The sequence below is a fragment of the Mesoplodon densirostris genome, chromosome 1 (assembly GCF_025265405.1).
Source record: "Mesoplodon densirostris isolate mMesDen1 chromosome 1, mMesDen1 primary haplotype, whole genome shotgun sequence".
NCBI lineage: Eukaryota > Metazoa > Chordata > Mammalia > Artiodactyla > Ziphiidae > Mesoplodon > Mesoplodon densirostris.
The window spans coordinates 188,663,219-188,735,307 of record NC_082661.1 but is presented as its reverse complement, the minus strand read 5'-3'; positions in this window follow the sequence as shown (position 1 = coordinate 188,735,307).

The following is a 72,089-nucleotide window of genomic DNA, read 5'->3' as shown; positions in this document are numbered from 1 at the left end:
GACTCTCAACCACTGTACCACCAGGGAAGCCCACCTACATCATTTTGTTGTTGTCCTCCTTAAGACCCATTCTAATCCTCGTATCAGGAAGGTGGGTGAGTAGGCACAGTAAGTAGAGGGATATTCCTAGCAGCTAGTCTCACACCAGGATGGCTAGTAAAAACAGAACCATTCATAACATGACTGTGACGCAGTAAAATATATATCATTAAATCTACATTTAAACATCTTCAACTCAACTTCTCCTCAGCCGGATCTTAAAAGCACAGCTAGATCGACATCATCCAGTATAAGCAGAAGTGTAAGGAAGGAAAGTGAGAGTGAGAAAAATAAGCAGTCATAACAAATTTGGTTAAAATATGTGACTTCAGCAAATTTCATAAAAATATATGACTCTTGTTAGTAAACTAGTGAGGGTCCTGGAGCTTAAACTAGTTAGCTTCGTGATACATCCACCTATGGCTGTGATAAAGTTCTCATCTATCTGAGTGGCATCATTGCTTAAAACATGTAAAAATGTTCATCCTTATGTTTAGGTTAGTAAATATGACCCTAGTAACTGGTAACAGTGACAAATATAAGAGGATTCTGTTGTATGGTCAAAACAGTGAATCAGATCTAGGTCACTGAAATATTTTTATGAAAAACTTACATTAGGGTACGTTCAAAGAGATTTTTCTTTCCTTGGTTTAGTATTTTGAACTAGCCACAAAGATTTCTTTCTGCCTTTCTGATGTCCACCCAAACCACTCTCACATCTGCTATATTAAAATTTGCATGTTAAATTTTAATTCATCAAATTTATAAACTAACTCTCGCATGGTTTCCTCTTTTGTAACTCCTAAAAGCAAAGTTAATGTGGGAGATTTTTTCAGTGGTTGATTTATCCTCGGGGTAACAATGCCTTGTTACTCTTTTTCTCTGGAGGCACTTATGATAGAAATGTTGGGGGAAAGGGACTTTAGAGGGAGATTCTGAAATCGTTGGGAAATTCCACAACTGTTCTTCATAGCCATATCAACAAATGACCTCGTCCAGGATCCATGATTCATGCGTCAGGCATGCCGATGATGGAATAGAGTCAACAGAAGGAAGCTGACCTCAGACACAGGGACTCACAGCTGCTGAGCCAGAATAACTTTGAAAGATGTCTTCTTTTTAGCAGATTTTTCTTGAATGTTCGCTCTGTGTGATGTGCTAGGGAAAAGAAATTCAACTCCTGCTGTTAAGGGAAAAGAAACCAAGAAGTCACTTAGGAAAGGGTACAGTGGGCTATAGGAAGGCTCACAGACAGGAGAGGGCAAACCTTGAGATCCTCACTGGTATGGTGAGGTGGAGGCTGAAAGAATGAACTTTCAGGAAGTGCCCACACCGTGTTGCGACCTGGGTTGAATTTTAAAAGTTGCATTGGTTTTGTCATGTAAAAAAGGGGAAAGATACTCCAGACAGAGAAAATAGTAATGAGCAAAAATTCAGAGGCGCAAGAATGTAAAAGACTAAAACTGAGGGTGGGAGGAGAGAGACATCTAGAGAGGAGGTTAGAGAGAACAGAAGGGGCCAAGCAGAGAAAAACTTTTATCAGGGCAAGAATGTAAACTATCCTGAAGACCATGGCAAGGGGGTAGACACTGATGATTAAGCCTGGGAAAAGACATGGCCAGATTCCTATTTTAGATAGCTCACTTGGCAGAAGTGAGTGAACGGTGGAGGGCGAAAGCTTGGGGTTAGACTATTTAGGAGATATTCTGTGGTGGTCTGGGGGAGAGAAAAGGGGGCTCAGTCCAGTGTAGTGGAGCTAGGAAGGGAGAAGAAATTCACTAAGAAATTATTTAAAAATTTTAAAAGACTAAGTAGTGTTACATGTTGGAATACTTCACAGATGCAAGTAGAAGTAGAAATACTGGCCAGACAATTGTGAAATAGAAGTACTGATTGATATTAAGAAATGCTAACAACAAAATAGCAGGTGAAATAACCAAGACCTAAAGTTGTGGCATACACACAACACACAAGATTGAAATGAAATATATCAAAACCTTAATAGCCATAATCTCTGGATAGTGAGATGACAGATAACTTTTATTTTCTTTATTATATTTTTATATACTCAGAATGAATCATATTTGTAATGCAGAACTGTGACAAAAGTTAAGGAGAAAAGAAGGATGAAAGGAAGTGAAAAAAAGGAGGAAGGCTGAAAGGAGACATTTCAGAGATGTTAAGGAGATACACTCAGTGGTGTATGGGAAGTGGAAATGGTTTCATAAAGAGAGAGAGACTTATGATTCCTACAGAGGCCTCTTTAACTTAACCTATTCTAGAAGTTTCTACAAAACAAGTGTTATAGGCTATAGAACCCAGGTTGGATATATAGTAGGTTGGGGAGTAAACATGAGATTGGAGCCAGAGTGCGAAAGTACTTAATTTGTGTTCTTCTGACTGTCCATTAGTTTAGCTATGGCTGCTGAGGTACCTGGAGGGGAATGTATAATGCGTTTTGTAGGAAAGCAGCAGACTTTGATTCTGGTTTCTTGGATAGAGGCTGCCCTGCTGAAGTCGGATCCCTGACTGGCTACGCAACTCTGCCCCGTCCCTGTCCAGCCCTAGGCTCTACTTTCCTGACTCAGAGCATTTGATGCCTTGGTTGTTTGTATATATTGAGAATTTGAATGTGTTGGAGCAGAATATTGTGGTAAATACCCAGTCGTTATTTACCCTGGCAGCTGATTTTTCTTTTCTGAGCCCTTGGAAAATGAACCATAATATTCATAACTATATTAATAACAATAGTCACAATGATGACTAAAAAATAGGGACAATACAATATATTTGCCAAAAGACTTAGGAATAATATCAGCAGCTTCACTGAGTGTTCAAAGGTTCAAATTTGGGGGGGTCATTTTTTTCCAAGAAGAGTCATCAAGTGGCCTGAAACTCTGTGCAATATCTTCCCTTATTAGAGCTGTCTCTATGAGCAAGCTCAGTGTCTCTGAAGGAGAGACCATGTGGATGTAGGTGCTCCTTTCTTCCTAGGAGTGCCACTTCTCTCTCTGCATACCACCTTGGCCTTAAGAACTCTATGCTCAAATGCACAGTTCAGTTCATAAATACATTCCACCAACATGACTGAAAGGTCCTATCCATGTACTCCCGTGGCTTCTGCACTTATCTATATTATGACACTCCACCCATTGCATTTTACTTGCCTGTCTGTACTCTCACTAGATTTTAACATCTATAAAGAAATTATATCTTATTCACTGTTGTATTCACAGCACCCACCACAAAGCCTGGCACATAACATGCTGAAGAGGTTTTGCTAAATAATTAATAACACAGATTTTGTTAAGTGACATTGTTAAATTAATAAACAAAGGATTAAGTTCAGAAAAAAAATACAAAAGTTAAAAACGAGAAGACCCAAATACTTCTAACATTTGCTCCCCTTCACTAGTGAGCACTTTAATGTAGATTTCACCCCTCCCTCCCCCAAGACACACACATAGGCCTTACTGTTGCTTTAAGCTCTTGAAAAGAGGAAAGGTGCTAGATCAAAATATTTACTAATTGTAACTACTGCAAGACTCTTGGACAGTGCTCATTATAGCCAGAACCTGAAGCTATTCTTACAAAACAAGAGGAAGAACAGTGGGAACAGAGCAAAGGAGTTTCACTAATCAAGTCTTTTTTCTAGGGCACAAACTGATACTTTAATGTCTATTTTGAGGGGGTGCAAAATTATTTTAATTATTATTTGTGCATATGGAAATAGGGATATATATTCTTATATGAGGCAGCAAGAAGTACAAAACATCACCTTGGATATTGCTGCCCCAAATGAATCTAATCATGAAGAAATATAAGCCAAATCTAAGTTGAGGAAATTTTGTTTCAGAATAAAGAAAACTAAAGACATATGACAACTAAATGCAATATGTAATCCTAGATTTGGATCCTAGAATAGTTGTATCTTTCTCTGTCTCTGTCCACCAATCCATTCGTCATTCATCTATCTATACATCCATGTATCCGTCTATCTATCCAACTATTCATCTATGTAAAGAATATCATTGGGACAATTGTCATAAAATGGATAAAGTTTGCAGATTAAATAATAGTATTGTATCATCTTAATTTCCTAGTTTTGATCATTGTAACGGGTTAGAGGAGAATTTTCTTGTTCTTAGGAAATAGAATTCTTTATACTCTTCTTACAACTTTTCTGTAAGTTTAAAGTTATTTCATATATAAAATAGATAACCAACAAGGACCTACTGTGTAGCACAGGGAACTATATTCAGTATTTTGTAATAACCTATATGGGAAAAGAATCTGAAAAAGAATACACACACACACACACACACACACACACACTCATATATATATGTAAAACCGAATCACTTTGCTGTACACCTGAAACTAACACAACATTGTAAATCAACTATACTTCAATTAAAATATAAATGAATTAATTTTTTAAAAAATCCTGCATGGGTTCCACGAGCTGCAGCATTTGATTAATGTGTGAACATATTTCTAAAAAGAAACTTGAATGAAAATTTCAAGACTGTGAAAAGTTTTCAAGAATGGAAAAAGAAATTTAAAAAAACAACAAAACAAGTGGTAGTTTCTTAAAATTTGTGCCTAAATAAACCATATAAGTAAATTTTTCATACTCTGTTCCATTAAAAAAGTTATTTCAAAATAAAAATATTATAAAAATTAGGGTTATAAATACAAATAATCAGATTGAGAGATACGTACTGTGATGGACTGAATGCTTGTGTTCTGCCCCCAAAATTCATATGCTGAAACCTAATCCCCAATGTAATGGTATTTGGAGCTGGGACCTTTGAGAGGTGATTAGGTCATGAGGGTGGAGCCTTCATGAATGGGATTACAGGCATACCTTGGAGATATGTGAGTTCTGTTCTAGAAACCCCCAATAAAGTGAATATCTCAACAAAGCAAGTACACACTATTTTTGGATTCCTAGTGCATATAAAAAGTATGTTCACACTGTACTGTAGTCTATTAAGTGTTCAACAGCATTATGTCTAAAAAAACAATGTAAATACCTTATATTAAAAACACTTTATTGCTAAAAATGCTAATCTGAGCCTTCAGTGAGTCCTGATCTTTTTGCTGGTGGAGGGTCTTGCCTTGATGCTGACGGCTGCTCACTGATGAGGGTGGTGGTTGCTGAAGGTTGGGGTAGCCATGACAGCTTCATAAAATAACAATGAAGTCTGCATCATGAATTGACTCTTCCTTTAACAGTTTCTCTGTAGCATACAATGCCAGTTGACAGCATTTTACCCACAGTAGAACTTCTTTTCAAAATAGAAGTCGGTCTTTTCAAACCCTGCCGCTGCTTTATCAGCTGAGTTTACATAAAATTCTAAATCCTTAGTTGTCATTTCAACAATTTTCAGTGCATCTTCAGCAGGAGTAGATTCCATCTCAAGAAGCCATTTTCTTTGTTCATTCATGAGAAGCAACTCCTCATTCATCAAAATTTTATCATGTAATTGCAGCGATTTAGTCACGTCTTCAGGCTTTGCTTCTTATTCTAGTTCTCTTGCTATTTCCATCACATCTCCACTGAAATCTTGAGCTCCATGAAGTCATCCATGAGGGCTAGAATCAACTTCTTCTAAACTCCTATTATTGTTGAGAGTTTGATCTCTTCCCATGAATCGTGAAAATTCTTAATGGCATCTGGAATGGTGAATTTTTTCCAGAAGGTTTTCAATTGACTTTGCCCAAATCCACCAGAGGAATCACCGTCTATGACAGCTATAGCCTTATGAAATATATTTCTTATAGAATAAGACTTGAAAGTTGAAATAACTCCTTGATCCTTGGGCTGCAGAATGTATATTGTGTTAGCAGGCATGAAAAACAACATTAATCATAATCATACATGTCCATCAGAGCTCTCAGGTGACTGGGTGCATTGTCAATGAGCATTAATATTTTGAAAAGAATCTTTTTTTCCTGAGCAGTGGGTCTCAACAGTGGGCTTAAAATATTCAGTAAACCATGTTGGTAAATGTATGTATTGTCATCCAGGCTTTCTTGTTCCATTTATAGAGCATAGGCAGAGTAGATTTAGCATAATTCTTAAGGGCTCTAGGATTTTCAGAATGGTACATGAGCCTTTGCTTCAACTTAGTCACCAGCCCTGAGAGTCAAAAGAGTCAGCCTGTCCTTTGAAACTTTAAAGCCAGGCATTGACTTCTCTCTAACTCTAAAGGTCTTAGATGGCATCTTCTTCCAATAGAAGGCTGTCTCATCTACTTTTAAAAATCTGTTGTTTAGTGTAACCACCTTCATTAATTATCTTAGATGGATCTTCTGGATAAGTTGCTGCAGCTTCTACATCAGCACCTGTTGCTTTACTTTGCAATTTTATCCTATGGAGACGGCTTCTTTTGTTAAACTTCATGAACAAGCCTCTGCTAGCTTCAGACCTTTCCTCTGCAGCTTCTTCACCTCTCTCAGCTTTCACAGAAGTGAGGACAGTTAGAGCCTTGCTCTGGATAGGCTTTGGCTTAAGGGAATGTTGTAGCTGGTTTGATCATCTACCCAGACCACTAAAACTTTCTCCATATCAGCAATAAAGCTGTTTTGCTTTCTTGTCATTTGTGTGTTCACTGGAGGAGCACTTTTAATTTCCTTCAAGAACTTTTTCTTTACATTCACAACTGGGCTAAGTGTTTGGCACAAGAGGCCCAGCTTTCAAGCTACCTTGGCTTTCAACATGCCTTCTTCACTAAGCTTAATCATGCCTAGTTTATGATTTAAAGTAAGAGATGTGAGACTCTTCACTTGAAGGCTTAGAGGTCATTGCAGGATTATTAATTGACCTAATTTCAAAGTTGTTGTGTCTCAGGGAAAAGGGAGGCCCAGGAGAGGGAGAGAGATGGGGGAATAGCTGGTCGGTGGAGCAGTCAGAACACACACATTTATTGATTGAGCTCACCATTTTATATGTACATGGTTTGTGGTGCCCCAAAACAACTACAATAATTACATCAAAGATCACTGATCACAGATCACCATAACAAATCGAATAATAATGAAAAAGTTGGAAATATTACCAGAATTACCAAAATATGGTACAGAGACACAAAGTGAGCAATTGCTTTTGGAAAAATGGCGTCAGAAGACTTGCTTGATACAGGGTTGCCCCGGACCTTTGATTTGTAAAAAAAGTAATGTCTGCAAAACACAATAAGGCAAAACACAATAAAATGAGGTATGCCTGTAGAGCCCTTATAAAAAAGACCCTAGAGACCTCTCTCACCCGTTCTGCCATATGAGGACACAGTGAGAAGAAGGCTGCCTATAACCTGGAAGTGGGTTCTCACCAGACACCCTATCTGCTGGCACCTTTGTCTCGGACTTCCCAGCCTCCAGAACTCTGAGAAATAAATGTTTCTTGTTTAACCCACTTAGCCTATGGTATTTTTGTTACAGCAGCCCTAATAGGTTAAGACATGTACATTAAACAAAATGGTTTTATACCAAATCAGTTAAACTTTAAGCATGCTGAAAATTTTTTGAGACCTAAGAGTGTTTGTTTGGGTTAGTTTCAAAGTGCAGGGGGACATACTGGATTTTGTGTAATTTCCAGTGACATAGTGCAAAGATGAGGTCCCACACACCTTTAGTGTTGCAACAATATAAAAAGCCTCAGGAGCACTCCAGCCAACACAATTCCTCAGAGACAGCCAAGCACACCAGTGTCTGGGGCTGCAAGACACTGGAAAGAAAGGATCCAGTGTAAACATGACTTCCAAGCTGACCATAGCTCTGTTTCTTTCTTGGCAGTTCCATGCTTTCTGTAGCACCGTGTGAAGGTAGGCAGATCCTTCTGATCACTAGAGCTTTCTTTTGTATAACTATGATCCTCAGAAAGCAAGGGGCTTTAAATCTGATCAAAATTGCTTTAAGTACAAACATTTATTTTTATTCAAACAAACAAAAAAAATTCATTTAACATTGACAGGGCTGCAAAATGACTTCCATGGACCCTAGACAATTTTACCTTTGTGGGGTTCTCCCATCATAATAATATCAATATTAAAAATTGTTTTTGATATAACTTTAAATACTTCACCTTTTTTTCTGCTTCAGGGAAAATTTAATAGATTTTTGTGGGTCCAAAAAATTTCACCTTTTTCTGCTGTGAGAAAAAAATAACACTTTTTTTGACTCTAAATCTTTGTTTCTTTTTTAATTTTAAAAGAAATCAAAATATTTTCAAAGGTCCCTAAAATTATTGTGGGCCCTAGGCACTGTGTCTACTATGCTTAATGTACAAGTCAGCTCTGATTGAATTAGATTTTGAAATATTTAGGCTGTATCTCTATTCTTCTAAGGAAGGTATAATATTTGAATTGATATAAACATTTCGTTGCTAAAAATATATGTCTGAATATTAGTTGAATTTTATAGACCTATGTATCACTATATATACCTAAATCCATTTATAATTTATATTATATTCCACTGGGAGCCACAGTTGATAAATATTGTCCATTAACATCAAACCAGGTAACCCATATATTTTTACTTAGCAATCTGTTAACAAAGGTTCAGACAACTATCATTTCCTATCTGTTTTGAAGACCCTATGATGGATCCTAGACCCTTCTGAGATCCTGTTCTATAACAAATAATATCTTGTTTTTAACATGTGGTTTCTGCACTTGAATTTTTTCTTTTATTAGCATTAAAGAATTTTTCTTAAACATAACACATCTCTGTGAAATAGTATATGTTTCTATTAATTCTTTCTAAAGGTGACTTCTTTGTTGATGAGATCATAGCTGATCTGTAAATACCATTATGGTGTCACAGAGGATTCTGCAAAATCAAGTAGAAGAAAAATTGTCATACGGAGGTTCAACATTAATTTTGAAAACTACAAATATTAATCTTCATACAGAAAATTATTCAAAGTAGTCAGTGAAAATCATTTTTTAAAAAAGGAAATGGATGTCAAGGCCTGGCCAAAAAGTAATCTTTTATTTGTAGCAATCTGTTTCTTAAAATTAAGACTTTTTTTGTGGACCTCGAAATCATCATATTAGAGTTTAAAGAGTATGTAGCAGAGTTATGACTTTTAATGAAACTGGTACCTGTTCCCTTATTGTTTTCACTGCTTCCATTGTGTCAAGTATGAGTGCAGTGTTTCAATGCCAGTGGGTGCTGACACATTCCCCTCCTTTCTATCCAAAATGTATCAAAGAATGAAGAAAGATTCAGAATAGATCACACTATAAAAGTTGAGAAATCATGTATTTTAAAGTGCTGAGTTATTTTCTTCTGCAAATGTAGAATATCTAGGTGCTGGGTGTTCAGTGGTAAACAAAAACGAGAAATATCTCTGTCTTGATGAAACTTAATGTGGTACTGATGTCTGTTTAGTTTTGGCTCCAGTGTTGCCTTATTTCTGAATCCTAGAAGAGTAGTTTCATTTATTTAATATAAGCAGATTCCAAAACACAGCCCGGGGAGTGGGTTAACCTCCATCCTGTAGAGTTAACATAATTGGAGAAGCAGGACAAAATTTCTGAAATAATTATTGTTTGAATTGGGAATTAGTGTGATCAAAGCAACTTTAGGTGCATGCTGACTAACCCTAGCAATCTGACTCCAGGTAATCTGGGAATTCCTTTCCCTGTGACTGCTGGGTCCAGTGGCCTTTGGCAATATAAGTGAAGTGCTGCCGTGGCTTCCAGAAAATTGTGAAGAAATCCTGTTGGCACCATTTCAGTTCACCGTTGAACTCAAAGGACCAAGATTCCAATAACAAAGGAATATCTAAAACAGGTAAATAATTCATCCTCCAAATCTTTTTTTTAAGCTCATTCACAAAGACCTGTATCTCTGCCTAGACCTTCAGCAAAAGTGGGTGCAGACAGTTATACAGATAGTTTTGAGGAGGTGAGCTGATTTTTCTCAGTTAAAATTCTTTATCATACAACTAATAAGGAAAATTCAGAAAACTCAGCTCCTCAGTTACCTGATGGAATCTTACTAACTCCACCCCTCCTTTTTTTGCTGCTGCTTAAAAGTTTTCTTTCATGTATTTGCCTCTTCAATAACAGAAAAAAAATAGCAGCAATAGTAATTTTGCTTTTTTAATAACTGAAAATGTAGAGCAAATCAGTAAACCTAAAACTATTAATTTCTCAAAATAAAGAGAAAAGCACAACAAAAAATTCCTTTACCCTTTTTTAAAATTAATTAATTAATTTATATATTTTTGGCTGTGTTGGGTCTTCATTGCTGCGCGTGGACTTTCTCTAGTTACAGGGAGCAGGGGCTACTCTTCGTTGCGGTGCGTGGGCTTCTCCTTGCGGCGGCTTCTCTGTTGCAGAGCACAGGCTCTAGGCTTCAGTAGTTGTGGCGCACAGGCTTAGTTGCCCTGAGGCATGTGGGATCTTCCCAGACCAGGGCTCGAACTCGTGTCCCCTCCATTGGCAGGAGGATTCTTAACCACTGCCCCACCAGGCAAGTCTAAGTTCCTTTACTCTTAATTCATTGTTTTCTATTGATAGCTTTGAGGAATGAGAAAAAAATGAAAGAAAAATTAAAGGATAATTCTTCCATGGTTTCCAAAAATTTCTCAGTGAATATGCTCATGAAATTCAAGTAAATAAAATCAGAGCTCTAGCCAATTCTGTTCGATCCCCACCCATATCACCCTATCCTCACTACTTCAGTACTCACTGTATTTAGTCTTTCAGGGCTTTCTCTGGCCACTGGAGTCCACTATAACAGCAGAACCAAAGGCTGGAAATACTGGGAAATTAATGCCCCTGGAAGCAGCCTTTAACTAATGACTCACTAGAGTAGTGTGTAGATAGCCCAACTCCCTCACCCCTCAGGTGGGATAACTCTGAAACATGCTATATGTGGTTTCCAGTGAAGTTCCAATTAACCCATAGCAGTAACTGACACTTTATTGGTTGCCTTCTCTTTCCTTTGCTATTATCCCCGTCACCAACTGCTCTTGTTTACTGGGATCACTTCCAAAATAAACTACTGACACTTGAATCCATACGTGAGTGACAGCTTTTAGGGATAACTAGACGGAGACAGTAGCTTTGAATGCTCTGCAGGGCTGGAAACCAACCACTGTGTTTAGTTTCTCCTGAATTTCTAAAGTGGGATAAAAATATGCCACTTTGGGCTTCTCTGGTGGCGCAGTGGTTGAGAGTCCGCCTGCCGATGCAGGGGACACGGGTTCATGCCCTGGTCTGGGAAGATCCCACATGCCGCAGAACAGCTGGGCCCGTGAACCATGGCCACTGAGCCTGTGCTCCGCAACGGGAGAGGCCACAACAGTGAGAGGCCCACCTACCTAAAAAAAAAAAAAAAAAAAAGAAATGCCACTTTGTATCACACAAGAGAATTGTGAGGACATGTAAATATTCTTTAAGTTTTTAAATAGTCATATAAAATATTATTTTCAAATGTAACTTAGCTCAAATATAATATAACATATGTACTTAGATTGTAGGGTTTACTAAAGGTAATATAGACAATTATAAAGAAAAAATATTAATAGGATAATATAATGGCCCAGCAGAACATTTATATTTCTTTTAGATTCTTAATGATGTTCCATTAGAGAGCTTTTGATGCTGCTGCTCTCATCTTTTCTCTGCTGGTACCCTGCTTATCCTGGTTTCATTTTTACTCAGTTATAGCTTGAACCATGAGACTCTTGTTTTAGAGCAATACCCCTATAATAGTTTCATTATATTGAAACACAAAATAGCAAGGATTCACTTGACATTGTGTTCAGTGTCATTGTTTATTGGTCAAAATTATTTATTCTCTACCATAGGTTGTCATTATTTTATTCAGATAAATGTCATTTGTCAACATCGTTTTATTTTTTTAATTTTATTTATTTATTTTTTTTGTGGTACGCGGGCCTCTCACCGCTGTGGCCTCTCCCGTTGCAGAGCACAGGCTTCGGACGCGCAGGCTCAGAGACCATGGTTCACGGGCCCAGCCGCTCCACAGCATGTGGGATCTTCCCAGACCGGGGCACGAATCCATGTCCCCTGCATCGGCAGGCATACTCTCAACCACTGCGCCACCAGGGAAGCCCTAAGTATTCTTACATATGTACAGACATACAGATATATAGAACTACATGTATATCAAGGCAGATTAGAGTTGATGGGAGTAGTTTGGTGCAATAGTTAGGGGAAAGACTAGAAACTGTGAATAAAGGTAAAGCAGATTGAAGAGTATTCCTGTTAAGACTTAGTACAGTCAGAGATACTTTGGGTACATCTGAAATGTCTCCAACAGGTTAATTTAAAACACGATGAAAATTTCATTTTTCCACAATGAGTTTTCAGCTTATTCAGTTAATTAATGATAACAAAGCAAGAAGAAAGACAATCTACTACAAAATGTGGGAGAACAAATATTGACAATTCACAGGGAAGTAAAACTTAATGTAAGCCAATATGCATGTGAGAAGATGTTAATGCTCATTGCCCATCAGGGAAATGCAAATTAAACCACAATGAAGTACTAAAAAATCATATATATCGAATAACTCTGAGCATTAGTATATGGAGAAATGGGAGCTCATACAGTGCCCAAAGGGGAATGTAAATTTATATATCCACTTTGGAGATGATGAAGTAGCTTTCTAAATTACTTTCTATCTGCAACAGAGCATCTGGATATATAGACAGGGTATAGCTGATGGAGAGTGAGGTGTACTGGGTTTCAGGGGAACTGTCCAAGGCAGTAAGAAGGGGGATCATCAGAACTTATCTGTAAGTAAGTGCCTATGAATACCTACTTTCAAAGCACTTTTTAAAAGATTGTAGAAGCTAGAAGTTGCAATTGGGAGTGTGATAATGTCCCTGGTAGAAGTTTTGAGGTCTCCAAAACAAGGTATACTTTGGAGAAGATAAAATTCCTTGAATAAATTGTAGGATTAAAGAAAGAGATAGACGTGGTTACTCTGGTCATATAGATCTAAAATTTATAGTAGGAAGAAGGGGCACTGACTATTTTTATTCTCTTTAAAGTCCAGGTATATTAGTGCCACAACATGCCAATGAAAATTAATTACCTCATAGAATATAGAGATGGGGAAAAAAATAAAGCATGCTCCTTTTCTCTCCTGGGCATCATTATAGAAAACCCCATGAGTTGGATCTAAATAGATTTTATTTAAGAGAAGCTCAAGTATTTGGGAAAGAGAAGGGTAAACTAGAGGGGAAGATTTATGCTAGGGTTGAGGTATATTCTCTAGATGGAAAGAATACTGGATATATATATATATAAGGGAAGCAAGAAATGGTAACATTGAGTAACTGAAGGCTATTAAACAATCTTGGAGAATTATTTTTGGTAAAGACCAAGGGTCTAAGAACATCTATTAATGAACAGTTGACCAGTATAATTATTATGGTATCTCATCATGAGAATACGTTTCAAGTTGTCATAGTGCAAAAGAATCCTGGGAAAAATGTGGCTGACTGTGGGTTTCCATACTTCTATTGGTCAACTAAGGCTGGCTGACAAGTACTTAGTTTCCATACCCTGTTAGGAACAGTTCAGCTTGTTGTGAAGCCAGGGTTTCATAGTTAGATTGTGAGATGATAATACCAGGTACCAAAAGCTGTTAAAAATAAGAAAGAAACCCCACTTTTTCCCTTTCAAAAACATTTTTATGAGTTTTAATAGATGCTTCTGGGCTTATCTGAGAAGTCCCAGTAGGATTCAGTACCTAAAGAGAAGATGGTCTGTGTTGAAACTCACTTGGAAGAGCTATCTTAACTCTGGCATTGGGTGGTAGCAGAGGCAGCTGATGCCTTCCTTTTCAGATGCAGCACCAGAAACAAACACTTTCATGAAAGCAATCACTTTTTAGGAGTCCAGGGGTCAATGGTGCAATCTGTGGTGTCCCTGTCCAATAAGGAAGAGTTGTATCTGTCAGCCTCATTCTGTTGTGAAATTCAGGTGAGTTTTTTTTCCAGCTATGGGTCCTCTGGGCCAGACTTTCTGGCACCTGAGGAAATTCTCTGAGCTAATCAATCTCTCTCTCTCACTTTCTCCAGCTTTAATGAGGCATACTTTTCCTACAAAAACTGCACATATTTAAAATGTATAATTTAATGATCTTTGATATACATGTATGTCTATGAAACCATCACCAGATTGTTGCATTACCAGAAACTATTCATCTTGGTAATAAATATATCCATTATCCTCAAAAGTTTCATCACCCTCCTGCCACTTGTAATCTCTCCTTCCAACCCTACCTCTCAAGTCCCCGGGAAAACACTGGTCTGCTCAGAGACTCCCAGGAAGAGTGGTCCTAGGGATTAAGGTGAAGCTGCAAGCCTTTATCTGTTCTAGCTCAAAAGTCATGTCATATCACTTGTACCACATCCTATTTGTTAAGCAAGTCGCTAACATCAACTCAGTTTCAGAGGGTAATTAGATTCTACCTTTCAATGGAAGGAGTAACAGAAAATTCTCAGCCATCTTTAAATTATCACAATAGGACTGAAAACCACTGTGAATAGCCTAGCCTTCTCATTTTATAGATAGAGATACCAAAGCATGGAGTTTTGATGTGACATCAATTTTGAGTAAACACAATTAACTCTAAAACTCTAATTTTGAGTGAACACAATAAACTCTAAAACTCCAAATGTGATTCTCAGGACTGAAAACTTTATGTAAAAACTTTGTTAGATACCTGCCACATTGCTTTTGGCCTCTCAATAAAAAATACCTTTAGCTGTCTGCTTACAACTTCTCAGGAGAAAGCTTTCCAATTCCTATCTACTTCTCATGTGGGCTAGAAAAAAGAAAAACCTAAATCTTCAAGGTGCATGAAAAACATTCACAGACCCCATTTTTAAAAAAAGAGGGTGTGATCATTGCAAATACTCTGCATTATGTGGTTTCTGCCATCTTTCAATCTCACAATTTCATATTGCAAAACTGTTCAGGGTATTACCAAGAAAGAAGAGCTGCACTTCAAAACATCCGAAAAAGATTTAGATCATTAGAGAAAGTATGATCACAGACTGACTTTTCAGGAAGCAGATTCTGATGAAAAAGTTTTGGAGATCCATTGAACAGCAACGTGCATACACTTAACACTACTGTAAGGTACACTTAAACATGGTTAGGTAGTAAATTTGATATCATGTGCTTTTTATCACAATAAAAAAAACCAGGAGGCAAATTCTGAGATGATTTTGGAGTTCAAGACATTTATTAAGGATCAAAACCTAAGAAAAGAAGTGTGAGGAAGCGGAATTAGGCAGAGGAGAATAGTCGAATTGCTTTGCAAACCTTACATAGACGTAGACAACCCAGCAGGGCAAGCCCCAGAGCAAGTATTGTCATCCCACCTAGAACTGAAATGACCTACTTTTGCACTCTCACTGAGCTACTGGATGCAGGCAGCTCCAGGAAGGCCACGACCTTGGTCAAAGCAGCTCCCTGCAGCAGAAACAGCAAGTTCTTTTATAAAGGGGCATCTGGGCAGTGGAACTCCATGTCTACTGCCATCACTGGAGATAGGAAATTCAGACAACATAGGGGGAAATTAATAATTCTACTTTTGAAGATGTTGTCTGCAATTCCTGAGAAAAAATATAGGACACATGATTCAATGACAATTCCAGTACACTGAAAATAGAAATCAAGAGTATTTAGTACTAATTTTAACTAGAAAATATGTGCTCCTTTGTTTCACACACACACACACACACACACACACACACACACACACAGATCATCTTTTAGCATGACAGGAAGGGCAAAAATAGGATCTTAGGTGTATAAGTATAGGGCATGTAATTATTTATGCTTTTTAATTTCTATTCTGTTGAGTTTATTCATAATATTATCAGTTCATTGGTTTTCTTCCAGGATTTTTGCATTTTTCTGTTATTTTGTGCATTTATAAATACAGAGCCTGTAATCCAAACTATGCTAATTAAATGCAATTTGAAGCTTTAAAATGTTACTAAAGGGTAATATGTTGATTTACTACTTAATACTTTTATGTCATTTTTGCACTTTCATATAGAGCAACTTTTTTCCCACATCTTCAGCCAGAGTATTTTGAGGCTTCCTAAGATCTCTCTTGCTCTCTGCAAGAACTTACACAAATTATTTATTCTCTCTAAACCTCAGTTGCATCAACTGTAAGATGGAGATATGATGGCACTTACTTCATAGGATTGTTGTGAGCATAAAATGATATAATATATGTAGATGGCTTATGGCAGTGGCTGGCACATAGAAATAAGTCAATATGTATAACTGACTATAGCATAACACTGGTAATCATTCTTTCATTAGTAAAAACCAACCATTACCATATGAAACCCTTTTGCAAAATATATTTGTTGAAAGGTAACAATTTAGTAATTGAAACCAAAATTCCGATCCCAGGGTTCAGTCTCCAGGACTTTTCTAAATCTGTCACAAGGTGGCCCCAAATCCATATCCTTCATGGCTCTGCATTCATGGAAAATGAATCAAACAACAGGAAGATATTGCAGCAAAAATCCATGGTAATAATAATCCAAAGTGTAGGTGGTCCACCTAATAATCAATTGTCCATTGTCTGGAAGAAGATAGAAAAGCAAGCCTTATATGTTTGAAATGAGCAAGGAGGTTGTTAAATGATTTTTTTCAAGGTTAGTCTCAACAAAAGTGGTTAATATATCATCCTTGACATCAAACACTTCAAGTAGTATATGGCCTAGTATGCTTTGTTGAGAAAAATCTCTGATCTTTACCTTCTTCCTCTTTTATAAATTGGTTAGTTAGCAATTATTTATTTTTTGGTTTTTATCTGAACACTTGTAAAGCAGTTTCAGAACCATTTCCTCTTTATTTTCTTCTACCTGAAACAGAGAGAAAAACTATAAATTATAAATCCTATAAGATCCTGTCAGGAAAGCCTCAGATTAAACATTTTATAAGATCATGACTAATTCATTACTTCTTCCTCTTATTTCCGAATCCTTGAAGTCTCAAAACCTTCCTTCCAGACAGTGAAAAATGCTTTCCAGGCTAGGTAATGTAATTCTAGAAGAAATGCTTGGCAATTGATTGCAACTGGTAGGTAATACTTGAATAAATGGTAAAAGAATTAATACTGTGGGACTGAGCATTTAAGAGCTACCATATTGTAGTATACTGGTTGTGAGTCTTAGCATAAGAGTCAGAAGTTTGGTATTCCAGTTTAACCCAATATTGGAGTAGCTTGGATAAGTCACTTCAAGATTATCAAACTTTCTTCATGGAGGTTTTTGTGAGAATTGAATGTGTGTGTAAATTGCTGAATATTCTGCTTGGAACACAGTAAGGACATAATAGTACCTTTTATTACCATCACTGCTTTCACTCATGATACCATGGGATAAAGGAAAGTATTAACTGAATCTTCAATGGAAAGATCCAAACACATCCCTGCTGACATTTTCCAACTGATTCTGAATTGAGCTTCAAAACCCAGCTCTAACTGACACACCATCTTCCATGTTGGTTGGTTTGTTTTTGCAGATCAAGAGGGGGTCAGCAGTATGGGCAGCCCAGCACTGCTTGGAAGAGGGCAGCCTGGAATTTAGTAAGGTGGTCTGAGTATACACTTTAGCCAAAAATACAGAAAATTATATTTTTTGAGTGAGCTCGTAGACTTTTCAAAGTAACTGAGAGAGACCTGACTTGATGTGCACACTCTACTACATATTTGATTTTTATCTCAGGAAAAGAAGCAGAAATAAGATAAAATAGTTGAACTTAGTAATCTACAGACATCTTTCCTGCATCTATCTTTGTAAGTAAGAAGGTAATTTAGACAGTCTAATTGTAGTGTAGATAAATTACAATTCATAATCAAATGTGACTCACTGTATGCCCAGGATTTCCAACTAAATGTTTTATGTGAATTGTTAAAATTCTATTTTTGCTTGCCTTATGGCAAGGGCTTGCAGGTAGCCATCAATACCAAGACCTTAGACAGCATTTGTAACACTAGATGGAGGACACGCGTTTGATATTCTCCCTACACTTTCGAGAAGGCTATTCAGCGCTTGTTTCCCAAGATAAATGTGTTAAGACATGGCCACTTTCATCAAGAATGTACTTCTAATAGATAACTAATAAGATCCTGCTGTATAGCACAGGGAACTCTACTTCACTGTACAGTAGAAACTAACACAACATTGTAAAACAACTATACCCCAATAAAAAAAAAAGAAAAAAATGCAAATTCATTCTTCATTGTGCATTGTATTAAATTAAAAGCAAATCAAGAAAAAAAATGTACTCCTAAAACATTTCAAGATGGATTCAAATGCAATATTCATACATAATCTTTTGAAACTTACCAAAAATTAAATTACACTTTTAAAGACCAATTTTAAAATTGGAACAAATGTTAGCATAACTAGCTATATAAATTATACACACACATCAGGCACTCTGTTGCATATTTCATCCAATTTTAAAAACAATTTTATAAGTATTATCTCCATTTGTTCTGAACCATCAATTTCTTCTGTGCATTTCTTAATGTATTGCATGATAATTACAAAAGATTAATATTTGGGGATATGTATCCTAATGTTTTTAATATACTGGTAATTAAGGATGGGAAGAGGGATATGCTTAAACGCTCGTGTGTGTGTGTGTGCATCGTAATATATGGAGTTTTACTTTTACAGATCTTTTTAATTAACCTCTTTCTCTCTTTTTCCAGGTGGGGACCAAACTCGACGGGGAAAACTGGGATGAGTTGATAGGGCGGAGTTTTGTCGCCTTCGTACTAACCTGGACATATTGTGAGTTCACTAGGCAAAATTACCAAGGCATGATTGTTAAACAATTTTTCTTTTTGTCACCTTCCTATTTTCATTCCCAAGCCTTTTTGCTTCCTCCTTGTCCTTGCATCTTGGCACCTAGAACTTTGTCAGAGCTCTCTGACAAACCAAAGCCTGCTCTCCAGAGCCTCTGCCTCTCCTTCCAAATAAAGATAACCCTTACCACCACCCGTCCCCATTTCCACCCCCACCTCAGTGTTGCAGATAAAATAAGTCACTGATCTGGTTATAGTGCTTGATGCTAAGAAAACTGAACGGGCCATAGCTTTTATCAACGAACTTTAAAGAGAATCTGCAGAACTAAAAGTGATCTCTAATAGAAAAATACATGGGGGTTAATTTTCATTGCAGACTACCTCTTTTTTAAAAAATTTTTGGCCGCAGTGGGTCTTCATTGCTGCGCGCTGGCTTTCTCTAGTTGCGGTGAGTGGGGGGAGGGGGGGCTACTCTAAATTGTGGTGCACCGGTTTCTCATTAGGGTGGCTTCTCTCATTGCGGAGCACGGGCTCTAGCATGAGCTTCAGTAGTTGTAGCACATTGTCTCAGTAGTTGTGGCACACAGGCTTAGCTGCTCCACGGCATGTGGGATCTTCCCGGACCAGGACCAGAGCTCGAACGCGTGTCTTCTGCATTGGCAGGCAGATTTTTAACAACTGCGCCACCAGGGAAGTCCTGCAGACTACTTCTTAAGAACAACTTAACAGTGCACAAACAGAAGCCACCTCCCACCACACACGCACACTCCCATGCTGAAAGTAAAATGACAGGAAAGGAACTTTTCCAACACGTACAATCCTTTGCTTCCACACGTCTCCTCTCTTGCCCACTCTATATTTTCATACGCAGAGCTTTAGTGCTGGAGAGGTTTATATGTATGTTCTAACAGTGCACTCTTAAATGCCATGCTTCACTTCCTAGAAATGTCCTGTAGATTAATGCATTGTTTTATCCAAAGGAATGCATCCTTGCTGTTAGAAAGCAATCTGATATTGATTTGGTCAGGATGAGGTTCAGAAAGCGATGTAAGGAACTAACATGCTATTCAGTATTTTAAATGATTTTGTTTCTCTCAGTTATAAATAATTTAATCGCCCTGCATCAGAATTCAACTGTTAAATAGAAGGATGAAAGATCACTCTTACTTCTTTTGTAGTCAAAGTATATTTCCAACCACATCAAGATAAAACAACTAATAGAAACACTTTAGATTTTAAACACGGGAAAGTGCAGTGGAATTAGGGCCATTTCTAATTTAAGCTTCTAAGAGGCTCCTAGAACTATTATTAATTCTGTTTTCTTTAGTCTGAGATACAGGTAAAAGCTGGGTAGCTCCATTACAGATGGAAAAACTGCCCAGAGAGGGTAGGAGATTTCTCAACATAATAAGTAGAATCGTAAAAAGGAATCAAGGGCCTCTGACTCAACAGTCCAGTGTTTTCTAAAGGCAGACCACACTTAGATGTTTAGATTCATTGCCAAATACCTACAAACACAACTAACCACAGGGACTGTGAGATCAGGCCACTTGGGAAAAATACATCAGAACTGTAACCTCTTGAGCAAGTGTAAAACATACCCCAGAAGTATGGTGGTGTCTCAGCTTTGTTCACTGTAACATAAAATTAGGGGAGGTGAGGGACAGAACATCTGGGGCTGCACTATCACCATCCTGTGACCAAACTACGATCAGTGTCTATGGGCAACTGGCTATTTCCTAAAAGAGAAGACAACATAGGATCAAAGAAAGGCAAACCAAAGAACTTTAATGTGGATAACTGGATAATGGAAAGCTAAATATTTTTACAATCCATAGAACTCCCAGAAAGAGATGTATTTCTGTAGAAAAAAGAATATTTTTGCATCTCTCTCTTTAAAAAAAAAAGAATTGCTATAATTTTTGCTTTCCTAAAATCAGAATCTGAGACGAGGCCTTGGGTGCTGGTAGTTCATCTGTGAAGGGATCTAGGACACCAGAATAAGGAAGTAGAGAAGTGGACCAGGGAACGGTGGAAAGCCAGTGTAAGTAAGTATGCCTCACTGAATTGCTGCTATGGGCAACAGGGAGGGTCTCCATTCCCCTGGAACTTCCAGGAAGTAGACAGAATGCCTCCTAGAATATTCTCCCTTAAAGGCGTGGAGTCTGGAGTATATAACATCAGTTCTCCTCACCCAGTGGTTGAGGATGGCCCTCAGGGGCATTAACTCCTACCCCCTACTTGTAGCTCTTCTTGCGCACTAGTGAGGCACACTCCCACTACCTTGGGGAAAGCTGTGAAAGCAGAATGCAGAAAAATGCCTGCTCTTGAGATGGGAAGATACCAGTGCAAGATGCACCTGAGATTATTGTATAGAACTCTTCTCCACTGTTGTGACTGAAATCAGAAGAACTTTTAGGGGTATGTGATGTGGAAAACAATAAATGCATGTTGAAGGCTGCCTCTTGTACTACTCAGATGCACTGGAGCTCCAAACTGAGTTCACTTGGTCAACTGAGTCTTATTGAAATAAGCTACACTCCCCATGACTGCCTCTGGTCCTAGGTAATTATTGATATTAGTCATCTCCTTCCTTCACATTCATTCTAGATTTTCATTATCCTTGGTCTGAAATTGAGCTGATTTCATTTGCTCACCTGGTAGAGGAAACTAGACCTTCATCCCTGAGGGGTTTGAGCTTTTGGTTGTTTTTGCCTTATCTGGCCAGTTTTTGAAATTGCCTATTTCCCATTTTCCCATGGCATAGAGACACCACAAGTCCCCATAAGTGTCCTAACTCCTCATGATAATCAGGGTCAATTATTTCAATCAGGAAGTTAACCCATTTATTTATCTGCTGGTCCACAAGGCCAAAGTGACCAGGCAGCAGTTGTAGTTTTAGATTCAGTGGAACACAATTTTTGTGCCTTGGTACCAACATTTTTCTCCTTGGAACCAGAATCTTTGAGTTGTCAGAGTTTAGCATCATGAGTTCTGGAAGCACAAAACCTGCAAGTGGGTAGCTGAACATGGTGGTCAGAGAGATCGGTACTACTGCTACCCTTTGTTTCCCAGATCTGCATATATATTCTAGCACCATTTACAACGGCCATTATTTGATCCTTTTCTGAACGTTCTGAGTTGCTTCTGTCCCATAATGTCTTTGCAGAAATGTCTATTTCCTGTTTTGGACCCCATATTATTAAACCATGATAATTCTTATACTAGAGCTTACATTTATTTTTAAAAAATCAAACTTCAATTATTGAGTTGTCTTTATTCCATATCCTTTGAAGATTTTGCTGTCCTTCAATATGATCTGCAACATATTGCACAATGCCTATTGTCTTGGAAAACAGTTGTGATTTTGCATCTCTTTCTTTAACACAAGCTCTCTATGTTCTCTTTGGAGAAAGAGGCCTCTGCCACAGGGAGTATTCTCAGCATTGTGTGACAATGTAAGGAATGCCAGCAGTAAGTGTCAATTCCTATTTGGAGTACAAGCTGGAAGCACATCTTCATTTCACAGTGTCACATTCTTTCTGTGGGTTACCATTAAACACCCCCTCAAAGCATTAGTTAGGGTTGTTACTATTTGATCTCCTTCATGTCTCAAAAAACTTGAGCAACACTAGTGCAGATTCTATGCATTTATATTCTTCAGAAACTGTTATCTCTTTACAGACAGCAGATAAAAACATGTAATTACTATTTGACAGTATTTCTTATCTTATAAAATCATGTATGGGACTGACTATAAATTTATAGACAACACATTTAAGCTTAGTTTAAAGCCACAATATGAAGAAGTTTTTGTATTTTATTACAAAGAACAAAGTGATTGATATTGTCGGAAAGCAATGGGAAGGGAGAAAGTAGAGACAGAATTGAAGGTATGTGCCCCTCGGCTCTCCACCTAAGAGGTTTTGTTCCTTTTGAGGGGCAGCTGGAATAATGGGGGAAAGAGGTTGTAAACAAGATCAGGAGAATGGAACTGAGATTGACTTGATCTCAAAGAAACATCTGGCTATTTGAGCAGCTATTTTCATTTGTTATTCTCTGTTTTATCAGAACATTACTAGGTTTTCACTTTGAACAAGCCAAAGCTCATTATCCTAATTCTCTCTGAACATTTTTACTATTTTGCAAGTTTCTACTGCTAATAGCCAGGTTCAAAGCATTGAATATTGGAGTAGCTCTATAGGTCACCATGTTTGTCCAACAGAAAGAACTTCCATGTGATTGTACACCTTTCATCATCAAATTCAAAATAAGGGCTACCTCTGGAGGTGCAATCAGGGAGAGTCCACAGGGGCTTCAACTACAGTAGTAATTTTTTCATTCCCAAAGGGGAACAACTATTTACTAGATTATTTTTTCACTGTTCTTAATTTCCAAAATATTTTACAATAAAAATGTTTAAGCTACTCAATTTAAAAAAAGGATTATATACTTCTTCATTGTTATTTACCTGTCAATACTGAGAATGTCTTATTAGCTCTACATCCACCTATAAATGGTAATCAGTAAAACAATACAATAGTTCTTGCAGCGATTTCATGCAAGTCCTTTTGTTCATTTACTTAACAGGAAAGAATAACTACATGATTGAGAACAGGTGATGAATATTCTTCGAAAAGAAGCCTTTGCAGAATATATGACCTCTCTTTAAGCTTCTGCCTAGCTAAGACGCTACACCATATTTTTCTTCACAGAATAGATGTACACATCTCCCTTCCAAAGTATGTCATTAACCTACCTTTGGCTTACCCTCGGTATTTTACTTTTTTCTTCTCCTTATTTACTAGTAGTTGGATTTGTATTTTTAGATTGCCAGGAAACTGGTGTTTATATTCAATATGATATTGTCTTTATTAATATACTTATAAACTTAACAGTCAACTTGACTTGCCACCAGTCATATCCTATAAATCATAATCCTTTGCTCAAATGTGTAGGACTGTCTAATTCCATTATCTCTGAGCATTCACTTTAGAAAGTGAAACTGATGCTCTATAATGTGTTATAGTCCTTCCTACCTACTAAGCTTCTTCTTTTGAAGTTCTCAGGAGGGTGATGCATTAATTTTGGAGCATTCTAACATAAACTGTGTAACAGATATGTTATATAATATCACTCCCAGCATCCTCAATCTTTCTATTATAGTGTTGAAATCAATATTTGACTAACATTTATTTAAAAGTTATGTAAGGCCCTTAAAACAGTTAAAGAGATAAAAACATTAACAGTTCCTGCAAATAGCAATCAAAATTGCTCTCTAAAAAAGGTTGCATGATTATTTCCAAGGAGATGTTTATTGGTAACCATTAGCATAGGTAGTTGCATCTTTAAATAAGTGTCATCTTGTATTACTGGAGAGTAAAATTTAAAGGAAATTATGGGCTTTTCAAACTACTCCATGTCCCCACTGGAATATAAAAACACATTCCTGAACAACCATAGCATTTCCAGAAGCCAATAAAATGATGACTCAGAAGGTGAAATACTTTAGACCACAAACCACTTACATATGAATATTTTAAAATTATGTAAAAGTCCTATTTTAAAAGCATTCATATAATCAAGAAAATAAATGTATTGTGCAAAAGTCATTTAACCCCTGACTCTTCCCTGAAATGTCTGAAGGCAATTCATTGATTTCATGAAATACTGTTCTAAAGGAGATTTTTAGATTTCTGACAGATTTATTATAATGACTTTAAACATTCTTTGGGGTTCACTTTCTTTGATGTCTTAATGCAGAAAATAATTACATATAAGGACTTTTTGCTAGTATGCATTCTATTACATTGCTTGCAGTTCTCTGATGAGCAAATCCTAGTGTATCTCACTTCAGCCATATTAGTGGCCACTTAAAAAGTCTCTGAAGATTGTGGCCTGGTCCCCGGTTATTTCTATGCTCTAATATCTGGTCCAAATTTTTATACATTTGATTCTGTTAATTACATGGACAGAGGACTTGAGTGAAGAGCAACACCAGATGAAAAGAATGGACTATGTTTTGGTTGATTCAGTGGACTCAGCAGAAGGTGATGAAAACACTGAAATGGCAGCAGAGATGCAAAAACAGCAATCTACAGCACTCCATGTAACTATCTCTATTGAGTTGTTACTCAATACAAACTGATGAATATCTTACTATAAAACTGTGATCTTCAAGTGTGAAAATATGTATTGTGGATGACAAAGATACACTTAGTTCATTCTTTTGTAACCACTGAAATCTTAAATAAAATTAATTTCTGCACTGAACACGGTACTGATTGTCATCCACGGAGGCAGATAGATTCACTTTAGAATATATATATTTTATATATTCTATAAACCAGGCAAAAACTGGGAATACAAAGATCTGTTTTTTGTCCTTGAAGAGTTCACAGTCTAGAGCGAGAGACACACTTTATAAGACAAATACTAATAGAGTTTCATGGAGCTCCAAAGCATATTTCATACTTCAAACTACATTTTATACTTAGTAACCTCACTATCTAAAACAGAGAAAAGTTAATGTACAAATTAATTTTGGGTAAAATAATATTATCCAACTCTAAAGGCTGTTGTGAGGATTAACTGTGTTATTATAGGTAAAGTGCTCAAAATAGTGCTCGGCACCTGTTAAATATTGGCAATTATTTGTACTTGTTGTCATTATGCAAACTCCACATCTCCTTTTGTTCTTCAGTTCCTGTACAATAGTAGCTACCATTTAATGCATGCCTACTATATACCACAGATCTTACCCCAAGTAATATATATATATATATGTGTATATATATATATATATATATATTTTTTTTTTTTATTTTTTTTTTTTGCGGTACGTGGGCCTCTCACTGTTGTGGCCTCTCCCATTGCGGAACACAGGCTCCGGACGCGCAGGCTCAGCAGCCATGGCTCATGGGCCCAGCCGCTCCGCGGCATGTGGGATCTTCTTGGACCGGGGCACGAACCCGTGTCCCCTGCATCGGCAGGCGGACTCTCAACCACTGAGCCACCAGGGAAGCCCCCCCAAGTAATATTTTGTTAATCCTTTCAATAACTCTCTGAAATAACTGCTATAGCTTCTCATTTATAAATGGAAAATTCAACATTCAGAAATTAAGTAATTTTCCCAATTTCAGCTCTAGTAAGTCCAGAGCTAAAATTCAGTCTATAATTTTCTACTAAACCACACAGCCCCATGGATAGAGATCGTTAATGAAGATTTGGGATTAAACTGCTTAGTTCTATGAGAGGTTGGCTCTTTTGATCCACCCTTTGCTCCCTTTTGGAGTAAAGACAGATACTGAGAGAACTATTATAACTTATAGGGAACTGGAAAAATATACAAAGTCAATCCAATGCATTTTTCTAACGTTTCCTCCCTTTTTACAGTTGGCCTGTAGAGAAGATGGAGTTTGTGGTCCTTGATGAGGGGAGAAGAAGTATTTGAGCATTATACTTCCCACAGTCAATGGTTTGTAGAAAAATCTATATTTCTAGGTCTATCATGTCATATTCATAGAACATTATTAATAATCTCAAATCATCCAAAAGCAGTGAGCAATCAGGAGAGAACTGGATGAATATGATCCATGAGGAATGGGGATGAATGAAGCTGTAGGGAAGAGGCATGCTTTGCTTCGGCAGGGCCTACACCTATGGCCCTGACCAGCCTACTCTTTGCCTGGTTCCTCCCTATGTCCTTCTCAAAGCAAACTAAGTAAGCAAGGTAACTAAGTGTGCTTAAATTGGGTTTTTAACAGTACTCAACTGTCTTATTGAATGGGCATCTTGTTTCTTTTCTTTGTTTTAAAACTTAAATATGTGTGTGTGCGTATGGACATACTCTTTTTTTTTTAAGGTAATAAATGGTTAAAATTTATTAGATGGTTAACTATGTGCCCGGACTGTTCTATGCACTTTACACTATTTCATTTAATCCTTAAAACATTTCTATGAGTTAGGTATTATTATTAACCCATTTTCACAGATGAGGAAACAGACCCAAGATAACAAGGCTGGTAGAATATATGAGATCATAAAGCAGGTAAAAATGAGAAGCCAGACAGCCAAATGCAGACTTTGAGTTTTTATGTGTTATGTTAGACTGTTTTCCATGTTCCTTAGAAAATTTAGAAAATAATTGAGAAATAAATGTCACTCATAATTGCATTGCCAAAAGATAGCTCTTATCTATATTTTTACAGTTTTGTGCACATAAAAATATTATTGAAAGGTTTCATATTTTCACTTTATATATCATAGTGCACAATTTAAGATATTTTAAATTGTTTGAACATTATGACTTTTTTATTTTCCATGGTATATCATCATTTATTTAACAATTTCCATGTTTTTAAGAATTTATATGGCTCTTTTTTTTTTTTTTTTTTTTTTTTGTGGTACGCGGGCGTCTCACTGTTGTGGCCTCTCCCGTTGTGGAGCACAGGCTCCGGACGCGCAGGCTCAGCGGCCATGGCTCACAGGTCCAGCCGCTCTGCGGCCTGTGGGATCTTCCCAGACCGGGGCATGAACCTGTGTCCCCTGCATCGGCAGGCAGACTCTCAACCACTGCGCCACCAGGGAAGCCCAAATTTCAACTTTTAATGAACGGACTGGGAAGAGCTTTGCAATGAGTTGCAAAGATGATGGCCCTGGGAGCCTGCAGAATATCATTAGCGACCAACTGTATTGTCCATGACAGCTTTCTGTTTAGATGAGATATTAGTACCAGCCTTATAGAGATAGAGATCAGAAGGAGAGAATCCTGTGAATCAAGCTGAGGACTAGGAGATAAGAACCAGAAAACCTGGGTTCTAATCCTAGCCTTGACAGTGACTTTACATATTTGGACAATTACTTTAACTTTTGTTTCTTAATAGCAAGTGCTAACTATGAGGGAACTTACATTGCAATAACAAATACTAACTACAAGAAAAATTACAAAGCAATTCATTGAGGTAAAATTCTTTATCTGAAGATGTGGGAATAGAAGTCACTGTTCACCTTGCAGTCCATATCACCTTTTAAGTGTGTGTGTTTTAGTATTAATATTTATAAATTTTAATGAAATAATGGAAAAATAGTTGCTATATTCCAACATATAACAGTTGAAATTATTCTAAAATGATGGCCAAGTGGTGGAGGCATTAACAGAGATCAAAGCCTCATAAAGATATTAATTGGCCAGATTGCAACTCTTAGGTTTCATTTCCCAAAAGAAGGAAAATACAGACTCATTTTGTTAATCACATGTTGACAGATTTTTGGAACCATAGGAAAGGGAATAGTCTTATTCAAAACACTTTTAAATATTTATCTCTAATCCTGAGTGACATTTCTTAACAAAGAAAGTATACTGGCTGAGGCACAAGTGGTCAGGGAACACAGCAGAGAAGTAATGGGATATTCTAGGGACAGACAGCCAAGAGCTTAGAAGATTTACAAATTCACTGAAACAAATATGGCTTGATTGTCTATGACTAAAAACTTGAACTTAGATAGGAAAAACTAGAAAATAAAATGGAATAAAATGTGGAATGTATTTTAAAGCCACACAGGCTAAGTAAAATACAAACCCCATTTTGTAATGAGATTTGATAGCAGGAAGTTCCTTGGAAACTACTGCATTATACAACTTGCCAAAGAAGCATGTTATTATTGATAGAGGGGATCTGTTCACTTCTAGCATGGTAATTAATTATTTATTCTAATGTGAGAGAGAAAAATAGACCTATGTTAATAGATTTCCAGGGATCTAGTAAATCAGTACTTGAAAAACTATACGGAAAAGGAAATCTACATCTTTTTGCTTGGCAGAAAAACAAGGTAGTAAAATTTTAGGCGGCAGGCCCAGATTTGCATTTTCTGTCATCAGTTTAAAATTTATAAGTGGGTTATATTCTAAAAGTTTTAATCCAAGTTAGTTGGTTAGTATTTGAAACATTTTTCCTCTAGAAATAATGTCCTGGATGATGGATTAATTCACAGAATTACCCTGGTCCTGACACACCCTCAGCACACACACACACACACACACACACACACACACATTTCTATCAGTTTCATTTTACTCATTTGAAGATGGAAATAATAACTTCCTCATAGGGTAGTTTGTTGTCAGCCTTAAGTAAGGTAAGGTAAGCTAAAATTCTTTTTACATTGCAATATCCTACAAAATATTAATTATTAATGTACTCTAGTACTATATGGTTTAGCTCCTCTTTAGATTAAATCACCCTTTGTAAACAAGGTCGATAACTAAATGCTATTTATAATGTTTCTATAGAGGAAAGTGCTTTGTGTATCAAGAAGAGGCTGCAGCAGATCAAGAAATATGGAGTCGCCAGCTGTGGTGCTGCCAGCCAGCCATCTGGCCAACAGAAATATTTCTTCACTGCTTCCCCTCCTTTTCCCAGCTGTAGTGATGGCTACTTCCCAGAAAGCAATGAACAGCTATTCTCATTCCTCTGGTGGGCCCATATCCTGTGTTTACCATATTATCCTCCCTTTTTTCATAATTGCCTTGCCTCTATTCTCTAGTTGTTTCATGCATATGAGATTTGTTTCTTTTATTAGATTCTAAACTGTTGGGAAGCCAGACCTGTATTTTGCACCTGTAGACTCAGGGTACGTAGTAGAGAACAGGAGGGCACTTTCCAGGTAAAGTTAATGCTATTACAAAGCTAGAAGGTGAAAATAGCCCTGTTGCCTCCAAGAAGTATTATATAGATTGAAGGAAAGGCAGTAAGATCCAAACAACATGGAGGAGTGGTAATGACTACATAAAAGATTTATGAGCTGTGGCCAAGCCTGAAGATATTTGAGAAGGAAATCACTTGATAAAAATGTTTAATAAAAGCAGTTTCTCAAGAAACAGAGAAGTTCTATATATCAGAAGTTTAGAAACATAACTTTATTTATTTATTTGGTTGTGCCGGGTCTTAGTTGCTGCATGTGGGCTCCTTAATTGGGGCATGAGAACTCTTAGCTGCAGCATGCATGTGGGATCTAGTTCCCTGACCAGGGATCAAACCCTGGCCCCCTGCATTGGGAACGTGGAGTCATAGACACTGCGCCACCAGGGAAGCACCTAGAAAATGATTTTTTAATGGGAAAAGAAGATGATCTATTAGAAAAGTCATTTTCAGGAGAGTAAATTTAGGTTAATGCTATACTGAGTAAATCTAAGAAATTATATCATTCAGGCTGCAAGGTAGATGTCTAACTCATCTTCTTTGTCATTTGCACCACCTACAATAGATAGATAATTACCTCTACTTTCCTTATTTTGAGCTGTGTTGACTTAGCTAAAAGCTGAAATCACAATTACAATAGTTAACATTTTAAACACTATGTGTTTAAGACTATTTTTGTGTTTAACATTTTATTTATTTATTTATTTATTTTTATTTATGGCTGTGTTGGGTCTTCATTTCTGTGCGAGGGCTTTCTCTAGTTGTGGCAAGTGGGGGCCACTCCTCATCGCGGTGCGCGGGTCTCTCACTATCGCAGCCTCTCTTGTTGCGGAGCACAGGCTCCAGACGCGCAGGCTCAGTAATTGTGGCTCACGGGGCCAGCTGCTCCGTGGCATGTGGGATCTTCCCAGACCAGGACACGAACCCGTGTGCCCTGCATTGGCAGGCGGACTCTCAACCACTGCGCCACCAGGGAAGCCCTAACATTTTAAACACTATGTGCCAAGACTATTTCACCTGCTTTGTATGGATTTTAACATTTAATCATTACATTAATGTGATGATTTAGAAACCACTGAGGAAACTGCTGCTCAGAAATTTTAATTACCTTGCCAAGGCTATACTGCTCACCAGTGGTGGAGCCAGGGTTGGAACTCAACAATCATTATTTCTAAACCACATTTCTCAACCACTATGCCATAACACCTTCCAAATATGAAGAAAGCTTTTTCACTTAGGTGGTCTAAATCTGTGTTTTGATGTGAAAACAAAAACCCCACCTCCCTCTAAATTAATGTATATGCTGTCCTCTGCTCTATATCCATTATAATCATCGCTTATACTTTTGATCCCAAACTGCCCTGTCTGTTGGCTTTTCCTTCTTTTCTTATTTTCCACACTTTATCCAGTTGAAAACACTGCATAATGGCTAACCCACTCATTGGCGGTCTGTGGCTAATTTTGGTTATGTGTTAGTGGGAGACAGACAGCAAGAGGGCTGGCAAGTGAAGGGGTTGGGTTGGTTTCATTCTTCTTTTGTCCTTCTCTGAAACCTGTAACTCATGATCCAAAACAGTGTTTATCTTCTGCCTGGCTTCTCACCAAAACTGGCTTTGAGGCTAGACATACCTAGGTTGAGGTCAGGGTGTGTGGTTTTTCATCTCTTGCAGCAGATGTAAGAAGAAGCTCAAAAACGATGGGGAATGCAACTTCTACTATGTGCTTACCCTGCACCAGTCTAGCTACTCTATGTAAATTGTTTCCTATGATCTTCATAACAACCTTTGGAGGGGGGAAGTACTCTAATTATTTCAGGAGGAAACAGGGTGGTCCTAGTTTTAGAAAAATGCCCACATTCACACCACTTTAAACTACAGAACAAGCATCAGGTTTACCTGACTCCAAAGCCTGTGCTCTTTGCATCCCAGGGGCTGGGAGTTATCCAAGAGTAAAGAGTTATGGGATTACCAGCTCCCTGCATGAATACTTCTTGATAATAAAAACTATCCTTTTGGGAGACCTTCAAGATGGCGGAGGAGTAAGACATAGAGATCACCTTCCTCCCCACAGATACATCAGAAATACATCTACATGTGGAACGACTCCTACAGAACACCTACTGAACGCTGGCAGAAGACCTCAGACTTCCAAAAAGGCAAGAAAATCCCCATGTACCTGGGTAGGGAAAGAGAAAAAAGAAAAGAAAAAAGAGTCAAAGGAATAGGAATGGGTCCTGTGCCTCTGGGAGGGAGCTGTGAAGGAGGAAAAGTTTCCACACAGTAGGAAGTCCCCTCACTGGTGGGGACGGTGGGTGGGGAGCTTCAGAGGCACAGAGGAGAGCGCAGCAACAGGGATGCACAGGCAAAAGTGCAGAGATTCCCACACAGAGGATCGGTGCCGACCAGCAATCAGCAGCCCGAGACACTTGTCTGCTCACCTGCCACGCAGGTGGGGGCTGGGAGATGAGGCTCGGGCTTTGGAGGTCAGACCCAGGGAGAGGACTGGGGTTGGCTGCATGAACACAGCCTAAAGGGGGCTAGTGTGACACAGCTAGCCATGAGAGAGTCCGGAAAAAAGTCTGGACATTCCAGAGGGGCAAGAGACCATTGTTTCAGGGTGAGTGAAGAGAGCGGCTTCCTGCTCCGTGTACCCACTGACAGCAGTGCACTACCTAAGCGAGCTCAAGAGATGGGGGTGAGCTGCAGCTATCATCTTGGAACCCAGAGGCAGACACGGACTGCTACTACTTCTGCCACTGCCACCAAGGGTCCTGTGTGCAAACATGGTCAATACCCACACCCTCCCAGGAGCCTGTGCAGCATGCCACTGCCAGAATCCCATGACTTAGGGCAAACTTCCTTGGGAGAATGCATGACGTGTCTCAGGCTGTTGCAACTACACGCTGGCCTGTGTCACTTCAGGCACTCCCCGCATACAGTTATGACTACCATACCCCTCCCTATCCCCAGCCCGAGTGAGCAAGAGAGCTGTAATCAGCCACTGCTTTGACACCCTCCTGTCTGGGTGGGGAACAGATGCCTGAGGGCAGCCTACATGCAGAGGTGGGACCAAAACCAAAGCTGAACCCCAGAAGCTGTGTGAACAAAGAAGAGGAAGGGAAATCTCTCTGAGCAGCCTCAGGAGCAGCAGATTAAATCCCCAAAACTGGCTTGGTAAACCCTGTATCTGTGGAAAACCTGAATAGACAACGAGTGTTCCCAAAATTGAGGCGGTGGACTTTGGGGGCAACTGTGGACTTAGGGTTTGCTTTCTATGTTTGACTTGCTTTTGGTTTTATGTTTCTCTTAGTTTAGATTTTAGTGTTTGTTTTCATTTGTGGTTTTGTTTATTGGTTTGGTTGCTCTCTTCCTTTATTAAAAAAGCATTTTTTTCCTCTTTTTGTGACTGTGTGTGTGTATGTTTCTTTGTATGATTTTGCCTGTTTAGTTTTGTTTTTACCATTTGTTTTGGGTTCTGCCTGTTCATTTTTTTGTTGTTTGTTTGTTTGTTTTCTTCCTTTTCTTCTGTGACATGCAGCTGGCACTGTCTTGGTGCTCTGGCCAGGTGATGGGCCTGAGCCTCCTAGGTGGGAAAGCTAAGTTCAGGACATTGGATCACCAGAGACCTCCCAGTCCCAAGTAATATTAATCGGTGAGAGCTCTCCCAGAGATCTCCATCTCAACACTAAGACGCAGCTTAACCCAACGGCCAGCAAGCTCCAGTGCTGGACACCTAACGCCAAACAAGACAGGAACACAACACCACCCATTAGCAGACAGGCTGCCTAAAGTCATACTAAGTTCACAGACACCCTAAAACACACCACCAGACATGGCTCTGCCCACCTGAGGGACAACATCCAGCTCCACCCACTAGAACACAAGCACTAGTGCCCCTCAACAGGAAGCATACACAAGCCACTGAACCAACCTCACTCACTGGGTGCAGACACCAGACATAAGAGGAACTACAAACCTGCAGCCTGTGAAAAGGAGACCCCAAACACAGTAAGTTCAACAAAATGAGAAGACAGAGAATTATGCAACAGGTGAAGGAGCAAGGTAAAAACCCACTACACCAAACAAGTGAAGAGGAAATAGGCAGTCTATCTGAAAAAGAATTCAGAGTAATGATAGTAAAGTTGATCCAAAATCTCAGAAATAGAATGTAGAAAATACAAAAAACGTTTAACAAGGACCTAGAAGAACTAAAGAGCAAACAATGATGAACAACACAATAAATGAAATTATAAATACTCTAGAAGGAATCAGTAGCAGAATAACTGAGGCAGAAGAATGGATAAGTGACCTGGAAGATAGAATAGTGGAAATAAATACCACAGAGCAGAAAAAGAAAAAAGAATAAAAAGAACTGAGGACAGTCTCAGAGACTTCTGGGACAACATTAAATGCAACAACATTCGAATTATAGGGGTCCTAGAAAAAGAAGAGAAAAAGAAAAGTCTGAGAAAGTATTTGAAGAGATTATAGTGGAAAACTTCCCTAACATGGGAAAGGAAATAGTTAATCAAGTCCAGGAATCACAGAGTCCCATACAGGATAAACCCAAGGAGAAAAACAAGACACATATTAATCAAACTATCAAAAATTGAATACAAAGAAAAACTATTAAAAGCAGCAAGGGAAAAGCAACAAGTAACATACAAGGGAATCCCCAAAATGTTAACAGCTGATCTTTCAGCCAAAACTCTGCAAGTCAGAAGGGAATGGCAAGACATATTTAAAGTGATGTAAGGGAAAGACCTACAACCAAGGTTACTCTACCCAGCAAGGATCTCATTCAGATTCAACGGAGAAATTGAAAACTTTATAGAGAAGCAAAGTTAAGAGAATTCATCACCACTAAACCAGCTTTACAACAAATTCTAAAGGAACTTCTCTAGGCAGGAAACAAAGGAGAAGGAAAAGACCTACAAAAACGAACCCAAAACAATTAAGAAAATGGTAATAGGAACATACATATCGATAATTAACTTAAATGTAAATGGATTAACTGCTCCAACCAAAAGACACAGACTGGCTGGATGGATACAGAAACAAGACCCATATATATATTGTCTACAAGACACCCACTTCAGACTTAGGAACACATACAGACTGAAAGTCAGTGGATGGAAAAAGATGTTTCATGCAAATGGAAATCAAAAGAAAGCTGGAGTAACAATACTTGTATCAGACAAAATAGACTTTAAACTAAAGACCATAACAGAGACAAAGAAGGACACTACATAATGATCAAGGGATCAATCCAAGAAGAAGATATAACAATTGTAAATATTTATGCACACAACATAGGATCATCTCAATACATAAGGCAAATGCTAACAGCCATAAAAGGGGAAGTTGACAGTAACACAATCACAGTATGGGACTCCCCTCTTACACCATTGGTGTAACTCCCCTCTTACACCAATGGACAGATCATGCAAAGTGAAAATAAAAAAGGAAACACAAGCTTTTTTTGTTTTTGTTTTTGTTTTATGGTACGCAGACCTCTCACTGTTGTGGCCTCTCCTGTTGCGGAACACAGGATCCAGACGCGCAGGCTCAGTGGCCATGGCTCACGGGTCCAGCCGCTCTGTGGCATGTGGGATCCTCCCGGACTGGGGCACGAACCCGTGTCCCCTGCATCGGCAGGCGAACTCTGAACCACTGCATCACCAGGGAAGCCCCCACTAGCCACATTTTAGGTGCCATCAGTCACATGCAGTGCAGTGCAGATTTATAGAATATAATATTTTATGGAATATCTCCATCATGACAATAAATTTTATTGGACAGCATTGTTCTAGAAATGTAATTTTTTTAATCTCAAGATACTTTTGAATTGTTAAAATTTATTGAGGGCCCCAAAGAGTTTTCTTTAAAATATGAGTTATAACCATTGATATTTACTATATTAGAAATTAAGACAGAAAATTCAAAATACCAACTCATATCCCATTAGCCATCAGAGCAATGACATCATCACACATCACTCGGTCACCGAAACCTTCCCTGTTCACTCAGAGAGAGTCGGGGCAGGGTAGGGGAAGGCAGGCAACATCTTAATGTTGTGAAATGTTTTGACCTCACCTTGAGACCTGGAAGTGTCTCAAGATCTTCTAAGGGCCCCCAGATCACACTTTGAAAACCACTGGTCTAGACTTCACTCTAGTGACCCTACTCTGTCACTACCTATTTCTTATTTTGCCCAATCAAAGATCAGTGTTCTGCCAAATGTTAAATGTTTGGCAAAGGAAAATAAAAATAGTCTGAATCCTTTGTCAAAGCCAGGCTTCTTTGAGGGGAAGGAAATGAAGACACTTTCACCCAGAGACTATTTCTGGCTAAATTGAGTAGCCTAACAGCCTACTCCAATGAATGCATTAGCTGGGATTTGAAGTGATTTCTCTGCTTTGGCTCCAATAGATTTTCCCAAACATGTATGAAAATCACAATGGCTAAGGCTGCACAGCCTCAGGCAGCAACTTGATATTCACACTTCGAATTCTCCCAGTATCTTTTGTGTTCACCATCGTATCACCATGTTAGAAAGGGTCTCTTAAAAGATAGTTATGATTTTGCAAATGTATACAATTATGTAACTATTATGTTGAACACCTGAAACTAATTTAATGTTATATGTAAATTGCTCAATTTAAAAGACTGCTATGCAGTACAAATGGTAAGTTCAAAAAGCATCAAAGTCCTGACTCTGACCTAAACACCTTAAAATTATTTCAGAACATTTGATTTTAGACCAAGTAGTCACAGGTCCTTTCCACCTTGTCCTAAAAGTGTGAAAACGTTCCAAAATACTATACAACATCCTGAACTTCAGAGTCGCTTCTTTCTCTGTCAATGTACTATTTCTAAAAGTAAAATTGATTTGTTGATAAAGCACATTGTAACAGGTTAACCATAATAGAATATTCAAATATGCTTTTAGTAAAAATATGGCTCTTTTCTAGGAATTTGTAAATGTCCATTCTGGTAATTATCTGAATTTGAATGATTTTAATGACAAAAACTGAAGAAAGATTCCATAGATTTCATTACTCTCTGTGACCCAATTTACCCCTTGCTAGGGTATCTTTTTATGTAGGTGCATGATGTTTGAGATATATAGTGAATGAGATAGGAATGCAAGAATTCCCACTGCAGTGGTTAAAGGTAGACCCAACTTGGTAAAACACTTCATCAAAGGAAATTGTTGCCTCTTCTCTTCTGATATTCTTTGCTAGTCATTGGCAAGAGAAGTAACTCACAAATGATCTCTTTACTCTGTGAATGACAAAGTCCTATTTCCTCTTCTTCTTTCTAGACCATATCAGTTCACCCTTCAAACCCACAAAAAAATTTTTTTCTAGGTGAACCAAGTGTATATCTTGAGCCAGTGTGACCCTTGAGGCCTCCAAAGCAAGACTCCTGAGTGATCCTATTTGGTTGGGCTGCTGGATTGATCTTCATTCATTCCAATTTCTTTCAGTATTTGAACCAGGTCTACAGCTGAAGGCAGTGATATGAGGAAGACCTTTGTCATATATAACCCAAAGAGAAAGAAGTCACCTCTGCAGACTCATAACAGTCTGACTCCTTCTCCACAGTAAGTCTGGCCTTAGAAAAAAAAAACAGGAATGGGTACAATTATTCCATTATTGATCTGGACTCAGTGAGTTGTTTCTCCAGCTTTGCTTTGGAAATGTCTCACTGATAAAAATCTCACAAATACATAATCTGTAATTGTGTTGGAAACACACTGGGCTTGGCATCATGTGGTAATTTGATCATCTTGATTTGAAAAGAAGAGGCTTTGTAAAATAAGTTACCTATATTTAATAATTGTATCATTGCAATTTGTAATGCCTATGTAGCATGTTGTAATGGATTAGATCTATCTAGAAGTACTGAAAGTCTTCCAGAGAAGTCTAAAGTAGTATTTTTAAAATCATTGTAAGCAGAGTTGACCTTAAGCTAAATTATGTATTCATTGAGCACTGAGTCTCACTTTTGCTTCTTCATTCTTGCTCTCTTTCTAGTTGATGATCATAACCTCTCTTTCAGTTAGAGAGCTATACCAACATCCTTCCTTTAGGGCCAGTGCCTTTCTCTTGAAAGGATGTAAGATCAAAGTGTGGTACAAACTGGTTTGACCATCTCTGTCTGCATTGTTCTAAATTCACTAGCTCAAAATGTTATTTTATCCTTTTGAGGAAGTTCATGTTTTATCATACTTCTGATCTTTAGGGATGGAACCTCTACAACCTGTGACAGGTACAGAGACAGTGATAGTACCCAGTATAGATGTGCCTCAGAATTGTCTGCCCTAGGGACAGAAGGGGGAGAATTTACCCACCAGTATTCCCCAGTATGCACTTGTGGCACCAAAGGGGTCAACTGCCTTTCACTTCTGGGTACCCCTGTGCTGGAGAAGTTCCAGGATATAAATCGAGAGACATGGTGTCTAGCCAAGGCAAAGTGCTGTCAGGTTATACCTACATAGAGCTGTTTGCTGCATAAATGGCTGGGTAGTGGGTGGGCCAGGGGATGTAAGGCAAGACACAACCTAATAAAATAATTACAAATTGTATAAGTAATATGCAAGTTTGTGGAATGTATGGGGATAGTTTCACTCAGTGCAAAAAAACAAAAGTAAGCATTGTGGCTGAACTTTTATGGCAAAAAATATAATTTATTTGTTTTGATACAGAATGTATACAAGGAAATAAGATGAGCATGGAGCTGGGCAAGATTCCTCCTGCCCAATGTCCTGGCTGTCCTCACATCTCAACTTCTTGATATTCCTGCATAACTACCTTTGGTCCCAGTTTGTTGGTCTCTGAGAATGTGGTCAAGCAAAGTAGGTTGTTGTTTTATTGGTAAAGTTCCTTATCCTCTTAATTTGATGGCTCACAGTAAGTCAATATGTGGCCTTTGCTGGGCCTTTAGGTAATACTCTGTCATCTCATAGACTGCAGCTGCCTTCCCTTTAGTTAGTTTGGATCAGTGCCTGGGTTGCTTCTCTGCTGGCTAGTGGCAATGAGAGGACAGCCAAGCTCATCACAGGCCAGAGATAAAGCTTTGGATAGCACTGTTGATGGGAGGAAGCTAAGACAAGCCAGAGAAGAGGGAAAAGAAAGGAGTGGTCCCCCTCCTCAGCAGATAAGAAATATTTGATATGGGCTGGTTGTCTGACTGTGTCAGACAGGGTGAGGAAGGGACGGTTACGGGATGAATTGAATTTCCCAATGACATCTTGGACAGGCAGCCTTTATCATCATTTCTGTATTCTAATACAGAGGCCTGCCTGTTCACTAGAGCCAAGGGCAAGTAGAATAGTTGTTCTTTTAGGGAACTTACAAATAGTACCTCGTTAAAACTTCCTGAATTATGAGTCTTGATCCAATTAAGAAAATGTACAGTAGAAAAGAGACCAAAATATCACCCTTACTAATAATAAAGCTGATGTTAGAGACTGTGGTTTATTTCTGTGGGTAGGTGAACTTTGTAACACAGATCCAAGGAATTAGGCTGATGTACCTACCAGTCACAAACTGGGTTAGAAAATCTCAGACTTCCCCTGTGGGATAACTTTCGTACATGGCATAGCAGATCTCTTCCTTTAGGTGGGCAGGTGGCTTCCCTGAGAAAGGTGAGAGGGAGATGTTATGTCATACAAATGCTGTTAAGTTATTGCAAACTCACCCGTTTAAAGAAGTCAGTTTTCCTCTTGGAAGCAGAGAGATCAGACTAGTTTACTTTCTAATACCCCCTCTTCTCCATAGGTAGATACATCATGAGAGGGTATAAGCAAGTTTACAGATAAAATACCTGCTTTTTCTGAGCTGTACAACTTATAGCTCAAACAGCACAACCTCCTGTGATCTGTTTTTCTCTGGGTAGGTTTGGTGCCATATTCTTTACCTTCACATTATGATTCATTCTCTTCCTGTAGATTGTGACTCCACTGGGTCAGTATTGAGATTGATAAAGAAAGGATAACAAGGAAACTAACATTTATGAAGAACATACTTTTTTATTTAGAATATTACATAAACTTAGTTGATAAAGCAGCAGGGTATTTTTTATTGGAGTATAGTTAATTTGAAGAAAGTATTTTTATAACCATTTGTTTACTGAATGAAAAAATGGAGCTTTAAAGATGTTAAGATCTATACTATACTCCAATTATTCTAAGAAGCATATTATACCACTTTTTACCATTCCTGAAACCACAATATGCTTACCACTAATGGGAAACATAGATTATTTGACTGATTTTTTCCTTTCTAAATGGTATGTACAACAATGATGTTTTATAATCCATGGTATCTCAGATTCAACAAGTAGGTAGAAAAGGGCAAGCCTAGAATTTGCCCCCTGGGTTGTGTGATTTCAAATTTTAGATGATTTTCTGGCAACAACAATTTTTCTTAGAAATATACAAGCAATTAAGGCAACACATGATTCACAGTCTTTCCCCACATCATTTCATGTATTGTCATGCAGTTTGACATTCAGTCTTGCTTGACCCCGTCTGTATAGAATTATGCTCCTTGGAAGCCAATTCCTTCTTTCCCTGTGAACTGAGGCTTCTTAGTGGGTCTGTGAAGTAGGCTGATGAAACATGTTTGTTATCAGAAATTGAACTGATGGTGATTGAATGTTCTAGCAGCTGGGTCTTGTTAGAAGAAGAATAGACTGGGCTATCACATTATTTTATGTAAACTCTACTTAAGTGGAATATGAGGGAAAAGACTTGGGAACTTTTTTATTGCTCAAGACTATTCGGTGTTGCAATTGAGAAATGTGGGAAATAACTGAAGTGATTGTATTATGGTTGGTTTCTCAAGCAATACTTTGAAATCTTTTTCAATTAAATAAATCAAGTGTTTGCTTTGTGCAAAGCATGAACTATTTGCTTCAGGGGATAAGACATGCCACCAGCCATTAAGAATCTGCATGATATAAAAAGGGAACTGCTGGATGCACTCATGACTAAAAGATAGATGAGTAACAGAGGGTCAGAGATATGATATGGGATTTTGAAGGAGGAAGAAATCACGTGTATGAGGCAATCAAGAAGGACACTGTGGAAGCAATGGTGGAGCTTTGAAAACTTGGGTAAAATTTTCTCTAGTAACTATGGGAGTGAGCCTTCTGGTTTCCAATAATAGCAGCCTAGGTTATTTGGATCACAATCCCACAGAAAACAAATAAAAATTGTAGATAAAACATTTTTAAAAATCTTTTAAAAGTTGATTAGTCAAAAAAGAGAGAATTATTAGATCAAAATTTGAAGAACATCAGGAACTCAGATAAATAAATGGAGCATGAAAAACCTCTTTTTCTCTAAGGAGATTTGTTAATTCCCCCAAATCTGAACTTATTTTGATCACTTACATCTAATGTCCAGTCTAATAAAAGACTGCCTTCAATAAGTTCACAACCTAGGAGACAGCACAGACAAGATAAAGAAGAACCAGGTGTAAACTAGCCTTCAACCATATTTCACATTGGATGATGAAGCCCAGGTAATAACCTCAAACTTTAAGATTTAAGGTGGTCCTGGATTGGTAGAAATTTGGAGCACAAATCAGTTTGGAGAAAGACAATGAGCAGCATATGGGTGTGCACCATCAAGTTCAGTATACTTTATTTGCTGCTGGTAAGAATAAGACCACATCAGTGCAGAAACTGAGAATGTGTAAAGGTGTGAGTGTGAGTGTGTGTGTGTGTGTGTGTGTATCTGTTGGTGACACTACTTTACTTGTAGCTATTACCACTTTTTTTTTCAGGCTGGTACCTTTAATGATGAAGAATCTGCCTGCACTTGTAATTTTCTCAACTTAAGATACTGGGTGAATATTTAAGTAAAAAATACCCAGTTTAATGTTTTACCTGTATCACAGGTCTTTCCTGCCATGAAATAGTTTCTTTTATTCTAATAGTACTGAGTACTGAGCCATTACAAAGAATTTCTATCTTCAAAATACATTAATCATGGATCAGTGCCCTTTGAGAATTTGTAATCAATAAAGCAACTTTTCTGAGTGTATGGCAGATATTTTCCTTCAGTTATTTGGAATATTATCAGGTGTCACATATTTGGTGCATTCATGTTGGAACCATTAGTTATTAGAAATACAAGTATAAAATATGAAGTTTTTAGTCTCTATTGCTGGATCGTCTTCAATATTCTTTTTTTTTTTTTTTTTTTTTGGCCATGCCACACATGGGATCTTAGTTCCCCGTCCAGGGATTGAACCCAGGCCCACAGCAGTGAAAGCGCTGAGTCTTAACCACTGGACTGTCAGAGAATTCCCAATCTTCTATGTGCTGACCCCTAAATGCTGGCAGGTACTCAAGTCCCTCCTGTGTGACCTCTTCTCAACTTCATCTACAATCATGACTTATGTTAACTGATCTCCTTCCATGGCTTTTGTTACTACTTGTATACAAAACTTGCATGTCCAAAAAAAGAACTTGAGTTATTCTCCAACACAAACTTACTTATTCCTCATCTTTCTTTTGTAAATGGCACCACCATTCACTTAATTACTAGGACCAAAACTGTGCTGCCTGTTTGGATTCTTCACTTTTCTTGCTTTACACCCTGCATCAAATCCATCAGCAAATCCTGTAAACTCTATCTTCAGAATGAACCACTCATTCAGTATTCTCACTTCCCCTACTCTTACCTCCTTGGTCCAAGCCACCATCACTCTCTCACATGAACTACCAAGCTTGTCCCTTTGCCTGCATTGTTGCTCCCCATCTTCACTGCCTATTCCCTACACTTTAGCCAGGGTGATATTTTACAAGGAAACAAAACATTTCATTCTCTTGCACTCAGGCCTTCAATGGCTTCTTACCTCCACTACGTGGAAAATGGAAAATAGTTTCCATGGCTGCAAAGTCCTTTATTTTATTCCCTGGCTACCTCTTCAGCTTCATTTCCGAGACCCTTCCACTCATTTATTCCACTATTTCAACCCTTTTTTCATTATTCTTTCTAGAACTCGCTACTCAAGTTTCATTTCAGGAATTTTATTCTTGCTCTTCCATCTGCCAGGAATGTTCTTCCACCAGAAATTCACATGACTTGCTCCCTCATTTTATTCACTTTTCTGTTCAAATGTCCCCTCCTCCGAATAGCCTTTCTGGAACATCCTAGCAATTTCCTTGACTGTTTATTTTTCTTCCTTGCCCCATTTCATTTTTCTGATGTAACTATCAGAATAATCCTAATATAACTTGATATTATGTGATATATTTATTTGTTTGTTTGCTATGGTCTTTTCTCTCCCAGTATACATAAACTCCATGAAGTCAGAGCTTTGCTATATCCTCAGTTTCTAGAAATAGTCCAGGTAAATGGAAGCACTCAACACATATCTGTTGATTTACTGAATGAATGAGTGAATGAATGAAAATATACTGGTTAAACTTAAATAAAATGGTTCTTTGTTCATTCCACATAATTAGACTATTAAATCTCTGCACCCCTTTGTAACTGTTTGTGGGGATAATAACTACCTACTCCATAAGATTGTTGTGGAGATTAAATAATATGATACAAAAAATGTTATAAGGTACCTGGCATATAGTAAGTGTTCAATAAGTATTATCTACTGCCATTAATATTACTGTTACTTTATCATTTTTTCATTTTTTCATTGAAGTATAGTTGATTTAGAATGTTGTGTTAGTTTCTGGAGTATAGCAAAGTGATTCAGTTATACATATATATATATATTCTTCTTCATATTCTTTGCCATTATAGGTAATTACAAGATACTGAATATAGTTCCTTGTGCTATACAGTAGGACTTTGTTGTTTATCTATTTTATACATAGTAGTTTGTATCTGCTAATCCCAAACTCCTAATTTATCCCTCCCCCACCCCCTTTCACCTTTGGTAACTATGAGTCTGTTTCTGCTCTGTAAATATGTTTATTTTTATCATATTTTAGATTTCACATATAAGTGACATCATATGGTATTTTTCTTTCTCTGTCTGACTTACTTCACTTAGTGTGATAATCTCTAAGTCCATACATGTTGCTGCAGATGGCATTATTTCATTCTTTTTTTATGGCTGAGTAGTATTCCATTGTGTGTGTATCATATATTACATACATATAGATAGATAGATAGATATAGATATAGATAGATAGATAGATATAAAACCTCACATCTTCTTTATCCATTCATCTGTCGATGATCCATTTAGGTTGCTTAATATTGTTGTTACTTTAAATTTAGAGTTTCCTGCTACAAATTTTAAAAATCTAAAAAAAAAATTAGAGTTTCCTTCTATATTTATTTTAACCAATAATGGGCTGCTTTCATTCTCTGTATCTGGCATATGGAAGCACTCATTAAAAGTTACTATATTTACTCTATCTGATATAGACTGTTCTGTCCTCAATTTGCACAGATGTGTGAGGCTACAAAAATGAACATGCAAGGTGTAATTATACAAAGCATTCTTAATAATTATGGGGAAAATTACGATTTTTCCATCACTTTAAAAATTTTTGTCAACACATTAAAATTCATCTTAATGTCAGCTATAAATGTATAGGGAAATGAAAAAAATAGAAAAATAAAATTTATTTACTACATTAATTTTTAAGGTTATAAACATTGAGTATGAAAGTGTTTTATTTATTTGTAAAAAAAACAAAACAAAACTTGACTCATTAAATAGTGTTTGCCTTCTTCTCACTGTATGACTTAGGCTATGGCCTGAGCATCTTTTCTATGTGTTGGCTGTTAGATTTCTTTCTAACTTTGGATCAGCATTTTACATTTTATCCTTTGTACTATCATTGTCATGAAAGTTACATATGTCTGAATTTATGTAAATGTGCAGGGTTTTTTATTTGTTTTTGTTCTTTTTTTTTTTTTTTTTTTTTTGCCAAAGTCAATTCCTCTGGCATATTCCTATCCTTTTCATCACAACCACTCTCCTATCAAGGTGGATAAGTTCACCTTGGGTGAATTCCTCTGGCGACATAGCTAGAGTGTCTTCAAAGGTAGTAGCATCAGCACAGTCATGACATCAGTTATTTTTTCTATAACTACATTTATGTTTGACTTGAATTTCACATCCAGACTCACCACTTTTCATTTATTTGCTGCACTTTCTTCTTTGCTGGCCACGTTCCCTCTTTCAATGATCCTTTTGTAGAATATCTTGTGGGTTTAACACTGAGAGGACAGGGAAGTACCATGACTACAGTCCTGGCTGTATGTGAACTAACAGCAGATGTGCTGTGACCAATCACCGACAGACTTTGTAAGAAGTACCATGATTGGTCACTGATATGATGCTCATCTGTTATTTACATAGTGATTTGTGAGCTGAGGAACTAGCAGCAAAGTTTGCACCTCATGCAATTACTCATGGTTAATATAACTGAAATTTGACATGTATTGGGGTATTGGAGTTATTTAACTAAACTATACTAGCTGAAATTTGTGCACATTGGAACTGGAATCATGCAAAGCAAGGGCTGCCAGTATATTAGGCTAATACGAGTTGCTGCATTGTTTGCCAGAATTATAAGTAAAAAGACCTTCCTCTGCTATATCCATTTCATTCTTCGTTGTCTAGAAGTTGTGTTAGCATAACTGTGAAAGAGCTATTTATGGTGCTTTCTTTTCTTACCTTTAATGTATTACATAAAGATAAAAAATTCTCACTCACTGGAGTTTTAAAGAGGCAAGGGACTTGTGTAATTTCTTTATGAACCTATCTAGACCCCTATGAAACCCTTGGGAATATTCACCAGGATGTCTAATACTGGGATTTTGTAAAATGTAAATTAGCTGTTAAAGAGTTGGGTATTGGGTATTTTTAAAATTTTTGTCAATTGAAGTATAGTTAATTTACAATGTTGCATTAGTTTCCAGTGTACAGCAAAGTGATTCAGTTATACATGTATATATGCATATAATATATTATATATAATATTCTTTTCCATTATAGTTTATTATAAGATATTGAATATAGTTCCCTGTGCTATACAGTAGGACCTTTTTGTAGAGATTATTATACTAAGTGAAGTAAGTCAGTCAGAAAAAGGCAAATGTCATATAATATCACTTACATGTGGAATGTAAAAAAAAAAGATAAAAATGAACTTATTTACAAAACAAAAACAGACTCAGAGACATAGAAAGCAAACTTATGGTTACCAAAGGGAAAAGGGGGTAGGGAAGGGATAAATGAGGAGTCTGGGATTAGCAGATACCAACTACTATATATAAAATGGGTATTGGGTATTGACTGGGTACTGATTCTCCATATTTTAAGGCAGTGTTTCTCAATGTTGTTTTTGTTATTATTATTGTTATTATTATTAACCTCTCTCCTGCAAAGAGACTTTTTAAACATGATTTTCCTAATCAATCACCACTCCTCTATGACATTTTATTTATTTATTTATTTATTTATTTAATTTTTTTTTTGCTTTATAACAAATTTAATCAGTTATACACATACATATGTTCCCATATCCCCTCCCTTTTGCGTCTCCCTCCCACCCTCCTATCCCACCACTCCAGGCGGTCACAAAGCACCGAGCTGATCTCCCTGTGATATGCGGCTGCTTCCAACTAGCTATCTACCTTACGTTTGGTAGTGTATATATGTCCATGCCGCTCTTTCACTTTGTCACAGTTTACCCTTCCCCCTCCACATATCCTCAAGTCCATTCTCTAGTAGGTCTGTGTCTTTATTCCTGTCTTACCCCTATGTTCTTCATGACATTTTTTTTTCTTAAATTCCATATATATGTGTCAGCATACAGTATTTGTCTTTCTCTTTCTGACTTACTTCACTCTGTATGACAGACTCTAGGTCCATCCACCTCATTACAAATAGCTCAATTTCGTTTCTTTTTATGGCTGAGTAATATTCCATTGTATATATGTGCCACATCTTCTTTATCCATTCATCCGATGATGGACACTTAGGTTGTTTCCATCTACGGGTTATTGTAAATAGGGATGCTATGAACATTTTGGTACATGTCTCTTTTTGAATTATGGTTTTCTCAGGGTATATGCCCAGTAGTGGGATTGCTGGGTCATATGGTAGTTCTATTTGTAGTTTTTTAAGGAACCTCCATACCGTTCTCCACAGTGGCTGTACCAATTCACATTCCCACCAGCAGTGCAAGAGTGTTCCCTTTTCTCCACATCCTCTCCAGCATTTATTGTTTCTCGATTTTTTGATGATGGCCATTCTGACTGGTGTGAGATGATATCTCATTGTAGTTTTGATTTGCATTTCTCTAATGAGTAAAGATGTTGAGCATCCTTTCATGTGTTTGTTGGCAGTCTGTATATCTTCTGTGGAGAAATGTCTATTTAGGTCTTCTGCCCATTTTTGGATTGGGTTGTTTGTTTTTTTGTTATTGAGTTGCATGAGCTGTTTATAAATTTTGGAGATTAATCCTTTGTCAGTTGCTTCATTTGCAAATATTTTCTCCCATTCTGAGGGTTGTCTTTTGGTCTTATTTGTGGTTTCCTTTGCTGTGCAAAAGCTTTTAAGTTTCATTAGGTCCCATGTGTTTATTTTTGTCTTTATTTCCATTTCTCTAGGAGGTGGGTCAAAAAGGATCTTGCTGTGATTTATGTCATAGAGTGTTCTGCCTATGTTTTCCTCTAAGAGTTTGATAGTGTCTGGCCTTACATTTAGGTCTTTAATCCATTTTGAGCTTATTTTTGTGTATGGTGTTAGGGAGTGATCTAATCTCATACTTTTACATGTCCCTATCCAGTTTTCCCAGCACCACTTATTGAAGAGACTGTCCTTTCTCCACTGTACATTCCTGCCACCTTTATCAAAGATAAGGTGACCATATGTCCGTGGGTTTATCTCTGGGCTTTCTATCCTGTTCAGTTGATCTATCTTTCTGTTTTTGTGACAGTACCATACTGTCTTGATTACTGTAGCTTTGTAGTATAGTCTGAAGTCAGGGAGCCTGATTCCTCCAGCTGCATTTTTCGTTCTCAAGATTGCTTTTGCTATTCGGGGTCATTTGTGTTTCCATACAAATTGTGAAATTTTTTGTTCTAGTTCTGTGAAAAATGCCAGTGGTAGTTTGATAGGGATTTCATTGAATCTGTAGATTGCTTTGGGTAGTAGAGTCATTTTCACAATGTTGATTCTTCCAATCCAAGAACATGGTACATCTCTCCATCTGTTTGTATCATCTTTAATTTCTTTCATCAGTGTCTTATAATTTTCTGCATACAGGTCTTTTGTCTCCTTAGGTAGGTTTATTCCTAGATATTCTATTCTTTTTGTTGCAATGGTAAATGGGAGTGTTTCCTTGATTTCACTTGCAGATTTTTCATCATTAGTATATAGGAATGTCAGAGATTTCTGTGCATTAATTTTGTATCCTGCTACTTTACCAAATTCATTGGTTAGCTCTAGTAGTTTTCTGGTAGCATCTTTAGGATTCTCTATGTATACTATCATGTCATCTGCAAACAGTGACAGCTTTACTTCTTCTTTTCCGATTTGGATTCCTTTTATTTCCTTTTCTTCTCTGATTGCTGTGGCTAAAACTTCCAAAACTATGTTGAATAAGAGTGGTGAGAGTGGGCAACCTTGTCTTGTTCCCGATCTTAATGGAAATGGTTTCAGTTTTTCACCATTGAGGACGATGCTGGCTGTGGGTTTGTCATATATGGCCTTTATTATGTTGAGGAAAGTTCCCTCTATGCTGACTTTCTGCAGGGTTTTTATCATAAATGGCTGTTGAATTTTGTTGAAAGCTTTCTCTGCATCTATTGAGATGATCATATGGTTTGTCTCCTTCAATTTGTTAATATGGTATATCACGTTGATTGATTTGCATATATTGAAGAATTCTTGCATTCCTGGAATAAACCCCACTTGATCATGGTGTATGATCCTTTTAATGTGCTGTTGGATTCTGTTTGCTAGTATTTGGTTGAGGATTTTTGCATCTATGTTCATCAGTGATATTGGCCTGTAGTTTTCTTTCTTTGTGACATCCTTGTCTGGTTTTGGTATCAAGGTGATGGTGGCCTCATAAAATGAGTTTGGGAGTGTTCCTCTCTCTGCTATATTTTGGAAGAGTTTGAGAAGGATAGGTGTTAGCTCTTCTCTAAATGCTTCATAGAATTCGCCTGTGAAGCCATCAGGTCCTGGGCTTTTGTTTGTTGGAAGATTTTTTATCACAGTTTCAATTTCAGTGCTTGTGATTGGTCTGTTCATATTTTCTATTTCTTCCTGATTCAGTCTTGGCAGGTTGTGCATTTCTAAGAATTTGTCCATTTCTTCCAGGTTGTCCATTTTATTGGCATAGAGTTGCTTGTAGTAATCTCTCATGATCTTTTGTATTTCTGCAGTGTCAGTTGTTACTTCTTTTGCATTTCTAATTCTATTGATTTGAGTCTTCTCCCTTCTTTTCTTGATGAGTCTGGCTAATGGTTATTCAATTTTGTTTATCTTCTCAAAGAACCAGCTTTTAGTTTCATTGATCTTTGCTATCGTTTCCTTCATTTCTTTTTCATTTATTTCTGATCTGATTTTTATGATTTCTTTCCTTCTGCTAACTTTGGGATGTTTTTGTTCTTCTTTCTCTAATTGCTTTAGGTGCAAGGTTAGGTTGTTTATTCGAGATGTTTCCTGTTTCTTAAGGTGGGATTGTATTGCTATAAACTTCCCTCTTAGAACTGCTTTTGCTGCATCCCATAGGTTTTGGGTCGTCGTGTCTCCATTGTCATTTGTTTCTAGGTATTTTTAAATTTCCTCTTTGATTTCTTCAGTGATCACTTTGTTATTAAGTAGTGTATTGTTTAGCCTCCATGTGTTTGTATTTTTTACAGCTCTTTTCCTGTAATTGCTATCTAGTCTCATAGCATTGTGGTCAGAAAAGATACTTGATACAATTTCAATTTTCTTAAATTTACCAAGGCTTGATTTGTGACCCAAGATATGATTTATCCTGGAGAATGTTCCATGAGCACTTGAGAAAAATGTGTATTCTGTTGTTTTTGGATGGAATGTCCTATAAATATCAATTAAGTCCATCTTGTTTAATGTATCATTTAAAGCTTGTGTTTCCTTATTTATTTTCATTTTGGATGATCTGTCCATTGGTGAAAGTGGGGTGTTAAAGTCCCCTACTATGAGTGTGTTACTGTCGATTTCTCCTTTTATGGCTGTTAGTATTTGCCTTATGTATTGAGGTGCTCCTATGTTGGGTGCATAAATATTTACAATTGTTATATCTTCTTCTTGAATCGATCCCTTGATCATTATGTAGTGTCCTTCTTTGTCTCTTCTAGTGGTCATTATTTTAAAGTCTATTTTGTCTGATATGAGAATTGCTACTCCAGCTTTCTTTTGGTTTCCATTTGCATGGAATATCTTTTTCCATCCCCTTACTTTCAGTCTGTATGTGTCTCTAGGTCTGAAGTGGGTCTCTTGTAGACAGCATATATATGGGTCTTGTTTTTGTATCCACTCAGCCAATCTGTGTCTTTTGGTGGGAGCATTTAGTCCATTTACATTTAAGGTAATTATTGATATGTATGTTCCTATTCCCATTTTCTTAATTGTTTTGGGTTCATTATTGTAGGTCTTTTCCTTCTGTTGTGTTTCTTGCCTAGAGAAGTTCCTTTAGCATTTGTTGTAAAGCTGGTTTGGTGGTGCTGAACTCTCTCAGCTTTTGCTTGTCTGTAAACGTTTTAATTTCTCCATCAAATCTGAATGAGATCCTTGCTGGGTAGAGTAATATTGATTGCAGGTTTTTCTCCTTCATCACTTTAATTATGTCCTGCCACTCCCTTCTGGCTTGTAGAGTTTCTGCTGAGAGATCAGCTGTTATCCTGATGGGGATTCCCTTGTGTGTTATTTGTTGTTTTTGCCTTGCTGCTTTTAATATGATTTGTGTTTAATTTTTGACAGTTTGGTTAATATGTGTCTTGGCATATTTCTCCTTGGATTTATTCTGTATGGGACTCTCTGTGCCTCCTGGACTTGATTAACTATTTCCTTTCCCATATTAGGGACGTTTTCAACTATAATCTCCTCAAATATTTTCTCAGTCCCTTTCTTTTTCTCTTCTTCTTCTGGAACCCCTATAATTCGAATGTTGGTGCATTTAATGTTGTCCCAGAGGTCTCTGAGACTGTCCTCTGTTGTTTTCATTCTTTTTTCTTTATTTTGCTCTGAAGCAGTTATTTCCACTATTTTATCTTCCACCTCACTTTTCCGTTCTTCTGCCTCAGTTATTCTGCTATTGATCCCATCTAGAGTATTTTTCATTTCATTTATTGTGTTTTTAATCAATGCTTGATTCATCTTTAGTTCTTCTAGGTCCTTGTTAACTGTTTCTTGCATTTTGTCTATTCTATTTCCAAGATTTTGGATCTTGGAAATAGAATCTTGGATCATCTTTACCATCATTATTCTGAATTCTTTTTCAGGTAGACTGCCTATTACCTCTTCATTTGTTAGGTCTGGTAGGTTTTTATCTTGCTCCTTCTCCTGCTGTGTGTTTTTCTGTCTTCTCATTTTGCTTATGTTACTGTGTTTGGGGTCTCCTTTTTGCAGGCTGCAGGTTCGTAGTTCCCGTTGTTTTTGGTGTCTGTCCCCAGTGCCTAAGGTTGGTTTAGTGGGTTGTGTAGGCTTCCTGGTGGAGGGGACTAGTGTCTGTGTTCTGGTGGATGAGGCTGGATCTTGTCTTTCTGGTGGGCAGGTCCATGTCTGGTGGTGTGTTTTGGGGTGTCTGCAGACTTTTTATGATTTTAGGCCACCTCTCTGCTAATGGGTGGTGTTGTGTTCCTGTCTTGCTAGTTGTTTGGCATAGGGTGTCCAGCACTGTAGTTTGCTGGTCGTTGAGTGAAGCTGGGTGCTGGTGTTGAGATGGAGATCTCTGGAAGATTTTCGCCGTTTGATATTATGTGGAGCTGGGAGGTCTCTTGTGGACCAGTGTCCTGAAGTTGGCTCTCCCACCTCAGAGGCACAGCACTGACTCCTGGCTCCTCAATTTGGGATGATTTGTTGTCTATTCATTTATTCCACAGATGCAGGGTACATCAAGTTGATTGTGGAGCTTTAATCCGCTGCTTCTCAGGCTGCTGGGAGAGGTTTCCCTTTCTCTTCTTTGTTCTCACAGCTCCTGGGTCTCAGCTTTGGATTTGGCCCCGCCTCTCCTCTATGACATTTTAAAACGACAGATACGTCTGTTCATGTACTGTGGCCCTTTGGAAAGTCATGAACCGATGTATTATCTAAGACTATTCTACTCTCCAAGCATCAGCGTTTTGTCTCTTTAACGGCACTATCACCCTCATTGAGGTTGCATTTCTTAATGTAACTCCAGGTTGTTATACTCAGTTCCCATTAGAAACATCTATAAATTTTAACTCATATAAAGGAGATAAGTTGGAAATAGCAAAGTCAGATGGGGTGACATCCTGTTACTTAAGCAAACAAGTTGGGACCACAGCTTCATGAAATACAGACTCGAGCCAGACCCCTATCTGCCCAATAGAATAAGGTCAACCTTCCCCCTCATTCTCCACCTTCTTGCAAATTTCTTCCCCGTTGCCTTATCATAATGTCTGTAATTCTACTGCTGTCTTCAGTGGGAGTGGGGGGCTAGGTTTACTTGATTTCCAAAGGTGACTCACTAGTAAAGGCCTACTTCCTCAAGCTCCCACTTACCTTTCGAGCCTGAGCTTCTTTGTGGCCTCCTCTCTAAACAATTCTTCCCCACCCACCCGGCCCTGGCTCTCCGGGTCACTTGCAGCCACTCTCATCAGGCTCATTACCCCTCCTCCTCTGTCTGAGCCTCCACTATATGTCCAGCTCCTTGTAAAGTATCTTAGAAGGTTATGTGGAACAACAAAAGAGAGAACAAGATAAGGGGACCAAGGGTGCTAGACAGGGTAGGTAGCAATTGTAAATAGGCTGTTGGGTCGACTTAATTGAGAAGTTAACATTTGAACAAAGACTTGAAGGAGTGATGGAGTTATCCATGGGGATATCTGAAGGTAGTATACTCCAGGCAGAGTAAACAACAAGTACAGAGTCCCTAAAGAAGGCATGTGTATAAATTGTTCAAGGATCATCAACCAGGTCCATGTGGCTGGAGAGAGTGGGCAAGGGGGACTTAGTAGGAGATAAGGTCTTATTGTTAGTGAGGGTATTATGGACTGAATGTATTGCCACCCTACCCCCCCCAAAAAAAAATTCATGTTGAATCCCTAACCTCTGATGTGACTGTGTTTGGAGATAGTACCTTTACAGAAGTAATTAGGGTTAATTGAGGTCAAAAGGGTAGGACTCTCATCCAATAGGGTTAGAATCTCTATAAGAAGAGATACCAGAGGACTCATTTCTCTCTCTCTCTCTCCCTGCCACATGTGTATGCAGCAAGAAGGTGGCCATCAGCAAGCCAGGAAGAGCACCCTCACCAGAAACTGACCATGCTAGCACTCTGATCCAGCCTCCAGAACTGTGAGAAAATGAACTTCTGTTGTTTGAGCCACCCAGTCTATGTTATTTTGTTATGGTAGACTAAAACAGAATGAGGTGGAGGTAATGGGGAGGGGCAGATAACATAAGGCTTTTTGGCTGTTGTTAGAATTTTGGCTTTTCTCTAAGTGAGATGAAAAATGATTGAAAAGTTTTGAGTCAAAGAATGACAATCTGATTTATGTTTTTAAGACAGTTATGGCTGCTGTTTTGAAATAGACTGTGGGAATGAGGGAGACAAGTATAGAAACAGGAGGTCTGTTTGGAGATTGGGGCATCTCAAGGGGCGAGAAGATGCTAGATCCAATCAGAGAGGTAGTAATTGAGGTGGTGAGAAGTGGTCAGAGTCCATATATATTTTAAAGGTAGATTCCACAGGATTTTCTGACAAAAAAATAATATGCAATGTGTGGGTCAAGAGGAGTCAAGAAAAACTCCAAGATTTTTGGTCTGAACAATTGGAAGGGTGAAGTTGCCATCAACTATAATGGAGAGAGTTTGCAGGTAGATCAGTTCGTTGGAGATGATCAAATGTTCAGTTTTGGATGTGTTAACTTTGAGATGTCCATAAAGTGGACATGTTCAGTAGGAGAACTCCAGACTGAACTAAAGTCTGGAGTTCAGCAGAGGGTTCAAGGGTGGACTCTAAGTTTGAGAGTCATTGGCACATAGATGACATTTAAAGTCATGAGACTGGATGAAATCACTAAGGTCTGTTTTTTCCTCTCTTTCTCTACTTTCAATTTCCTCTCTTCCTCCTCTACTCATTGTGCTACTTCTGCATTTTCTAGGGTCAGAACAGGGGTAGAGGGATATAGTGGAAAAGGGGAAAACTTTATTATTTTTTGCTTAACTGGTACTGTTTGCAGTTTTTTCTTGGAAGACAGTGGCTGGTTATGCATTATTTTATAGCAGGCTACACATGTTAGCTTTTTATGGATGTGTTGGTTAGTTCTCCAAATATGCTTACACAAAATACTCTGCAACTTTCCATTTCCTGATTAGGGGTGGGGTAGTGTGCGACGGGATGCAGGCCCTACCAAACTTCTTATAAACCCCTCCCTCCAACTTCTGCTCCCAAAGCACTATACTTCCAACTTCTTTCTGCTGTTGTTTCCTTGATCTAACAGGAGACCCCATTATAGTGTCCCTTAAAGAAGACTTATGCCATTATATTTATAACTAAAATATATATACTTGGGAAAACAGACTGAAATGAGATACACTAAAATGATGGCAGTAATTATATCAATAGAGTGAGACTTGGGTAATTACTTTCTCATCAGTTATCCAAAATATATTATAATGTGGTTAAATAAATATATTTTTCAGTGAAAAAGTTATGTATATAGCATTTTTGTATATAAGTATGTATAGTATATTTTGTGTACAAGTATGTATATCATATTTTTGTCTTAAATATATATGTATATAAATATATATAAATATGTAAAGACAGATATTTCTATACATATATATTTAAGACAAAAATACTACATTATAGTTTTTACTGAGTATATATACATACACAAAGACACACACACACACACTACTAAGGAAACATTTAATGAACTAACTATACTAAAAATAACACTTTTTAAAAACTGAAATAAAATAAAAATACAAGTGGAAAGTAAAAAATAAATATTTTACAATTTATTCTGAAGAAAAATGTTTATTTTCTCAATGTATAAATACCATTTTTAAAAAATGATAAGGCCCATGAACAATAGAAAAATTTCCCAGAAAGTAAAATATAAATGGCTGGGGAAAAAAGAAAAGAAATGCAAAGAAGTCCTATATCACTCAGAATTAGAGAAATACAGACTCAAACAATGAAATGGCATTTTTCACCTATCAGTTTGGCAAAGGTTAAAATTTTGATATGAGCATGATTACCAGGATGTTGAGAAATAGATATTTTTCATAGTTTAACAGGTAGTTCACTACTGCAAATTCTTTGAAATGGTTTTGGTGATGCTTATCAAAATGTAAAATGTACATACCCTTTTTTTTGTTTGTTTTTTTGTGGGGGGGATTTTTTTAACACCTTTATTGGAGTATAATTGCTTAACAATGGTGTGCTACGTTCTGCTTTATAACAAAGTGAATCAGTTATACATATACATATGTCCCCATATCTCTTCCCTCTTGCATCTCCCTCCCTCCCACCCTCCCTATCCCACCGCTCCAGGTGGTCACAAAGCACCAAGCTGATCTCCCTGTGCTATGCAGCTGCTTCCCACTAGCTATCTATTTTACGTTTGGTAGTGTATATATGTCCATGCCACTCTCTCACTTTGTCAGAGCTTACCCTTCCCCTCCCATACACTCAAGTCCATTCTCTAGTAGGTCTGTGTCTTTATTCCCATCTTGCCTCTAGGTTCTTCATGACCAATCTTTTTTTCTTAGATTCCATATATATGTGTTAGCATATGGTATTTGTTTTTTTCTTTCTGACTTACTTCACTCTGTATGACAGACTCTAGGTCCATCCATCTCACTACAAATAACTCAATTTTGTTTCTTTTTATGGCTGAGTAATATTCCATTGTATATATGTGCCACATCTTCTTTATCCATTCATCTGTTGATGGACACATAGGTTGCTTCCTTGTCCTGGTTATAGTAAAGAGAGCTACAATGAACATTGTGGCACATGACTCTTTTTGAATGATGGTTTTCTCAGGGTATATGCCCAGCAGTGGGATTGCTGGGTTGTATGGTAGTGCTATTTTTAGTTTTTTAAGGAACCTCCAAACTGTACTCCATAGTGGCTATATCAATTTACATTCCCACCAACAGTGCAAGAGGGTTCCCTTTTCTCCACACCCTCTCCAGAATTTATTGTTTGTAGATTTTTTGATGATGGCCTTTCTGACTGGTGTGAGGTGATATCTCATTGTACTTTTGATTTGCATTTCTCTAATGATTAATGATGTTGAGCATTCTTTCATGTGTTTGTTGGCAATCTGTATATCTTCTTTGGAGAAATGTCTATTTAGGTCTTCCACCCATTTTTGGATTGGGTTGTTTGTTTTTCTGATATTGACCTGCATGAGCTGCTGGTAAATTTTGGAGATTAATCCTTTGTCACTTGCTTCATCTGCAAATATTTTCTCCCATTTTGCGGGTTGTCTTTTCATCTTGTTTATGGTTTCCTTTGCTGTGCAAAAGCTTTGAAGTTTCATTAGGTTTCATTTGTTTATTTTAGTTTTTATTTCCATTTCTCTAAGAGGTGGGTCAAAAAGGATCTTGATGTGATTTATGTCATAGAGTGTTCTGCCTATGTTTTCTTCTAACAGTTTTACAGTGTCTGGCCTTACATTTAGGTCTTTAATCCATTTTGAGTTTATTTTTGTGTATGGTGTTAGGGAGTGTTCTACTTTCATACTTTTACACGTACCTGTCCACTTTTCCCAGAACAATTTATCGAAGAGGATGTCTTTTCTCCACTGTATATTCTTGGCTCCTTTATCAAAGACAAGGTGACCATATGTGTGTGGGTTTACCTCTGGGCTTTCTATCCTGTCCCATTGATCTATATTTCTGTTTTTGTGCCAGTACCATACTGTCTTGATTACTATAGATTTGTAGTATAGTCTGAACACTGGGAGCCTGATTCCTCCAGCTCCGTTTTTCTTTATCAAGATTGCTTTGGCTATTAGGGGTCTTTGGGTTTCCATACAAATTGTGAAAGTTTTCGTTTAGTTCTTTGAAAAATGCCAGTGGTAGTTTGATAGGGATTTCATTGAATCTGTAGATTGCTTTGGGTAGTAGAGTCATTTTCACAATGTTGATTCTTCCAACCCAAGAACATGGTATATCTCTCCATCTGTTGGTATCATCTTTAATTTCTTTCATCAGTGTCTTATAACTTTCTGCATACAGGTCTTTTGTCACCTTAAGTAGGTTTATTCCTAGATATTTTATTCTTTTTGTTGCAATGGTAAATGGGAGTGTTTTCTTAATTTCACTTTAAGATTTTTCATCATTAGCATATAGGAATGCTAGAGATTTCTGTGCATTAATTTTGTATCCTGCTACTTTACCAAATTCATTGATTAGCTCTAGTAGTTTTCTGGTAGCATCTTTAGGATTCTCTATGTATAGTCTCATGTCATCTGCAGTGACAGCTTTACTTCTTCTGTTCTGATTTGGATTCCTTTTGTTTCTTTTTCTTCTCTGATTGCTGTGGCTAAAACTTCCAAGACTATGTAGAATAATAGTTGTGAGAGTGGGCAACCTTGTCGTGTTCCTGATCTTACTGCAAATGGTTTCAATTTTTCACCATTGAGAACGATGCTGGCTGTGGGTTTGTCATATATGGGCTTTAGTATGTTGAGGAAACTTCCCTCTATGCCTACTTTCTGGAGGATTTTTATCATAAATAGGTGTTGAATTTTGTTGAAAGTTTTCTCTACATCTACTGAGATGATCATATGGTTTGTCTCCTTCAATTTGTCAATATGGTGTATCACATTGATTGATTTGAATATATTGAAGAATCCTTGCAATCCTGGGATAAACCCCACTTGATCACAGTGTATGATCCTTTTAATGTGCTGTTGGATTCTGTTTGCTAGTATTTTGTTGAGGATTTTTGCATCTACATTCATATTGGCCTGTAGTTTTCTATTTTTGTGACTTTTTTTTTTTTTTTTTTTTTTTTTGCTGTACACGGGCCTTTCACTGTTCTGGCCTCTCCCATTGCAGAGCACAGTCTCTGGACGCACAGGCTCAGCAGCCATGCCTCAGGGGCCCAGCCGCTCCGCGGCACGTGGGATCCTCCCGGACCGGGGCATGAACCTGCATGCCCTGCATCGGCAGGCGGACTTTCAACCACTGCGTCACCAAGAAAGCCCCCTATTTTTGTGACATCTTTGTCTGGTTTTAGTATCAGGGTGATGGTGGCCTCGTAGAATGAGTTTGGGAGTGTTCCTCCCTCTGCTATATTTTGGAAGAGTTTGAGAAGGATAGGTGTTAGCTCTTCTCTAAATGTTTGATAGCATTCTCCTGTGAAGCCATCTGTTCCTGGGTGTTTGTTTGTTGGAAGATTTTTAATCACAGTTTCAATTTCAGTGCTTGTGATTGGTCTGTTCATATTTTCTATTTCTTCCTGGTTCAGTCTCAGAAGGTTGTGCATTTCTAAGAATTTGTCCATTTCTTCCAGGTTGTCCATTTTATTGGCATAGAGCTGCTTGTAGTAATCTCTCATGATCCTTTGTATTTCTGCAGTGCCAGTTGTTATTTCTTTTTCATTTCTAATTCTGTTGACTTGAGTCTTCTCCCTTTTTTTCCTGATGAGACTGGCTAATGGTTTATCCGACTTTTTATCTTCTCAAAGAACCAGCTTAGAGTTTTATTGATCTTTGCTATCATTTTCTTCATTTCTTTTTATTTATTTATGATCTGATCTTTATGATTTCTTTCCTTCTGCTAACTTTGGGAGTTTTTTGTTCTTCTTTCTCTAATTGCTTTAGGTGTAAGGTTAGGTTGTTTATTTGACATGTTTCTTAAGATACTATTTTATTACTATAAACTTCCCTCTTCGAACTGCTTTTGCTGCATCCCATAGGTTTTGGGTCATTGTGTTTTCATTGTCACTTGTTTCTAGGTATTTTTTGATTTCCTCTTTGATTTCTTCGGTGATCTCTTGGTTATTAAGTAGTGTATTGTTTAGCCTCCATGAGTTTGTATTTTTTACAGATTTTTTTTCAGTAATTTATATCTAGTCTCATAGCATTGTGGTGGGAAAAGATACTTGATGCGATTTAAATTTTCTTAAATTTACCAAGGCTTGATTTGGGACCCAAGGTATGATCTATCCTGGAGAATGTTCCATGGGCAGTTGAGCAGAATGTGTATTCTGTTGTTTTTGGATGGAATGTCCTATAAATATCAATTAAGTCCATCTTGTTTAATGTATCATTTAAAGCTTGTGTTTCCTTATTTATTTTCATTTTTGATGATGTATCCATTGGTGCAAGTGGGGTGTTAATGTCCCCTACAATGATTGTGTTACTGTAGATTTCCCCTTTTATGGCTGTTAGTATTTGCCTTAGGTATTGAGGTGCTCCGATGTTGGGTGCATAAATATTTACAATTGTTATATTTTCTTCTTGGATCGATCCCTTGATCATTATGTACTGCCCTTTTTGTCTCTTGTAATAGTCTTCATTTTAAAGTCTATTTTGTCTGATGTGAGAATTGCTACTCCAGTTTTCTTTTGATTTCCATTTGCAGGGAATATCTTTTTCCATCCCCTCACTTTCAGTCTGTATGTGTCCCTAGGTTTGAAGTGGGTCTCTTGTAGACAGCATATATTGGGTCTTGTTTTTGTATCCATTCAGCCAGTCTATGTCTTTTGGTTGGAACGTTTAATCCATTTACATTTAAGGTAATTATTGATATGTATTTTCCTATTACCATTTTCTTAATTGTTTTGGGTTTGTTATTGTAGGTCTTTTCCTTCTCTTGTGTTTCCTGCCTAGAGAAGTTCCTTTAGCATTTGTTGTAAAGCTGGTTTGGTGGTGCTGAATTCTCTTAGCTTTTGCTTATCTGTAAAGGTTTTAGTTTCCCCATCAAATCTGAATGAGATCCTTGCTGGGTAGAGTAATCTTGGTTGCAGGTTTTTCTCCTTCATCACTTTAAATATGTCCTGCCACTCCCTTCTGGCTTGCAGAGCTTCTGCTGAAAGATCAGCTGCTAACCTTATAGGGATTCCCTTGTGTGTTACTTTTTTTTCTTTTGCTGCTTTTAATATTTTTACTTTGTATTTAATTTTTGATATTAATATGTGTCTTGGTTTGTTTCTCCTTGGATTTATCCTATATGGGACTCTCTGTGCTTCCTTGACTTGATTAACTATTTCCTTTTTCATATTAGGGAAGTTTTCAACTATAATCTCTTCAAATATTTCCTCAGTCATTTTCTTTTTCTCTTCTTCTTCTGGGACCCCTATAATTTGAATGTTGCTTTGTTTAATGTTGTCCCGGAGGTCTCTGAGACTGTCCTCAATTCTTTTCATTCTCTTTTCTTTATTCTGCTCTGCTGTAGTTATTTCCACTATTTTATCTTCCACATCACTTATCCATTCTTCTGCCTCAGCTATTCTGTTATTGATCCCTTCTAGAGAATTTTTAATTTCATTTATTGTGTCGTTCATCACTGTTTGTTTGCCCTTTAGTTCTTCTAGGTCCTTGTTAAATGTTTGTTGTATTTTCTCTATTTCCAAGATTTTGGATCTTCTTTACTATCATTATTCTGAATTCTTTTTCAGGTAGACTGCCTATTTCCTCCTCATTTGTTAGGTCTGGTGGGTTTCTGCATTGCTCCTTCGTCTGCTGTGTGTTTTTCTGTCTTCTTATTTTGCTCAACTTACTGTGTTTGGGGTCTCCTTTTCATAGGCTGCAGGTTCGTACTTCCGTTGATTTTGATGTCTGTCCCCAGTGTCTAAGTTTGGTTCAGTGGGTTGTGTAGGCTTCCTGATGGAGGCGACTGGTGCCTGTGTTCTGGTCAGTGAGGGTGGATCTTGTCTTTCTGGTGGGCAAGTCCACATCTGGTGGTGTGTTTTGGGGTGCCTGTGGCCTTATTATGATTTTACGCAGCCTCTCTGCTAATGGATGGGGTTATATTTCTGTCTTGCTAGTTTTTCGGCATAGGGTGTCATGCACTGTAGCTTGCTGGTCGTTGAGTGGAGCTGGGTCTTGGTGTTGAGATGGAGATCTCTGGGAGATTTTGCCGTTTGATATTACTTGCAGCTGGGAGGTCTCTTGTGGACCAGTGTCCTGAACTTGGCTCTCCCACCTCAGAGGCACAGCCCTGAAGCCTGGCTGGAGCACCAAGAGTCTTTCATCTGCACGGCTCAGAATAAAAGGGAGATAAAGAAAGAAAGAAAGAAAGAAAGAGAGAGAGAGAGAAAGAAAGAAGGAAAGAAAGAGAGAGAGAGAGAGAGATGAAGAAATAAATAAAATAAAGTAAAATAAATAAAGTAAAATAAAATAAAATAAAATAAAGTTATTAAAATAAAAAACGCAAAAAACGGACAGACAGAACCCTAGGACAAATGGTAAAAGCAAAGCTATACAGACAAAATCACACACAGAAGCATACACATACACACTCACAAAAAGAGAAAAAGGGGAAAAAAGTATATATATCTTTGCTCCTAAAGTCCACCTCCTCAATTTGGGATGATTCGTTGTCTATTCAGGTATTCCACAGAGGCAGGGTACATCAAGTTGATTGTGGAGATTTAATCTGCTGCTCCTGAGGCTGCTGGGAGAGATTTTCCCTTTCTCTTCTTTGTTCACACAGCTCCCGGGGTTCAGCTTTGGATTTGGCCCTGCCTCTGCGTGTATGTTGCCTGAGGGTGTCTGTTCTTAGCTCAGACAGGACGGGGTTAAAGGAGCCGCTGATTCGGGGGCTCTGGCTCACTCAGGCCGTGGTGGGAGGGAGGGGTATAGAGTGCGGGGCGAGCCTGTGGCGGCAGAGGCCGGCGTGAAATTGCAACAGCCTGAGGCCTGCTGTCTGTTCTCCCGGGTAAGTTGTCCCTGGATCACGGGACCCTGGCAGTGGCGGGCTGCACAGGCTCCCCGGGAGGGGAGGTGTGGAGAGTGACCTGTGCTCGCGCACAGGCTTCTTGGTGGCGGCAGCAGCAGCCTTAGCGTCTCATGCCCGTCTCTGGGGTCCACGCTGATAGCCGCGGCTCGCGCCCGTCTCGGGAGCTCCTTTAAGCGACGCTGTTCATCTCCTTTCCTCGTGCACCAGGAAAGAAAGAGGCAAGAAAAAGTCTCCTGCCTCTTCGGCAGCTCCAGACCTTTCCCCGGACTCCCTCCCGGCTAGCCGTGGCGCACTAACCCCTTTAAGCTGTGTTCACGCCGCCAACCCCAGTCCTCCCCCTGCTCTCCGACTGAAACCTGAAACCCGAGCTTCAGCTCCCAGCCCCGCCCTCCCCGGCGGGCGAGCAGACGAGCCTCTCGGGCTGGTGAGTGCTGGTCGGCACCGATCCTCTGTGCGGGAATCTCCCCGCTTTGCCCTCCACACCCCTGTTGCTGCACTCTCCTCCGCGACTCCGAAGCTTTCCCCCTCCGCCACCCGCAGTCTCTGCCCACGAAGGGGCTTCTAGTGTGTGGAAACCTTTCCTCCTCCATGGCTCCCTCCCACTGGTGCAGGTCCCGTCCCTATCTTTTTGTCTCTGTTTATTCTTTTTTCTTTTGCCCTACCCAGGTACGTGGGGGAGTTCCTTGCCTTTTGGGAGGTCTGAGGTCTTCTGCCAGCGTTCAGTAGGTGTTCTGTAGGAGCTGTTCCACATGTAGATGTATTTCTGATGTATCTGTGGGGAGGAAGGTGATCTCCGCGTCTCACTCTTCCGCCATCTTGAAGCTCCTCCTGCACATACCCTTTTTGACTCAGAAATTCCTGTTCTCTGAATTTATCCTATAGATTAACTTGTATAACACGTACACACACATAATACATAAACGTTCACTGCAACATGATTTACCATATTAAAAAAATACCTATATGTCCATCAGAATGGACTGGTAAGCTAACAATGGTACGAACCTGCAATAAAACATTCTGTCTCCACTGACTAAATAAGTAAATAGATACACTGAAATGAAACAATGCTTCCAATTTTGTCATCAGATATCCTGGTGCATGCAGAGAACATTTCTGGGAATATATACCCACCAAAATTGCTAAAAAAATACCTCTAGGGACAGAAACCAGACAACTCAAAAAAATTAATTTTTCCCTTAAAAAAACTATTTAACCCTTACACTGCTTGAATTTTTACCATGTACATGTTTTCTTTCAGTAAATGTAACACATGTACCTATTTGCTGATGTGTAAGTTTTGGCCCATGGATAAGGAATAGCAAATTGAATAAAATGATGTTACGGTAGGAGTGTGTATATTTTTTTTTTGACCAGATGGCCCCAGGAGTATCATGATTTGAATGACTCCAAGAGAACTGGGTCAGAGCTGTGTCCATTTAATGTGTTTTGAGGCAAATATTAAGAATAATAGATAATTTTAATAGAGAACCTGATTAACGGTCTTCCTTAATTATTAATCTGCCTTATAGATTAGGGATCCTTCCCACCTGGTGAGATTTGCATTTTAGAAAAATCTTTTTGCACTGAATAAGACTGATAGGGACAGAGACAGTCTGGAGTCATGGAGACAAGTTAGGAGCTATTTTAGTGATACAGGTGAAAATTTGAGATAGCCAGAACTAAGGCAGTTCCAGAGGAAAGAGAGAGGAGGGCTAAGTGAGTGTTAGAAAGGGTGCAGAAATGGCAGCACCTAGTGCCTGGCTAGTTGTGAGGCAGAGAGAGAAGGTCAGTATATGATGAACCTCAGTCCCTGGCTTAGGCAGCTGGATGAACTATAGTGTAATAAAATGGAAAAACAGGAAAACAGCAGATTTGGGGACGATAATGAATACATCTTCTCCTTGAGCTTCCTCACCTATGGGGTTGGGCACAGTCATGGGTAAATGTGTTTCAGGGTGCAGGGTGGTGGTGAGAGATGGGGGGACAATTCATTTCAGTAGTAACAATGATTGAGTCTCAAGGAGAGAGAAAAATCTCTATGTGAATGATGAGTTCTGGAAAGAGACTTGACTAAATTAAAGTGGTAACATATTTTTGTTGGCACCAAGAAGAAAATGGCATTGGTCCAGACCAAGATTATAGTATCTGAAGATCCAGTGAAGGGAGGCTTGTAGAGCTGGCAAGGAGTAGCAGTCAGGATGTCTTAGACGGCCTGATGAATTACATGTCATGGGAAAGAAATGCACCTCACCCAGGAATACACAGAGGGTCTCTTTCTGAAGGTTTTTTGTCTCAGCATTCCATAGAATCTGGGTGTAACCAGGGCGGAGCCAGCCCTGCTAGGTTAAACAGAAGTAATGGTGGTAACTGGGGATAAAAATCAAGATTCCTGGCTTCATGCCTGAGCTCTGCCACTAGCTGTTTTTTTCATCCTTGGCATGTCATTTAAGTTTGTTGCTGATTTAAAAGCTTCCTCTGTAAAATGAGGTAAAATGTAAAGCAATTGTAATTTTGACTGCTTATAGAGACAAGGAGCACCAGCCTTGAGGAGTATGAGGACGAATCCTGGAGGAAGTTATATACAAACTAAGATCATTCTTCAGATTTTAGTTCCTTTAACTGTTAGGTCAGATGAAGGGTAAGGAGGCAGGACAAGGGAAACTGGCCCAAGTAGAGGGAAGAGTATGAATAAAAGCTTTAAGCCAAGAAATGGAATATTACCTTCAGAAAGACTATGAGTAATTTGATATGACTTCTGGAGCATAAATAAGTGAAAGACATTTACTTCTTTGGTCCTTTTAATCACCCTCTAAAGTAGATATAAATGTTGACATTTTATGGAAGAAGAAACTGAAATTTAGAACGTTTCTTGCCTAAAATCACATAACGTTTAAATGGTAGAACTAGTAGGGTCTGTCTGCTCCAAATCCTGTTTTAACTATTAATTTTTACCACTTCTCCACATTAACACATTAAGATGGATGGAGTTGAGGGGAGTAGTAATGAAGGCATACTTTTCTCAATAATCCAGCATTACATTTTGAAAGATGCTTTGAACCTAAAGAAAAAAATCATAGTGAAAAAAATGTAAAATGTGTGAGTCATGAGGTAGATAGGGTTTGAACCACAAACATTAGGAAGGAAGAAAATTCTATTAATATTTGTCAAATGAATACATGAATCACTAACCCTGTATTCTCCTTAGTAGTTCACCAAACCCTGTAGAAACCATCTCACCTTTAGTCATAATGAACACAAGCCAAATTTGGTGACCTTGATTCTTCACTGCAAATGTGCAGAAAAAAAACACAGCAATTTGATACTCTTCTACAACTAATTTATCCAGAGCAATTCCATTTTAGAAAATCATGTTGTTCCAGAGACCCACCACAGATTCGACTTTCCTTGAGTCTTCGTTCTAGAGCACTTGCGACATTGTAGGTCATGCTTACTTATTCTAAGGTCTTTTCTTTGTGTTCCAGATCTTGCAGGTTCACTACGAGGTAGTTGGGTGTGAATGTTACTCTTCTATCTTGCTTAGAATCTATTGGGCTCCCTGAATATGGTGGTTTCACCTGTCCTAGAAAATTCTCAGTCATTATCCTTTCAAATATTACTTTTTACCCATTCTCCCTCATCTTACAGTCTGGAATCCCTTTCAGAAATACGTTAGATATTCTCATACTATGCTTGAAGTCTCTTAACCTCCTTTTTGTATATCCTATATTTTTATCTCTCTGTTGTGTCCTAGATGCATATAAAATAATTGTCTCTCTAGCTGAAGCTAACCTACTGTTTAAGCTATCCAATGAGATTTTACTGTATGTAATCATATTTTTATTTCTAGAAGTTCCTTTCTTTTAAATCTTCTATTCCTCTCCCTATTATCTATTTGTCCCTGCCTGCCCTCCCCACCCCTGAATCTGCTTGGTTTCCTAATATTTTATTATTTTCTTATGTTCCAATGCCTTCTTTGATGTCTAATGATTTGAAACATACTTATTCATTATGGTCTCACTTGTTGATTTTAACACTTTCAATTTTAGGGATGTTCTATATAGTGGGTCTTAACTCATGTTTAGTGCGGATGGTTCCTCCAGAGTTTTATAAATTTGGACTTTAGACTCACCTGCAGCATGGCTTTACCTTTGAGACTCCTTTGGGGTCCATGTTGAAGATATATCTTACTAGGGCCGTTTGACTTTCATTTCTGCCGGATATTGATCAAGACCTCCTTCTATGCTACCTGGGAGTTCCCAGCCCATACAAGTGCTATATTGGAATCCCAAACCTACCTGAGGGCACACTGTTGGTAGATAATTTTCAGGGATGAAAAAACCCCCCAATTTTCCCACCCATTGTCCATGTTGAGGCAGACATGCTTCTTTATCACAAACCTGTGTTTTGTAAGTAGATTTAGTTCTTTAAGTAGAAAGTTCTGATTTTATACAAGGATCTTTGTCACAACTCTCTTTCTTACAAGGATCCACAATCATGTCATCAATCTTAATGTGAGATTAAAATGTCAGCATCTAGGTTATTGATACAGCAACCACCTTTAAGCCTCTCTCTGCACAATCCACAGTATTTACCTAAGAAATTTCCTTTCCTAGTTTCTGCTTCCTTTTTGAGAGGGCTGGGGGAAGATCCTTGGGGTTTACTCTCTAATCAATTAAGCTATTCATTTGAAAGGATTTTTCAACTCTTATTCAGTATTTCCAAGTGATTTGTAGAATAAGGGTTCTTAGGCTATTCTGTCAAACAAACAAAAAAGTTCTGGAAGCCGAAGTGCCACACTCAGTTTTGAGAAGAGTGCTCTCTGAGTTGTAGAGAAGCCGCACTGAGTTGTCTGCCAGCTACTCTGGACATTACCTGTGTCATCCTGGTTGCCTCCTGGCAGCCATGTCTCTGTGGTGTGTTCTTACACTCCTGTCTACAGGAGGCTAGACTAATGAGTGGGTGCGAGTCTCAAACTGTGCCGACTAGATCCTTTTCTCTTGAAACTTGGAATTTTATATTCCAAACTACTCTTAGTCTTGTACTCGTGGTCCTGAAATAGTTCTTTCACCAAGCTCAATCTCAGAGCTAGTCATTAGTATACAGCTTAATAATATGATTATTATTTTTGCCATGATTCGCAGCAGTAAAACTCGCCATCTGCTTTGGACAGTTTAGAGCCTTGATCCATATAATTGTGGGTAAGACAATGTGTATAGGTACCATGAAACTGGCTTTATTAAATACTAACTGGGAAGTGATTTTACAATTTTAATAATAAGGATAATGCTTTATGATTGCTCATGCTTACTTTCAAAGCAACTTTAATTTTAATATTTCCTCTCAACTGTTTTGCCAGTGATGGAGATACTTTGTTTTGTTTTTGCTGTGTTTTCACACTTACAACAGAGTAGAGAAGTTCAGACACTTGCTCAGAATCATAGAGCCCAGAATCACCACTGGACTTTTTGCGTAGGGCTCTTTCAATATGTGCATATTACCTCTCTAAAGAGCAATAGTTTCTCCTGAGGAAGTGTGTTTTTTTCTTTCTGTCTGTCTGTTTTTGTTTTTCCCACACATCCAGTGATATAATCCTTTGGAGGTAACTGCCCAATTCATAAAAACTCTCACTTCTCTGGGAACTGTTTCTTCATTCCACAGTGGTGGGTCCCAGGTGGCCTTATATGCACCATGTAACCACGGTCCCTTGGCCATAGTTTGTTGGACCTGAATCAATATGGTCTTCCCTCTCAGGAACTGGAAATTGAATCTTAGGGAAAACAAGTTGCTTTTTGTGGATGACTTGCGACTGAGGACAGAATAGCAGATAGAAAGAATGAGAAAGAGAGAAATTTCAGGCAGGAAGACAGAGGCAAAGACACAGCAGATGAGAGACTTCCCTGGTGGTCCAGTGGTTAAAACTCTGCCCTTCCAATGCAGGGGGTGCAGGTTCAATCCATGGTCGGGGAGCTAAGATGCCACATGCCTCATGGTGCAGCCAAAAATAAAGAAGACACAACAGATGACAAAAGAAAGTTCTGAGGGTTCCAATTCAGATAAAGAATCTCTTTCTGCTATGGACTAAATGTTTGTGTCCCTCAAAAATTCATATGTTGAAACCCTAATTCCAATATGATGCTACTTGGAGGAGGGGGTTTTGAGACGTAATTAGGTCATAAGAGTGGAGGCTTTATGAATGAAATTAGTGCCCTTATAAGAAAAGGCCAGAGAGCTAGTTTTCTCTTTTTCCACCATGTGAAGACACAGGAAGAAGGTAGTCATCTGTAAACCAGGAAGAGGGTCTTCACCAAGAACCTGACCATATTAGCACCCTGACCTTGAACTGTGGGAAATAAATGTTGTTTAAGCCACCCAGTCCATGGTAATTCGTTATAGCAGCCCCAGCTGACTAAGCCACTTTCTGAAGCAGCATTCTTATTCATTGGCTCCATGAGAACATCACTCATCGGTTGACACATTTTTTTTTCTTTCTGAGGCAGCATCCTTGCAATCTTCCCTGGATCTTGATGGTCTTAAGATCCTTCCCTCTTTTCATCCCAGAGGACAACTTTACCATTTCCTAGGATGGATCAGTTCTACTCTTGGTTGATGTAATTAGGCTGATGATCTATTAAGTTTGCTTTATTTAAAAATAAATTATTAAAATTTAAGACAATTCTGTTATACAACTGTATGACACCCCCTAAATGCATACTTACTTCAGACATTATAATAAAGGAAAATTCCCCTAAAAGAAGAATTTCAGTTTTGATGACTGTAGGTAAACAACCTTACTTTATTCTGAGATCCAAAGTCATAGGTGACTAAAATAGGGAGGAGGTTTACAGCCTTTGGGATGCAAAAGATTGAGCATCGAGAGACCACAGTGATGATAAGTTAATAAAGATACATACTGATGTCATTAAAGATAATATAAAAGGAAGAGGTAGAGAGAAAAACAGTGATAAAATGCCAGAGTCAACTAGGAAGTTAAGTGGACTAAGGATGGTAGGGGACATCATGGAGAAGGTAGAATCTGTTAAGACATATTGAGCCTAACAGGGAACTCTTTCACCTACTGTGTGAGTTCAGGAGATTATCCTTCCTACGTAATGGAAATTTTATTACCTCTCCTCCCATTACTCCTCTCACAAGTAGCCAATCACCTGCCTGAAAACAATGTTTAAGTCGCCAGAATGAGTAGAGGGAGAAAGCAATTCAATCCACTCCTAAATTAGCATAAATCGGTGTTATTTTCATAGAAAACTCTGGAGGATGTCCAAGTTCATTATGATACCAAGAGCTCTTGAGACCCATAGAATGTAATGTTCCTTGTGTGGTCATCAGTTAGGGGCCCTACAATACAAGGAGAGTGAAATGTAACTATACACATACACAGTATTACCCATTGGTGGTCCCTTGTAAGAAAAAAGGTACCTAAATAGTAAAGAAAACTCCTATGTATTTAGTAAGTTAAAAAATAATAATGGCCAAAATTAAACATTTTACATGTTTTATCTCTACTTCTCCAATGATAGAACAAAGTAAGAACAAGTGAAAGCATGTAAATCTCAATGTTAAGTGAATTATTGAAAATGACATAACTTAGAGCTGAGGATGTGGAACACTAAACCATAGCTATAGGATTAAAAAACCCAACTTCGTCTCACCACCTTACACCACTCAACTGCCAAGGTGACTTTCAGGTAAATCACAACTTCCACATACCATTAATTTATTTTCCTTTTTATTTTTAAATTAAAAACCCACAGAATTTAGCTTTTCTATTAAAAATGGTCACCATTATAAGTTTTTCCATTATAAGTGGTCTTACCCACTGCTATGACTTAAGAATTTTTTTAAAAACCTAGTTTGGGTGTTTTATTCAGAAGTTAATCCAAATACACTCCCATTATCACCTGCATGTCTTTATCCCATATCATCTGCCTATATCTTCTCCATCCACCAATATGAAAATTCTATTTGGAGTTTAGTTTCTAGATGTGCCAAAAATAGTTTTTTTCAAAGTGGGAGAATTTTTTTCTCCTTAAAATTTCTTTCATCAAATGGGTCTATTGCTTGCCTGGTTGGTTTCTGTAAGAGAGCTTCTAGTAATTTTAAATCACTTTTATATTCAATGGAGATATTTATAAATAGGTCAACTTGGATATCATGTTAAATAGGTTTGAACCAATTGTTCTCAAACTCGGGAGTGCATCAGAATTACCTGGAAGGCTTGTTAAAACATAGACTCTTGGGCTCATCCCCAGATTTTCTGAAATGAGGCCTGTGAATTAGGATTTCTAACAAGTTGCCAGGTGATGATAATTCTGCTGGTCTTGGGACTACACTTTTGGATTTTCTGGTATAGACTTATTCTAGTCTTACTGTAATTTTATTCTGATCTGTGGCAGAGTCTGCATATATTTCTAAATATATATTTAATTAAAAGATAATTATATCTGTCCATAATCTTTTTGATAATAGTCATCGCACACTCAGTGTCAGGACCTAAACAAATTAATTTTCCATCTTTCAATGTGACTCTGAAAAGAAAAATGTTTTGGTTAAATATTAACTATTTAATTTTATAACACTTTAAATTTATTCATTACATTTCTGTAACATGAAATTCATATGCTTAAAATGAACACACAGATTTCTCAAGCTAAATTAATCTATTATTATTTAGAATATGACTTTTAGTCATATCAGTGTACATAACAAACTTTTAAAAAAATCAACTAGAAGATAAATTTCTTAGACTCTTTTGAGATATCAGCTGATAATCAGTGAAAATTTATTGGACTTAGATGTACAAGATATAGTGCCAGACTCTGGAAAATCTGCATATGGATGGTATATTCCAGGCTGTCAGTTATCAACCACTTACTATGTACTCTTTATCATTATACCTCTGCTAATTTGGTTAGCTTTTAGGACCTCATTAAAGCCTCATTTATTATCAGGAGAGAGACGGAGAGCATCAATTAGTTATTTAAATTAATTCTGTAGTTTTCAACTGCATTTCACAGGACAGCAAAGCTTTACCCCTCTGAGGTTCACTGAATGAGGACCAGATCATAATAAAAATTATAATGATAATAACATAATTATAATTCCTTAGTAAATTATCAATACAAGGATAGACATAAAACATCACACATAACAGTGAAAACTTGAAAATATTCCCAAGACAAGGGTGCCTGCTATCACCACAGCCATCTCAGCAAAACTAGAAAGAGTCATAAGGTCTCCAAAGGAGAAAACTAAACTGCCATTATTCCCAAATGATGTGACTACATGAGTAAAGGGTTGATGGTTAAAAAATCAATACAAAATTTTATGTCTAAATGCTAATAACAACTGAAATGTGAAATTTTATAAGGCTATCCTTTACAATAGGATCAAAAAGAAGTAGCATTGTGGATCAGTGAGAAAATGATGATATTTTAATAAGTAGTGCTGACACACTTGATGAACCACATAGAAAAATAAGATAAAATTGGATAATTCCCTCACATTATATGCAAAAATCAATTCCAGGTGGATTAAAGCCTTAAATACAAAGGAAAAAACTATAAAAAATTTTAGAAGATAATACAGAAGAATATTTTAGGAACTCTGTGAAGTTTTTTTGAAATAAGACACTAAAAGTGCTAACCAGAAGTGAGAATACTGTTAATCTCAAGTACATTAAAAACATAACTTTATATTAATTGAAAAGACACCACAGAAGGAATGAAAATATGAACCACAGATTGGAAAATGAGCTTTGCTATCCATAAATATGATGAGGGTTTAATATCCAGAATGTGTAAAGAACAGCTGTAAGGCAATAGGGAAAATATAGTATTCACATTGGAAAAGCAAAGAGAATTAATAGGAATTCACAAAAGAGGGAACCAAAACGCTCATAAATATATGAAAAATATTCATCCTCATTAATAATAGAAAAATGGAAATTAAAAGAACAATTAAAAGTACCATTACATACCCTGCAGGTTAACAATACCAGGTGTTGGCCAGTATATGAAGCAACAGATGATTTCATGTAGGAAGGAATGTCAGCTGGCACAATTACTTTGTAATGCAGTGTGGCATTTACCTAGTAAGGTTGAAGATGTGCAAACCCTAAACCCAGCAGGTAATTCCTAGGGAAACTCTCATATACCTGACGCAGGAGACATACAAAAAATATTGATAATGTAAAAAATCTGTGCACCAATGGTGGATTAGGTAACTAAATTGCATTTATTGATTTAATATTCCTATAATAAAATACTAAGTAGCACTTAAATTGAATGAACTACAGCTAAACACATCAAAATTCATGTACTGCAGAATAAAATGTTGAATAATAGAAGCAAGTCACAGAAGA